This window comes from Apium graveolens, chromosome 2 (assembly GCF_009905375.1).
Source record: "Apium graveolens cultivar Ventura chromosome 2, ASM990537v1, whole genome shotgun sequence".
Lineage (NCBI taxonomy): Eukaryota > Viridiplantae > Streptophyta > Magnoliopsida > Apiales > Apiaceae > Apium > Apium graveolens.
Genome location: NC_133648.1, coordinates 108310806 through 108382894, shown reverse-complemented (window position 1 = coordinate 108382894; position 72089 = coordinate 108310806). Strand labels below are relative to the sequence as shown.

Here is a 72089-nt window from a genome sequence, read left to right as displayed (position 1 = left end):
ACAAGAGTTGTATGATGTGGCAGGGAGGACAGCTCGATATGAGATATCGAAGGAGCTGTTCGGTTGTAGGATGTCTGAGGGATCATCTGAGAATGACCATGTACTTAAGATGATCAATTTAATTTAAAGGTCTTGGACAACTTGGTTTTGCCATGGATGGGGAGCTGAGCCAAGACTTGGTCTTGCAATCACTTCCGAGTTCATTCTCCCAGTTTATTGTGAACTTTCACATGAATAAGCTGGGTGTCAGCCTGCCTGAACTCCACAACATGTTAAAGACTGCGGAATCGAATTTTCCCCCTAAGAAGAGTTCTGTTCTTCTAATTGGTGAAGGTTCCAATCCTAAGAAAAGGAAGAAGAACCCTTCCAAGAAGAAGAAAGTAGGTGAGAAAAATCCGGTTCCACCAAAAGCTGAAGACCCCAAGAGCAAAGCTGTTTGCTTTCACTGTAACAAGGCGGGGCACTGGAAGAGGAACTACAAGGTTTAACTTGCAAAATTAAAGAAGAAGAAGAAGAAGAGTAGTGAGACTACCGCTTCTGATTCAGGTATGTTCATGATCGAAGTTAATATGTCACTAAGTCAAATTTCTACTTAGGTATTAGATACCGCATGTGGTTCTCATATTTGCAATTCGTTGCAGGGACTAAAGGGAAGTAGGACTCTTGAAGAAGATGAGGTGATTCTACATATGGGCAATGGAGCAAGGGTTGCCGCCATATCTGTAGGATCATTTAGTTTACATATGCCTACAGGCAAGACTATTATTTTGAATAATTGTTATTACGTTACCTCTATTGTGAGGAATATTGTTTTTATTCCTATGTTGGATTTGGAGGGTTTTTCATTTATTATTAAGAATAATGAATGTTCTATTCTTAGAGATAATGTTCTTTATGGACGTGGTACTTTAAATAATGGTATGTATGTATGTGACATAGAGCATAATTTACATCAGATTGAACAAACTAATAAAAGAAAAAGGGATGATGAAAATCTCACTTTCTTGTGGCACTGCAGACTTGGTCATATTAGTGAAAATAGACTGCGGACATTGCATAAGGAAGGGTTACTTGACCCCTTTGATTTTGAATAATATCCTACATGCGAGTCTTGTCTATTGGGTAAAATGACCAAATCTCCATTTAGTGGACATGGAGAGAGGGCTGCAGATTTGCTAGGATTCGTACACACTGATGTATATGGACCAATGTCTACGCAAGCCATGGGTGGATTTTCATACTTCATTACTTTCATAGATGATCGATCTAGATTCGGATATGTGTATTTGATGAAACACAAGTCCGAAGCCTTTGAAAAGTTCAAAGAATATAAGCATGAAGTGGAGAAACAAACCAAACATAGTATTATAGCTCTTCGATCAGATCGAGGTGGTGAATACTTGAATGGAGAGTTTCTAGCTTATCTCAAAGAAAATGGTATAGTCTCCCAGGGGACTCCTCCATATACTCCACAGTTGAATGGGGTATCTGAAAGGAGAAATCGAACTTTGTTAGACGTGGTTCGGTCCATAATGAGCTATGCGAATCTTCCAATATTCCTGTGGGGTTATGCATTGGAAACCTCAGCATATTTACTGAATAAGGTGCCTTCCAAATCTGTTCCTCAAACTCCATATGAGATATGAAAAGAAAGGAAACCGAGTCTTAAACACGTTAAGATTTGGGGATGTCCAGCTTATGTCATGAAAGTTGACCCAGATAAGCTGGAATCTCGATCTGTAAAATGTAATTTTGTGGGATAACCTAAAGAGACTTTAGGGTATTACTTTTACACCGATCATCGGGTGTTTGTCTCCAGACATGCTACCTTCTTGGAAAAGCAGTTTATCCTTGAAGGAAACAGTGGGAGCAAAATATCCTTAGACTTGAGGTCATCATAGTCATCTTGTGTACACTGAACTATGCTTTGGTTTAGTTCTTAGTCTCCAGGGACAATTATAAGGGCTCTACTAGGTATAGGAATTTATACAAGAATATAGTGTATGATCAATAAAGGATCTACCCCTTCCAGTGAAGGAAGAGAATGTCCAATGCTGATTCACTTATGCTAGTTCAGGAATCTCTGGCCAGAGTGAATGAAATTAGAAAGCAAATGATTATATAAGATAGGCTTGACACAAGTTCCTTGCCTTGTATTTAATCGTGATATTGCAGGGTAGAAGGAATTGATTGTACGGTAACTACTCACTAAATAGGTTATTGGTATTCTAAGCAGTGAATTCGTATTATTCGGATAGTCGCGATATGCTGAGAAGTATCCCTCACGATGTAGAATAAATATGATTAATTTATTAATTAATCATATTTAATGAATTAGAGAATTTATATAAATAATGATAAAATAGTTTTATTATTATTTATTTCTACTATCGGCTACAGGGTCACACCATAAAAGAGAATGATTTAATGGTGGAAGAATTAATTAATAATGGCTGGTAATTATTTATTTGTGAAATAAATAATTAATTAGCAAATTTAATAATTGATTAAATGAGATTTAATTAATTCTTAATATTATTAATTAAGAATTTAATTTTGGAAATTAAATCAAGTGAGAGAATTATTTTTCTAAAGTGTTTAGAAAAGGGATTAATGATTAAAAGGTGTTTTAATTATTAGTTAATTGGTTAATAAGAATAATCAATTAAAGGGTTAATAATAATAATATTTTATGGAAAATTTTCAGCTGAAAATTTTGCCTATAAATATACTATTATAAACCCTATTTGCCTCAACCCAAATAATTAACCCTAATTCTAAAGTAGAACAAGAGAGAGGCAACTAATTCTCTCAACCTCTTCCTCCTCCATCACATTGTACTCTTGATGGATACCGGTGGAGTGCTTCACACTTGAGGAGCAGCTGCTAGGGATTTCCATTCATCTATCTTGGATCGCTATTAAAGACCTCTATCTTTCCATTAACGTAAAGCTTCTTAAAGTAAACATACTGAACTACGAATTAAATATTATTTTTCGCATGGATCCTGCTGAGGGTTTCATTTTTTTTAAGATTTAAATTTACGTTTTCATTGCGTTTATGTGCTAAAAACCCTTCAATGGTATCAGAGCTACTTGCGAAAAGTTTTTAATTCGTTTATGTGTTTAACTGTTTTCGATATATGAGCATGTACGTGATTCGCCATGATTTGATGTTGATATAATATGCTTATATATGTATGGTTTTGAATATACGATATTCATGTGAGTTGTATAATCATAGGATGATTATGTAATCTGTATATATACTGATATATACATGATTTATGTTTGTTCTAATTATGAGAATCATATTAGATACGGATTCTGAATTAGCTGTTGCAGATTTGCTGAAATCTGGGTCTGGTATCCGATTTACGCAAACGAATACCCCATTCCATAGGTAAACGAGCGTCTGAACAAAACTGATAGCTAAAGCTATCAACGACTCGTCTGTAAGGCGTTTGACGTCATTTACTGCCCATAAACAGTTATTCTTATTTTTCCAGATTTGATTCTGATTTTTGTCATATTTTTTTTATGATTAGATCATAGATAATATGATATGTTAAGATCAGATTATGTGTTTTAAAATGCTTTTATGTGTTGTATGAGCATGGTGGATGGTTATGGCCTTTCGACCTTAGTGTAATGGTTTTGGTTTTGGTTTTAAATACGACTTGCATGTCGTCAATCTTTGTAATCATAAATCTCGAATGTAACTCGAGTTATTCTTGTAAGTTTATTAGATTAGTTTTACTTTCAATCATGTATTGTAATTGAAGACTCGAGAAGACTATTCAATGGAGGTGATACAAAGAAGAAGACGAGGCATACATAAGTCTAAATAAAGAAGAAGACTTATGTAATAAGTAGTTGTATTTATTTCCATCACCATATTAGATTGACCTTGATCTTTATCATGAGCTTGATAAAGATCACATAGGATGGGGCCATAACCAAACACATTTACTTTATTGTACTTTACATTTACTTGTTTATTTAATTTTATATATGAGATATATGCCTATGTTTACCATACGATGATAGATTTAGGTGAACTTAAATCAATATAAGGCATGCTCTAGAAAATCTAGAATAGGAATCGTTTCTTGCCTTAAAACTAATATTATGAATACAATCATGAGATTCTTGTGTTTATGAAACACGTAATTAAATATTAATTTTTAATATTGAGAGAAAGGATGATTCTGTCAAAAGCAGATTTATATCTGTAAGAAAGGGGTATTAAGTGACGCCTCTTGACAATGTTCCCCCCGATCTGGGAATCATCTGATTATCGATTATTGATTTGAAATATTTAATTTAAAAGAAAGAATCTCTTTATAATATGATTATGATTGTAACATAATATAATCCCTTTAAAATTAAATAATATCAAGTAGTAATTGGCCAATGACACAACGGGCTTGTGTCGGTCATAGCCTTCCAACATGGTAGAAAGTGGTTCTTATTTTTAAATCATTGTCGTTTCGTGCTACAGCCGAGGGCTTTGATTTCGAAATAAGAAATACTTGTCTATTACATAGAGATGTGTACATTGAATTAGAATCTAAAGGTCGTTACGTGCTACAGTCGTGGGCCGTTGGAGACTGATTCAATTATACAAAATATTGGGTTAGACTTGACTTAGAATATTGAGTTTGTCGTGCTACAGTCGTGACTCAATTATTCAAGAGGCTAAAGTTTTATTAGGGAATAACATAAGATGTAATTGACAAGAGTTGTTTGTCTATTGAACATCACATGACGTTTCGTGCTACAGCCAAGGTTGTGTGATGGAATGTAGGATCCCTATTCCCACTAGCATTATAAATGCTTAATTTTCACTTAGGGGTTGTATAAATTAGATAAACTAGTGGGAGCCACTTATGAATAAAGACCCGATTCATACAGTGTCTTGAAATGAAATTGAATATTTGCTAAGTGTTGTTATGTGTTCATCATTTACAAATTTACTATATTCGTTATGTCTTCTGCACTATCACTCCGGAGTATACTAGATGCTCACAAGTTGATTGGTCCTAATTTTGCTGACTGGCTTCGAAACTTGAGAATTCTTCTCAGGGTTGAGAAGCTGGAATATGTGTTTGAATCACCTAAGCCTACTGAACCTGCTAGCGATGCACATAATGCTGAACATGTTGTGTATCGTGAGTGGATAAATGATGCAAATGTTGCTCAATGCATCATGCTATGTTCCATGAACATTGAGCTACAGAAGCAACATGAGCATATGGATGCTCACACTATCCTCATGCATCTACAAGAGTTGTATGATGTGGCAGCGAGGACAGCTCGATATGAGATATCGAAGGAGCTGTTCGGTTGTAGGATGTCTGAGGGATGATCTGAGAATGACCATGTACTTAATATGATCAATTATTTCCAGTCATATGTCCTGAACATCCACTGTCCAGAACTAGAATATTTTTCATGTTGCCCTGCAATCACAAAGACCACTAATTATTAGTTTTAAGGGCCCAGACTTGCTTGGATCCTTTGGCATTATTAAGTTTGTTAACATTTGCAGCGGATTTAGCATCAGAGTTTATGTTAACATTTTTCTTATCAGAACTTACACTATCAGACTTTGAATCAGAATTTACACTAGAAGGAACAATGGAAACTTTCTTCAAAGAAGGTTTTATTTTATAATAATCATAGTACAAGCTATGATATTCCTTACAAGTATAAATGCAATGCCATAAACTACCATAATGAAAACAAGGATTTTGTGGTTTGTATCTAACAGACTGACTCTTAACTCTTGACTTTGAAGGTAAGGAGTTAATATTCTTATTCTTCCTGCAAAAAGAAGCCAGATGGTTAGAACTTCCACAGTTATGACATGTTTTCCTAGAAGCATCAGGAACAGGTTTATAATTATTGCTTTTATTCACACCTTCCTTTCCATTCCTATTTTTCCTAGGTGATTTTACCTTGTTTGCATTCTTAACATCTTTCAGCTTATGCTTAAGCTGCTTCTTTGTCATTAAGCCTATGTTCACTTCAGCTGTCTTTTCCTGTTTTAGTTTGTCAGAAGTTAATTTCTTTGTAACATCTGATTTTTCATTTTCAGACTTTACAGTTACAAACTTAACAGGTTTTAACTTTGGCTTTTGCTTATCAACGGACTTAATTTCTTCAGTTCCTTTATCATTCTTATCTTCTCCATAACCCAAGCCCTCTTTCCAGTTTCCACTACTTAGCAAATTTTGAGTTGTTTTGCCAGAGTTAGTCCAAGTTCTGATAATCTCTCTTTCCTTTTCTAACTCAGTTTTTAGAGATTCATTTATTTTTAGCACTTCATTCCTAACATAAAAAGCATCATCTCTATCCTTCTGAGTTTGATGGAACATGACTAACTCTTTTTCTAAGAAATCATTTCTTTTCTTAAATGCAAGATTTTCAGAAGTTAATCTTTCACATGTTAAAGTTTGATCTCTATAACTAACAAACATGGTTTTAAGATATCTTCTCAACTCATTAATATCATCAGTATGAAAAGCATAAGTAGTCTGAGGTACCTTTGTTTCAGCAGCTTCAGAACTGCTCTCAGCACTTTCTTTATCAGCATTTGCCATCAATGCGTAGTTTTCCTCACTTTCAGAGTCTGAGGTGTCTGTCCAGCTTTTCTGCTTTGTGACAAGAGCCTTGCCTTTGTCACCCTTTACCTTCTTGCAATCAGGAGATATGTGGCCTTTCTCACCACAGTTATAGCATTTAACATTAGTGTAATCTCCTCTGTCAGACTTTCCTCCTCTGCCTTCAGATCTTCTGAAATTCTTCTTATCAGAACTTATGCCTTTCCTGGAAAACTTCTTTCCCTTCCTGAACTTCCTGTATGCAATCTTTGTGATTCCTTTCACCATAAGAGCACACAGCTTCATCATCTCCTCATCAGCATCAGTCTCAGGCAAGCTTTCAGAATCTGAGTCATCATCACTCTCAGAACTTGATGACTCAGTATCAGACTTTATGAAAAGAGCTTTACCCTTGTCTTTCTTTGAGGAAGCTACTTTGGGGAATTCTTCTTCAGTCTTAAGAGCAACTGTCCTTGACTTTCCTCCTTTCCTCTTGCTTCTTTGTTCCATCTCCAGCTCATGAGTCTTGAGCATTCCATAGATTTCGTCAAGAGTTGTTTCATCAAGATTGTAGTTGTCTCTTATTATCGTTGCCTTCAAATCCCAGTATTCAGGAAGAGCTAACAGGAACTTAAGGTTTGAATCTTCAAGATAATACTCTTTATCAACCAATGACAAATCATTCAAAAGTTTGACAAATCTATCATATAAATCATTCAATGACTCATTAGTCTTTGAGTCAAAGTGTTCATACTCTTGAGTGAGTATTGTATTCCTTTTCTTCTTAATTGTGTCAGTTCCCTGACACCTTGTTTCCAGAGCATCCCATATCTCCTTAGCAGTCTTGCAGTTGATTACCCTGTTTGACATTACATTATCAATGGCACTATGCAGTAAGTGTCGTACCTTAGCATCCTTAGCAATTGATGTTATGTCTTCAGCAGTATAATCACTCTTCTCCTTTGGTACGGTCTTTGCTGCTTCACCTGCAACTGCAACAGCGAGCTTGGTTGGTTTGTGAGGGCCTTCCTTGATTCTATCAAGGTATTCTGGATCTTTTGCTTCCAGGAACATGGTCATCCTTACCTTCCATATGGGATATTCAAATGGTCTCAGTATGGGAACTCTGATGGTCTCATACCGACTCTGAATTTATGTCTTTGGTGGTTCCTCAATTTTGGTAGGCTTAGTTGGAGTTTCTGTGTCCGACATGATTGTGTTTGGATCTTTAACTGTATGTATGTTAACAGATAGGCTCTGATACCAATTGTTAGGTCACACACACACTGTAGAGGGGGTGAATACAGTGTATAGTACATTCAAATCGAACTTTAAGAACTTAAGTAACAGAAAACAAACTTTATTGAAACAATAAACTCTGTTACAGTATGGAACTGTTACCTCTCAGTGATGAACAAATATCACGAGAGCTGCTAGGGTTACAATGAATAATCTTCTCTAATAATGATAACACTTATAGTGTAAACCCTATGTATGTGTTTATATACTACACAGTTACAAGATAATTGCTAATTGATATGGAATATAATTCTGCTTCCTAAAATATATCAATCAGATATCTTTTCTTCCAAGTATTCCATTCTTTACAGAATTCCTTCTTCATGCATATCTCTTCTTATGTTTATCTTGATCTTCTTTCCTTTAATCAGCTAATGTCCTTATCTGATCGTCCTTCAGCACTTAAGTTCTGATATCTATCTTCTGATGATTATCTCCTGATAACATAAGTACTGATATCCTTAAGTCCTGACTTCCAGTATAAGTACTGATCAACAGTTAAGTACTGATTTATCCTGTTCAAGTAAGATCTGAAAGCTAAACATAAAACATATTAGCCATGACATTATCAAATATATCTAACAGAGTTGTCTTTGGAAACCTTAGAGGAGTGCATTGCTTTTGTGTGTCTTTTAAATGAGGCATTGCTGTCAAACCTATTGTAAAAATTAGCTTAAAGTCATATAAGTTAGCGAGAGTCAGATTGGGCAAAGGCCCCAAGTAGAAGAGCATTCTTTTGCCAAGGCACACAAGTGGCGCCAAGGTGGACATTCGGGTAAGTTAAGTAGTGTGCATTGCATTTGTGAGTCATTCGAAGTGAGGCATAAGTGTGCCTTACTAAATTTAGGTTGAGTTGAGGTCTGTAAAGGAGGATTAGGGGTATTAGTCGAGATAATTATATGTTATATGGTTAATCGCTAAAAAGTCTGTTATTCCCAGTGAACTAATAATGAGATTTACAGAAGGGGGTTGAATGTAAATCTCAAAACTTTTTACAGTTTTGAGCAGTTTCTAGGCTATGTGTTTTAATGAACAAGTGTGTGTGAATTGCTTTCAGCTAATGCAGACAGATATATATATTCAAACACAAATGTAAAGAACACAACAGACTTAAAAACTTTTCTGGTGGATTTGTTGTTCCACCAGAGATGTGTTATTTCAGAAAATCTGTGATTCAAAGAATTAAATCACAGCTGCGTCCTAGTACAAACTAGATGATTTTTTCTCTGGATTTTTCTAAACAGCTCAGGAAAATTCACACTCTAATTACTAGCTGCTACTTGGTTTATATAACACCAAGTTTACAAGTGAAGACAAAACTGTAAAATACAATTAAAAGATTCTTCACATGTTTCTTCTTCATTTCTCTATCCAATGCAATTTAAGTTTAGCTGTGAATCTTTGAATACTTCCTTGTTTGCACCAGAATGGAAATGCTGCATTTTCTTGATTCCTCCTAGAGGCTGCCACATTCCAGTTTGACTTTGTCAACCCATATGCCTCTGTCAGCTTATGAATTGTCACTATCAATTGCTAATTAAACAAAGCATCCGTTGAAGCTTTCATCCGTTGATGCTTTATCCGTTGAATATTTATCCGTTGAAGCTTTATCCGTTGATGCATTAGCATTTGAAGCTTTATCCGTTGGAGCACTCATCCGTTGATGGATGTTATCCGTTGAAGCTTTAGAGACATCCGTTGAAGCTTTGTTTCTCATCCGTTGAAGGCCTTTAATATCAGTTGATACAACTTCATTTATACAAAATTACAAGGCATGAAATATTTACATTTAGCCCTCCTATTTGCATATCCACTAGTAGTCAACATGATTGATAATTTCTCACAACATCTAAGAATTACAACTTAAATACAGAGAATGAAATGTGCTACAATACTAAACTTATTTCTAAGTAAAGCTACTCCTTCAACGGATAGCCAAAATGGTCTTATCCGTTGAGGCTACAAACACTAGATTTCTACTTAAGTGTTTTGTTTAACTTATCATCAAACTAATACACATATTCCTAACAATCTCCCCCTATTTATGTCTACTAGAACTGTAGACATAAATTTGGGTTTAACTTGATGATAACAAAACACTTAACAAACATATGAACTGAAATAAAGTAGAAATTCAAAAGTGCTGCAAAAGTGTGTATACTAAGATAGAATTGAAGAATTAAATTGTTTCCAAGGGTGCTCCTTTAGCCTGAGCAGATTAATTTCTTTTTCTTTGATCCCTTGTTTTCTTCCCTAGCCTCCTGTCATTCTCCTCTATTTGGAGTTGGAGTTGTCTGTAGAATTTAGCTTCATCTTCTTCATTGATGTCCAACTTAGATTGCATATCCTTGAGAGTTTCATTACTGGCAATCTTGAGCTGATCTTCAAGTTTGAAAAATCTTCTGACTCCTTTATTGTCTCTGAACTCCATCAACCAATGAGGTGATTTATGAATTGTAATTCCTCTCTCTTGGATGAGTAATGTTCTAGGCAAGGCATTGGGCTCCCACCAAGTTTTCCTTATGCTGGAAATCTTGGTGAGAATCTCAGTTTTGGCAGTCCTGGTAAAGCCAGAATCCCTTTTTATGGATGAGTAGACTCTAACCAAGGTAGAATAGCCTTCATTCAGAATCCTGTAGAGAGGCCAAGTCATTTCCCCACTTCCTTTATATTTGAACACTAGTCTTTCTGGAAGCTGTCTGTAGGCATCTATTCCCCTTACTTCCTCCAGCTCATCCAGATAGAGTTCAATGTCTAAAAATTCCTTTATGTCACAAATGTGAACATAATCATCCTTTGAGGCTTATGGCTTAGGCTTAGGCTTCTGAGTGAATTTGATTGAGGTTAGAGGAGGTGTTGATTTAATTTTCCTTTTCTGTTTCTTTGATGGTGGAGAAGTGGTTAAGAAGGTGGGAAATTTGATGGTGTCCCAATCAATTGGTTCCTCCTTAGGAGTGATTATTTCACCATGGATGTTTATGAAGGGGTTAGGCACAATGGGTTCAGGAATAGAAGGTAGTGGTTTGGATTTTGATTGAGTTTCTTCAGTTTCATCTACCATCTTTCTTTTTGCATTGGCCTTCTTTCTGTTCCCTTTATGCCATTCCTTTCTTTCCTTACTTCTTTCTTCTACATCATCACTAATCATGTCCCCCATACCTACATCTTCACTCTTGTCTTCAATTTCTTTCTTTTCTTCAGCTTAACTTGACTTTAGCTGTTTTTCAAGCTTTGCTTGTGCTCTTTTGTCAGCTTTTAGCTTTTTAGCTTCTTCCTTCAACCTTTTGGTTTCTTCCCTCTTGGCTATTGAGAATTTGGGATGTCCTTGTATCACACAGATACTTTTTCCCTCTCTAAAGATAATGGCCATGTTCATCCTTTCAACCACATCCTTGGTCTCCTTGTGCTTCATGATATTACCTCCCAAAATCTTGTCTTCATCAGGCTTTGGAAGAGGAAAGTCCACTTCTTTCAACTGAGCAAGGCTTAGAGGGTTCTTTGTAGAGTCCTTATTGGATCTGTTGTTGGGCTTGAGAACCATAGGTTTCAGATTCTTGGAAGAAGTCTCTCCAACCTTATTCCTCCTTACTGGCTTGAGCTCCATAATGATTGGCTCCACCTTTGTGCTATGCTTCACAGATTGTGATTTAGAAGTTGTAGAACCAAATATTTGTTGCATCCTTTCATCAATTTTCTTCCTTTGCTCTTTGACTTTCATCTCAGCTGCTGCTATCTGGATTAGATCAATTCCATCAAGCTTTCCTTTGATTTGAAGAGTTGGAGAAGTGGTGATGGCAGGAACTAGCACTTTAGATATTTAAAATGTTATTGATGGCTCTCCTTCCCCTTCCCTTTTATTCTCCCCTTTTTTATTATCATCAAGGATAGGGGTCAAGCCTTGTGCTTTTGCCAGCTGCAATAGTAGATTTGTCTGAGATTGTTGATTTTGAAGAATGGTGACCACAAAGTCTTCAATGACTTGAACTCTTGTTTCCAACTTGGCCAGCCTCTTGTCAGCTCCTCAATCTCAGCAACAAATCTTGCATTGTACCATAAGGCATAACTGAATCCACTTCTCAGAATTGTAGGATTTCGGATCAACAATATCCTTTTTGAGTTCATCCACACTTAAATTATGTCTGATATGCTGCAACTGCAAGAGATGCAGAGAGTCTAGATGAGCTTGAAGAATAGCCTTTGTACCATCATCTGTAGTCTCCTAAAGGGCCTTTTGAATAGCCATTACTTGCTTGACCAAAGCTACACCAAACTGTCCTGGTGTAGATTTCATTGTCCATGCCCATTCAGGTAAATCTGGAACAGAATTTGGGCCTTCATCTCCCCCTAAGTGCATGCTCCCATCCAAAGAATTGGAGTTATCATCATTAGAATTTACTTCAAATTCTTCAGATGGCTCACCAGCTTGAGAAGGCATCCTATTAACAGCAGCTTTATCTCTTTGAAGAGATTCTGAAGTGTGTACTATGTTCAAAGTCTGCTCTGCCTCCACATCGCCCTGAGCAGCCAACAGTTGATAGGCTGAAACAGGATGAGTAAAAGTGTCAGCATCCAAGGAAATGTTATCAATTTCAGCTTTATAATGTTGCTGAAATTATCTTCCCTTTTCAGCATCATCCACAATCATTGACTCACTGGAAATGGCTAGATCCACCCTTATAGTTTCTCTACCTGCTTTTCTCTCATTTTCTCTATGTTCTTGCATCAGGGGCTCCCCCTGGCTCACACACACCCTCACACCCTCACCCTCACCTACTAAGGTGGCACTCCCCTCACTTACTTTTGCCATGCTGGAAGAAATAGCATGCATATTTTGACTCTCGACCTCTCCTTTTGCCTGGGAGCAACCCAGCCTCTCACTCAAATTATCACTCCCTTCCCTCAATCCTAGAAGTGATTGTACAGTAACCATGTCTTCTACACTTGGAATTGAATCAGTTATATGTGTAGAGACCATCAACGGATAGGGAGTATCCGTTGAAGTGGAAACTGATGATATCAACGGATAACTGCTGTTAAGCTTATCCGTCGAAGAACAGCCACTTGTCAACGGATGAGAGATATCCATTGAAGAAGGAAAAGATGTAGATATTGAAAGTGACATAATTGTTGAATCTGTGTGAATTGATTTTAAGTGAGGTGACACAGATTCTTCAACTAAGTCTGAAAGAGTTGACTGATGATCCAACAAGTCATCTAACAGATGATGATCACCAGGATCCCTGAGTTTTAAAGAGGGAGAATCAGGAATTGATGTGAATATCATATCCACATCCAGAGATGGTGATGGAGAATTTGGTGATTGTTGTGTGTCTATTATGAGAGAATAGGGCTGTGACTCCACATTTGCTGGAGACACATCAAGCTGAATTTGAGAAGGCAAAGATACAGGTGGATGTATCTGTGCAGTGTGTGCCCCCTGTGTGGAAACTAGGGTTTTAGCCTTCTTTCTTCTTGAAAAAGCTTTGACAGGTGAATGTGTGGCTTCAGTGTCCCTCCTTCTTTTATTCTGTGTCCCTGGTTGGGGACTATTTTCAATAGCGGCATCCTTTTGGGAGGATGCAACTAGGGATGTGTTTGACTCCTTTTGAACCACCACAGTCTTTTGAGAAACTGTGGCTTGGCTGGCTAGGGTACCACCCACCTCTCTCACCTTATCCTGGGGGGTTTCTTGATGTTCACCCCTCCCCTCACCACTCACACCCTGTTCACTCCCTTTAGGGTTTTTGGTAGTTGTTACAACTGTTGTCTTTTGAGAAACAACAGAGGTGGTTTTCTTTGACTTGTGTTTTGGAATTTTAGGTTTGGTGGCTTTGGTAGGAATCTGTTGGGACAAAGACATATATTCCATTACCACACTAGAAGACAAAGAAACAATGGGGAAGGAAGATGTAGGAGTTGCAGAAGTGTTTACCTCACTTACCTGAGGTGTATTCATTATTGGTAAATATACCAATGGCACCTGGCTGTTGAGGTTAATTCTCAAAAAGTCTGCAAGGACCCTTTTCTCTTGTGCCCAGCATTTGAGTTTATTGCTCTCATTAGTTATGACCAAACCTTCAGCAACATGGTTAGCCAATAACATAAAGAATCTAGCATAGTAGATGTTATGAGGTCTATTAGCTTTGTTACCTAACCTGGAACCTAATTCTAGCATGACATAGTTGCTAAAATTAAAGTACCTTTCAGAAACTAGCATATAGAGCATATTAACAAGAGATGAAGTTATGGCATCAAAATTGCTAATCTTCCCAGAGAAAACCTTGATAAAGGCATCTCCAAGAAAACACCATTCTTTCCAAAGGCCCTTTCTTCTAATGCTCCCTAAACTAGCAGAATCAAAAGAATAGCCTATGGAATCTAACATAGCAGATACATCATTATCAGTGTGTGGTGTCATGGCACTATTCTCAGGTAACTTAAAGCATGACTTTATATCATCACAGTTAATACAATAATCCTTACCTTTGAGAGAGAAAGCAATGGTCATATCTGTGGAGTTGAACTCTGCAGTTGTCCAAATCTCCTCAATTACCTCACAATAGATAGTTGGGGCTTCCAGCATTGCATAGCTTAGTTTGCAGTTCTTGATGAAGTCCATCATCTTGTGATAATCTGAATGGGCTTCATTCTTTTCCACTAAGGCTACGAACTTGTTCTTTTCATAAACAAAGCCAGATTGAGACATAATCTTGACTACTGGTGCCATTGTTGTGAGTAGAGGTTGCAGAGAAAAGATTGAGAGTTTTGGGAGAGAAAGAGAGTAAAAATTGCAAGAAAGCGTAAAGTGAAAATAAGAATTCAATGGCCTTTTATACTTTCTCGAATTAAAACATAAATAAAATGATTAAATGATACTTTTAAATAAATTACAATCGTTTGAAAATAAAGAAAACTGTAGAAATTCTGAAAATTACCTTTAATACAAATACATACAATAGGGTATTATGTATCAACGGTTAAGTAAACAAATCAACGGTTGTGACTCACTTAAAGTAACTGATGTGACACTTCAACGGATGAGGTAAATAGTTATCCGTTGAAGGTTAACACTGTTTTATCCGTTGAAGGATAAAATTACCAGAAATGTATTTTTCTTTCAACGGATGATGAACATCCGTTGATAGAACAATTTTGGCTTTCAACGGATAGGGAATATCCATTGATAGAATAATCTTTACTTAAAGCCAATTTTGTTCTTGCCACAAATTCATTTCAGGCTTCAAAGCAGATTAATGAGGACATGAATTTATGAATAATTAAGCATACCTAGCTCACTTACTAATCTTGTGAATGTTGATTCATCAAGTGGCTTGGTAAATATGTCTGCAATCTGCTTTTCACTTGGAACAAAATGAAGTTCCACTGTACCTTTCATCACATGTTCCCTTATAAAGTGGTACTTGATGTCAATGTGCTTGGTTCTTGAGTGCTGCACTGGATTTTCAGTAATGGCAATGGCACTTGTGTTGTCACAGAATATAGGAATTTTGTCAACAGTTAGTCCATAATCAAATAGTTGATTCCTCATCCACAGTATCTGTGCACAGCAACTACCAGCAGCAATGTACTCAGCTTCAGCTGTTGATGTTGAAACAGAATTTTGCTTCTTGCTGAACCATGACACAAGCTTATTCCCTAGAAATTGACAGGTGCCAGTTGTGCTTTTCCTATCTATTTTACAACCTGCATAATCTGCATTTGAGTAGTCAATTAGATCAAAACCAGACTCTCTAGGGTACCAAATTCCTAGATTTGGAGTCCCTTTGAGATATCTGAAAATACTTTTAATAGCCACTAAGTGAGACTCTTTAGGGTCAGCTTGAAATCTAGCACAGAGATATGTAGAAAACATTATATCAGGTCTACTAGCAGTTAAATATAAAAGTGAACCAACCATGCATCTATAACTTGAAATGTCTACAGACTTTTCATCCTTGTTTAATTCAAGCTTGGTGGCAGTGGCCATGGGAGTTTTTGCAGATGAACAATCCATTAAGTCAAACTTCTTTAAAAGATCATAAATATATTTAGTTTGACTAATGAAAATTCCACCACTAACTTGTTTAACTTGTAAACCAAGAAAATAAGTTAGTTCTCCCATCATGCTCATTTCATATTTACTTTGCATTAACTTAGAAAACTTTTTACAAAGCTTATCATCTGTAGATCCAAATATAATATCATCTACATAAATTTGAACAAGTATTGTAGAGCCATTAACATTTCTAAAGAAAAGAGTTTTGTCAACAGTACCTCTTGTGAAGTGATTATCTAGAAGAAATTTTGACAAAGTCTCATACCAGGCTCTAGGTGCTTGCTTTAGTCCATAGAGTGCTTTCAACAGATAATACACATAGTCTAGAAAATTTGGATCTTCAAATCCTGGAGGTTGGCTTACATAAACTTCTTCCTCCAATTCCCCATTCAGAAATGCACTCTTGACATCCATTTGATAGACCTTGAAATTGGCATGGGCTGCATAGGCTAGAAAGATTCTGATGGCTTCAAGTCTGGCAACTGGAGCAAATGTCTCATCAAAATCTATTCCCTCTTGTTGAGAATAGCCTTTAGCAACCAATCTGGCTTTATTCCTTATGACAATGCCATTTTCATCCATCTTGTTTTTGAATACCCATTTTGTGTCAATAGAACTCTTGTTCTTTGGCTTGGGTACCAGCTTCCATACTTTGTTCCTTTCAAATTGGTTTAGCTCCTCTTGTATTGCTAAAATCCAATCTGGATCCGATAGAGCTTCTTCCACTCTCTTAGGTTCCTCCTGTGATAGAAAACTACTATACAGACATTCATCTTGAGTAACCCATCTAGTTTGCACTTTAGATGTAGCATCACCAATGATTAGTTCAAAAGGGTGATTCTTGGTCCATTTCCTTTGAGGTGGTAGATTAGCTCTAGATGAGGTTGCCTCAGTATTGTCATGATATGAGATAGAATGTTGATTGGTTGAAACTCCCCCTGAGTTGCTGATCCTTTGAAAGGAATTGGGAGTTCTATCAACTGATGAAGTGAAATGATTATCCGTTGACAGACTGTGATCAACGGATGCTTCATTATGAACTTCAACGGATGATGCACTTTGTCTTTCAACGGATGCTGCATTGCTTCTATCAACGGAAGCTGAATTATGACTTTCAACGGATGCAGCATTCTGTGCATTATCCAAAGGCAGATTTTGAATTATTTTCGAGGTGCCTTCTCCATCATTCTCATCTTCACTATCATCAAAATATATCTCAATGTTGTCAAATTTGAGTCCTTCATGATGTCCCTCATCTGTCAGTCCATCAATCTTTTTATCATCAAATACAACATGCACAGATTCCATGACAATGTTGTTTCTTAGATTGTAGACTCTATATGATTTTCCAGCAGAATAACCAACAAATATACCTTCATCAGCCTTTGCATCAAACTTCCCTTTGTGATCAGGTTGATTCCTTAGAATGTAACAATTACAACCAAAGACATGCAGAAAGTTTAAAGTTGGTTTTCTTCTCTTGAACAATTGATAGGGAGTCATGCCTTTTGCCTAATTAATTAGAGAAATATTCTGAGTGTAACATGCACAGTTAACAGCCTCAGCCCAAAAGTATGTTGGGAATTTTGACTCTTCAAGCATTGTTCTTGCAGCTTCAATTAGTCATCTGTTCTTCCTTTCCACCACACCATTTTGTTGTGGAGTCCTTGGAGCTGAGAACTCATGCATGATCCCATTTTCTTCACAGAACAACTTCACGGTTGTATTCTTGAACTCAGTTCCATTGTCACTCCTGATATTCCTTACTTTGAAATCTGGATGATTGTTGACTTGCTTGATATGGTTGATGATGATTTCACTAGCTTCATCCTTGATCCAAGGAAATAAACCCATGAAAACTTTGAGAAATCATCTACAATCACTAGGCAATATTTTTTCCTTGAAATTGATAATACATTGACTGGTCTAAAAAGATCCATGTGTAGCAGTTGTAATGGTTCATCAATTGCATATTCAAGTTTCTTACTGAATGATGCTTTCTTTTGCTTTCCTTTCTGACAGGCATCACACAGTCCATCCCTTGTGAATTCCACTAGAGGGATTCCTCTAACTAAGTCCTTTTTGACTAGATCATTCATTGTCTTGAAATTCAAATGGGACAGCTTCTTGTGCCATAGCCAACTTTCATCTGGACTTGCTTTGCTGAGAAGACAAGTAATTGATTCTGAATCTGTAGAGTTGAAGTCAGCTAAGTACACATTCCCTTTTCTAACTCCAGTTAGAACCACTTTTTTGTCCTTCTTACTTGTGACAACACAGGCTTCAGAATTGAAGGAAACAGTATTCCCTCTGTCACATAGTTGACTGATGCTCAATAGATTGTGTTTGAGACCATCAACTAATGCAATTTCATCAATGATGACAATTTCTTTTTAAATCAAGCCATATCCCATAGTGAACCCTTTGATGTCATCTCCAAAGGTTATGCTAGGGCCAGCTCTCTCCTTGAACTCTGTGAGCAGGGTGAAATCTCCTGTCATGTGTCTTGAACAGCCACTGTCCAAGTACCATAGATTCCTTCTTTTTCCCTGCACATAACAAAATCAATCAAGTTGATTTTGGTACCCAAGTTTCCTTGGGTCCAGCCTTGTTAGTCTTTTTCCTAGACTTCATTCCTCCTGCATCTTTTGACTTAGGTAACTTTGGGTCAACCTTGGTCTCAGATGTAGTTGGTTGAAGTGTAGGGTTAGTCACAGAATTATTTAGCACATTTGATTGAATTTGATAAGGCATGGATTGTGCAAACATATTATTCCACATAGGCATGTTGTATGGCATCTGAGGCATACTGAATGCAGTAAAATAAGGATTATTAACATATGGCATATTTGCAAAATGTGCATGAGGATTCTGATGAGACATAACAGGCATAGCATGCAGAGGTGACATACACATGTTAGGCATGGAGGGAGTTAAGGGCATGGGAGCATTCTTAACAGATTTGCAGTTATCAGATAGATGATTAACACTTTTACAATGCACACAGCTTTTTCTAGTAGCATATTTATCAGGTGTGTAATTGTTGTGTTTGTTAATCCCTACCTTCCCATTTCTATTAGATTTTCTTTTAGTTTTCTTTTATATCCTCAACCAATTTAAGCCTATTTTTCAACTGATCTAAAGTCATGTGTCCTATATTCACCTTACTGGCATCTTTGGATGTGCTAGCTCCTTTGTAATAACCCCAATTTTTGGAATTTTTGAAACCCTTATGAATAATGATTTTGCTGATTATGCTGAATAAGAAAACTTTTCATACCACACTATGTAGGGGTTCTTTTATTGATTTCTGAGATATTATTAGTACTCTATGTGGTATATAAGTGTCTGTAAAGATCGTCAGAATCCAAATCTGAACACTTTGATTTTTCCCGAAAATCCACCAGATACCGAAAGAATTGAATATAAGGTAACATGATTAAAAGGATTTAAATTCAAGGATTATAAGAGAGGATCATAAAAGGAATATAATGTATTGAGAAAGGTTAAGGGAACCCAAGTAATAAGATCCCGGGTATGATCCCCCAAACGATAAACGAGAACGAAAGTTAAGCGAACCGTAAAACAAATAAACGGTCAAGAAACAAGCTTGTAAAAGAAGCAAGGGAGATTAATCAAGTGGAGTAGAAAATAGATGACATCATCACTCCATAAGAATTAGACAAGTGGCTAGATGGTGAGGTAAGCATGGTGATGCAAGCATTAATCAAGATATTTATCCAAGATTAAACTTCCACCAAGTATTCTAATAACATTTTTAACCAAGTAATCAACCAAGCAACTCCTTTCTTCTCTCCCCACCTTGTAGCTTCGACTTTTTCATGAAAAATGGAGGTTTAGAAATTCAGAGTCCAAGCTTGGCTCATTCATAATTCTCAAGGTAATTCCCATGGCTTCTTGATATTATAACTTAGTTATCCTAGAAGTTTGAGCTTCAAAAATCATGTCTTTCTTAGCTAATTAATTCATCAAAGATGATGATAAATAGTAATGAATAGTAACTTTCAAGAACTAACTTTGATTTCTTTTGGAAGTTCAAGGTTGTTTAAGCTTAGATCAGGGCTCTCTTAGGAATTTCAAGGCTCTTTGATGGTATTAAGAAGCTCCAAGAAGGTATAACCAAGCTTTCCCCTTTGATTTAAGTTATAAGTTTGTATGAGCTTGGATTGTAAATGGAGGTTTTAATGGTTGAATTAGTGAATGAGAGATTAAGCATGTTTAGTTATGTATGTAAGTTATTGTCGTTAATTATTGAGCCGTTATTATACTTGGTACTAAAATTATGATCCATGGATGTTTTGACTTAAAAAAATGGTGGAGTAGTATGTTGTTTTGTTTGTGGTTGATGTTTGGATTTTTGTGGTTGGTTTGGTGTTGATTGGTGGTGATTTGATATTGAATTGATTTGGTAAAATTTGGGAATCGCTAAGGTATAGCCGTCGTAATGCCCAATTTTCCTTAGACTGTTTTGTGCATGACTTTTGCACCCGAACACTAACTACCATGAACTGACCATTACCATTATTAGCTAGTTTATGATTCAAGCTTCGTTTTGATATGTGGTTCGCTTGAATCCGATGTACGGTTTAGGAGAAACGACCGTTTTAAGTAACGACATTTCGCGAACGAACCATTACCCCTCGCCTTACTTTGAAATCTTGGTTAAGGCCCTTAAATGACTAATTTGGATATGAAACAATTATGTTAAGTGGATTAGGCAGTTGGTAAGGTACTCGCGAAAGAATCGCCTTAAAACAGATATTTTGTGACCATATTTTTCTACCCGTTATACTGTTGTTGTGATGTAAATATATGTATATGCATTAACTTGTGATAAGTGCATGATTGTTATTAGCAAATCTTGCGATATATTGGAGCATGTGATATGGTATATATGCATATCTGTTTCGTAATCTTGATATCTAATTGTTGATTCAATTGCTTATAAGTTTCATAATACATATGCTAGAGATAAGCAGTAGTTGCGTATACCCTTAGTATAGGGGACCCAAAGGTGAACATTTTTCTAAACCGGGAGTCGATGTTCCCGAGTATAATATATATATATATATATATATATATATATTGATATAGTTTTCAAAACTATTAATCGAATAAGGTTTATTCGATAACTTTATTTTAATTAATGAATATTAGTTTGAATATTCATTCGAGGACTTATGACTCCGTTTATTTTATTTAATGAATATTATTTTGAATATTTATTCGAGGACTTATGACTCCGCTTACTTTATTTAATGAATATTATTTTGAGTATTCATTCGAGGACTAAAGACTCCGTTTATTTTATTTAATGAATATTATTTTGAATATTCATTTGAGGACTTATGACTCCGCTTATTTATTAAATAATATTCTTTATTTTATTAAAGAATAATGTTTCGATAATCAAACTTATTTTCGATTATTCAAATAAAGATCGTACTTTCGTATAAGTATATCTTTGGTTATTTATTATTCATTTCAAGTATAAGTTTTAAAACTTTTACTTCAATTATTTTTATAAGGATTATCCTTATGGGAATATTATTTAAATAATAATATTCAGATATTTTCTAATATATCGGGACTGATTTATTTCATTAAATCAGCTTTACTCCAAACATTCTTAAAAATGTTTTCGAGTCTTCAAAATGATTTTAAAAGTTAGAGCGGATCCCAAAACTCGTTTTCAGATTTAAGATCTTCCTTTCGAAGGAGACTTGAATATTCGCTCAAAAATCTTGGGGATCCGGCTCTATGGTGTATTTTATATTCATAACAAGGTTGCTGTTTTGAGAAAACAATTTGATTGCTTGCCCAACATTCGGGAAGTAAGTCCATCTAATTGAGTCGGTATAAGCGACAGGCCGGGGTACGGTCTATGAAGGTGTAAGAGGCTGGGTAACAGTCCATCCACGCGTGAGTGGCCGGGTAACGGTCTAGCGCGAGGTCCTAATGCGGCCAGGGTGATGACCGGCGAGGAATTCATCCATCTACAGTAGAAAAGGTTACTTATTGGTATCTTTGCTTGATCAGCAAGATATCGGGTTTATGCCACAATTCTTTTCTTTCCAAATTCATTGGATATTGCAACTCTGTTCATACTTTACATGACAGAGGTTTTCAGGAAATGTATGGGAGATATATATGAATATATATATCGGGACTTAATGAAGTATCTCGTAACTTCATTTCATTCAATGATATTTCAAAGATTGAATCTATTCAAGTCTTATCTTGTAGTCTCATCAGTGTGATGAACTTTTGAAACTAATTATAACTTGAACGGTAGTAGTTCAAGTAGTATTCGGAAAAGGTATAAGTATATTGGAGTATCTTGTAACTTCATCTTTAAACTTATATCTAGTAAATGATTATCTTGTGCATGTCAAAGATTTTCAGAAAAACGTTGAGACAAGGTTAGATATATGAGATCACCTTGCAACGATATTTTTATACAGTTATAAACTGGAACTCTGTGTATATTATACATGTCAAAGGATTTCAAAGATTGTGAAAAGTATATATGTATATATATATATACTGAATATTTTACGACTTGGTCGCGTTAAGATATCAGCTTGGTTCATTTCTTCTTGACCAAGACTTTCATGAGTACTATAAGAATGCTCATATATTGTTAATTATTATACATATTATTTTGGTGGGCTTGTTGCTCACCCTTGCTTTCTTCTTTCATCACACAAGAACAGATAGAAAAGATGAACAGGACCAAGCTCCCGATTCGCAAGCGGTTAGGAAACGTTCTGCAGTTTCCTGTAGGCGTTGATGCCGTTGTAGTCGAGGTAGGATCTACCAATAGGCTAGGCTTTCAACTTTTGATGTACCAGACTTATGTATATTTATGAATTGTAATAATGGAAAAGAATACGTAAATTATTCAGAAACCCTTTTTATGGTGAAATGGTTTATAATTGTGGAATAAAATGACTTGTGTTATTTTTGGATATTCATCTCTGAGACTATAACTTGTGGTGTGTGCGTGTATATTGTGGGGTCACAGTACGCAGTAGTTGGTTGACTGTTAAGATTAAGTATTGATAAGGGAAATGGAACTCGAGATAACCCGAATCCCCGACCCTGGATTTGGGGGTGTTACATCCTTCTTTGACAAAGTTCTTGAAAGTTGAACCAACCTTCTTATTGAGATTTTTCTTTTTAGAATCACTTGCCTGTTTTAATTGATGAGCTTTCAACGAATGCTCTTTTTCTTCCTTCAACGGATAACTTTCATCATCCGTTGATTCCACATCCGTTGACAATCCATCAATTAATTCTAACTCCTTTTTGTTTTTCTTCCAGGCATTCTCACAGAATGATTCAATTCCCTGAACCTTGACAATCTGAGCACTAACATCCCTAGATGTTTTCTAGGCCTTGATTACCTCTTGCTCACTTTCTAACTGTTTAGAAAGAATTTCTACTTTCTTAACAGCTTCTTCTAGTTCACTTTCAACAGTCAAGCATTTAATTTTAATCTTTTCAAGCTCAATTACCTGATTCTCTAATACAGCATTTCTATCACTTAAAACAAATTATTCTCTTTGATTCTTGTATTTTCTTTAGCTAGTGATTTAAGGGAAACACGCAAATGATATAATTCATTGGACATATCATTTATGGCTTCATTGCATTCAATCTTAGAAAGCTGAGAGAGATCAGTAGTAATTACCTGGTTGCTTAATGAACTAGTTTCATTTTCATCAGAATTAGCCATTAGGGCTAGGTTGACATATTCCATATCATCATCTTCATTGACTCCATCTGCTGCCCAATCATCTTGAGTCAGAAAAGCTCTTTTCTTTTATTTGAGCAAATTAAAATACTTCTTTTTATAATCAACTTGCTCAAATTTCTTCTTATCAAAGGTTGGCTTCCTGCACTCATTGGCAAAGTGTCCACTAATGCCACAGTTATAACATTTGAACTTAGATTTGTCCACCATGTTTTTGTTTGGCTTAGTGAATTTTGTATTTTTCCTGAATTTCATCTTTGCAAACCTCCTGGACAGAAAAGCCAGATGTTCATCAACATCATCAGAGTCATCTTGACTGGAATTGTCTTCATCCTCAGCTACTTGCTCCTTTCCCTTGCTTGATTCTGATTTGCTTGTGCCAATTTTGAGACTTGGCATTGTCTTTTCCTCATTCCTAGCTTCAATCTTCTCATTGTCAGCTACAAGTGCAACTGATCCTCCTTTTCTCTTTCCCTTTTCCAACAGCTCATCTTGCTCCATCTCAAGTTCATATGTCTTCAAAATTCCATATAATCTCTCAAGTGTGAAGTCCTTATAATCTTGAGAATTTCTTAGAGAAACAGTCATAGGCTTTCATTCCTTTGGTAGAGACCTCAGAAATTTTAAATTGGAGTCCTTACTTTGGTACACTCTGCCATACAGCTTCAATCCATTCAACAGTTTCTGAAATATGTTGAAGGTGTCATTCAATGATTCTCCTTCTTCAAAATGAAAATATTCATACTGTTGAATAAGAAGCTGCATTTTATTTTCTCTAACTTGCTCAGTACCTTCACAGATAAGTTGCACAGTATCCCAAATTTCCTTAGCAGTTTGGTTGTTAATGACATTGTCAAACATATTGTAACACCCCCAGATCCGGGGTCAGGGATCCGGGTCATCACGGTCTATCTTTCCACATTATCACTTCACTTAATTAATAATAAATAACCTTATACTGTGACCCCACACTAACACACACCACAACCCGTTATAGTCTCAGAGATGAAATTGAAATATGTACAAGTCCTTGAATCCATAATTAAAAGTTATTACAACCCAAAATGATTACTTGATAAATTTACAGTTAATTGCCATTATCTGCCACAAGTTATAATTATACATAATTGATTCTCAAAAGTAGAATGCCTGATCTACCAATAGATCTACCTCTGCAGCTATAGCAGCTACAACATCAACGGGAAGACGCAGGACGCTTCCCACGCGCTTGCGCTGGGTCTGCTGGAGTCTGGCCATCTTTCCTAACTGTTGTTGTGTGATGAAGAAATAAAGCAAGAGTGAGCCTTACAGCTCGCAAGATAATATATAGTGATAACAATAATACAAGTATCTAAATGGATACTTACTAGAATCCTTTATCATGTGTAAGGTAATTACTTACTGGGTATAAGTTTTAAAAGAAGATGAAGTTACCAATTACTTCACTACACTTATACCATTTTAGAATCTATTAGAACTACTACTGTTCCAAGTATAATAAGATTCGAGAGGTCATCCCATAGATGAGACCACAAATAAAACTTGAAAATATTTGATCTTTGAAATATTTTGAAAAGAAATGAAGTTACGAGATACTTCATTCAATGGATATACCAATAAAACTGTTTGACCCTGTCAATGCTTCGGCAACCACCCATTCGTAGCCTTTCGATCGAAATGCTACGGGTAGTGTTGCAGAATTATCCAAATGGATGATGAACTCATTACGGGAGTTTGCCGCGCCAGGAAGACCACTTACGATGATCAGTCGTAGTAGTACAACCCCACCATTTTCTACATGTAGAGGAGAACCTGTCGGATTTACTTGTCAACCGAACACTGAACTCCTAAGGAATGGACCGCCTTAGCGGAACTTCCAGGCAATTTGGGCCAATATAATAAGGCTGGGCCGGCGCTACTCGACCACTTACGCCACTCCTAGTTCAGATGAAATCCATGACTCTGAAACGTAAAGCTCGTCCCCACTTTCCCCAAGTAGAAACTTGTTGATACGGCTCCACCAAGAAGTCGTATCTAGTTGGAAAGGAAAACTCACCGATATTTCCCAGGCGATGCCTGTTAATGGATTAACTTGTTCCAAGAATTTTACATCCCGAGTGTTGGGTAAGTAATCAAAATTCTTTTATCAAGACAGCAACCTTGTTGCGAATATAAAACACACCACAGAGCCGGATCCCTCAGGTTTTGAGCGAGTATTTAAATCCCCTTCGAAAGGAGGATCTTAAATATAAAAATGAGTTTTGGGATCAGCTCTAACTTTTAAAAATCATTTTGAAGACTCGTAAAACATTTTTAAGAATGTTCGGAGTGATGTTGATTTAGTAAAATAAATCAGTCCCAATATATTAGAAAATATCTGAATATTATTATTTAAATAATATTCCCATAAGGAATAATCTTTATAAAAATAATTGAAGTAGAAGTTGTAAAACTTATACTTGAAATGAATAGTAAATAATCAAAGATATACTTATACGAAAGTAATATCTTTATTTGAATATCAAAAGTAAGTTTGATTATCGAACATTATTCTTTAATAAAATAAAGAATATTAATAAATAATAAGCGGAGTCATAATACCTCGAATGAATATTATAAATAATATTCATTAAATAAAATAAAGGAGTCATACATCCTCAAATGAATATCCAAGTAATATTCAATAAATAATATAAAGGAGTCATAAGTCCTCGAATGAATATTCAAGATAATATTCATTAATAAAATAAAGTTATCGAATAAACCTTATTCGATTAATAGTTTTGAAAACTATAACCATATATATATATATATATATAAAATCTACTCGGGATCCTCGACTCCCGGTTTTAGAAAATGTTTTCACCTTTGGGTCCCTATACTAAGGGTATATGCAAATTACCGCTATTCTCTAGCATAGGTATTATCAACTGAACCAACAGATATATATGGCAAGAATACGAAACAAGCATGCATATGTACCATATCACATGCTACAATATATCACAATAATTTGCTAATATAACCATCATGCATCTATTACAAGATAATGCATATACAAGTGTATACATCACAACAACAGTATAACGGGTAGAAAACTTGCCTGAGCGACTGGGGGTGATAAAAGGCTCGGGACGAGTCTGGTAACCTATAAACAACAAGTAAGTTGGAATTAAATCAAAGTCACTTGTAAATCTATACTTTAACTACCTTAGACTCTAACGCTCGCTTTGCGCTTACTGATTCTCTTAAGTCACTCGAGTACCCTCGGCTCCACCATTTTTTATAATTTAACCATTACAAGTTTTAAGGCGATTCCTTCGCGAGTGTCTTACCAACTGCCTAAAACTCTTACCATAATTGTTTCATACACTAATTAACCCTTTTTGGTCTTTAACCTATGTTTCAAATTAAGGCGAGGGAAAAAGTTTCGTTCACGAAACGCCGTTACTTAAAACGGTCGTTTCTCCTAAACCGTACATCGGAATCATACGAACTACATATCAAAACGAAGCTCGTAACATGAACTATCTAAACATGGCAATGGTCATAATCTAGCAGGGAGTTCTCGGGTCCAAATGTTATGAACAAAAGCAGTCTAAAGTAAATCGGACATTACGACGGCTATATTTACGCGATTTCCCAAATTTAAACCAATTCAAAACAACCACAATTCAACTCCAATTCACAACCCAATCAAAACTCCATCCATATTACTTTACAACAGCCCCAAATCTACTCATTATAATCAATTTACTTAATCCTAAAACTTGAATTTAAACTATACAACATTCTTTAATCAAATCATAAGATTTCAACATTCCAATCTCCACCATTTCAACCCAACTCTAAACCATCCATCATTAAGCTACCCTAATACCAAAACAACCAAAATCACCCTAATATACAAAGTAAAGCTAGGGTTTGGAGATGATATACTTTCCTTGAAGTGGTGTGAGTAGCTAGGAAGCCTTAGGAAGCCTTGAGGAGTCTTAGGAATGCTTGGATCTTAAAGGAAAAGCAAGAAAATCAAGTTAAAAACCTTGAAATTACTATTCATTATCTTCTTCATTGATGTATTGGAGAAGATAGAGAATGAATGGGATGCTTAAACTCATAATATAGCCATATCTATGCATAAGGAATACTAGGGAATTATCTTACCAATTTAGGAAGCTTGAATCTTGGTTTTTGAAATTTCTTCCCTTTAAAATTATAAAAAGCCGAGAGCAACTCTTGGTTGAATGAAAGAAATGATTTTATATTTTGCTTTGATTTGTTTTGGTTTGTTGTTTTTGTTTTGTTTTGGTTAATTACCTTATTAACCTTGAACTTTGTGTGGTTCTACTTCAACCACATCTCCTTCCTTCCCATGTCATGCTTATGTCATGATATGATGTCATCTTTCCCTCTTTGTCCTCTTCTCATTGGTTGGATGACATCCTCCCCTCTAATCTCTTTGATTAACTTCCTACTTGCTTGCCTAATGACCGCTGATCTGTTATACGGTTCGCTTAACTTTCGTTTTCGTTTATCGTTTGAGGGATCATACCCGGGATCTTATTACTTAGGTTCCCTTAACCTTTCTCAATATATTATATTCCTTTTATGATCCTCTCTTATAATCCTTTAATTTAAATCATTTTTATCCTGTTACCTTATACTCAATTCTTTTCGTATCTAGTGGATTTCCGGGAAAAAAACAAAGTGTTTGGAATTGGATTCTAACGATCTTTACATACACTTATATACCATAAAGAGTACTAATAAAATCTAAGAATATCCATAACAGAACCCCTACATAGTGTGGCATGAAAAGTTTTCTCATTCAGCTAAAACACTATTCATAAGGGTTACAAAAAGTTCAAAATTTTGGGGGTTATTACAGTCTCCCCTCCTTAAAAGGATTCCGTCCCGGAATCAAATAGAAAACAAATGGGGGTACTTTTCTAGCATTGCGCTCTCTAGTTCCCAAGTTGATTCTTCCATATTATGATTCTGCCATAGCACTCTGACTAGCTTGATTACTTTGTTCCGAAGCACCTGCTCTTTCTTATCGATAATCCTTACTGGCTTCTCCACGTAAGTCAGATCTGGTTGCATATCCACCTGCTCGTACTCCACTATGTGTCTGGCATCCCGATGATACTTCCTTAGCATTGACACATGGAACACATTATGAACTTGTTGCAAGTTAGGGGGTAAGGCTAGCTCGTAAGCTAACTTTCCAATCCGTCTTAATATCTCAAAAGGTCCAATGTACCTTGGGCTTAGTTTTCCTTTCTTTCCAAACCTCATTAATCCCTTCCAAGGGGATACCTTTAGCAGTACTAAGTCCCCGACTTTATATTCCTTGTCCTTTCGGGCTAGGTCTGCATATTTCTTCTGTCTATCTTGGGCTGCTACAAGCCGTCCTCTGATAAGATCCACTATGTCTTTGGTTCTTTGGACCACTTCGGGTCCGAGCATTTTCCGCTCTCCTACTTCATCCCAGTATAAGGGAGATCGACACCTTCTTCCATACAGGGCCTCATAAGGCGGCATTCCGATGCTAGCATGAAAGCTATTGTTATAAGAAAACTCGATCAACGGCAAGTGATCATCCCAACTTTCTTTAAGGTCTATTGTACAGACTCTCAACATATCCTCTAGTGTCTGGATGGTCCTTTCACTCTGCCCATCCGTCTGGGGATGGTACGCGGTACTCATGTTTAACTTGGTCCCCGCACATTCCCGAAAGCTCTTCCAAAATCTGGAGTTGAATCTGGGGTCTCGGTCTGAGACAATGGATGCTGGGACTCCATGTCGCATCACTATTTCCTTAAGGTAAATGTCCACCAGTCTATCGACTGTGTATCTCTCATTGATAGGAATGAAATGGGCTGACTTTGTCAGTCGGTCTATAATTACCCATATGGCGTCATGATTGGCTTTCGTCCTTGGCAAGCCTATAACAAAATCCATCGCTATCTGTTCCCATTTCCACTCGGGAATCTCCAGGGGTCGTAAAAGTCCACTGGATCTCTGGTGCTCTGCCTTTACTCTTTGGAAAGTCAAACATTTGCTTACCCATTCTGCTACGTCCCACTTCATGTTGGGCCACCAGTAATATTCCTTCAAATCCCTATACATCTTGGTACTTTCCGGGTGAATGAAATACCTTGAACTATGGCTTTCATCCAAAATCTCATCTTTAAGCTCTTGAACGTTAGGAACCCAAATCCGGTAGGAGTACCTCATTATCCCTTTATCATCTTTCTCAGTATGGATCTCCTCTCCAGTCATTAACTTTCTGCCTTCATTCATTATTTTCTCTTGGCACAATTGGATCTTTTCTAATAACTCTGGCTGCATTGAGATCTCAAAAAGCTTTTCAGTTCCGGTTCCGGTTATCTTTACTTCTATTTCCATTCTTTCAAAATCCTTGATTAACTCCTCCGAAGTCGTTATCATTCTGAGTCTTTCCTTTCTACTAAGGGCATCAGCCACCACATTGGCTTTCCCCGGATGATAGAGAATCTCACAATCATAGTCCTTGATTAGTTCTAACATCTCCTCTGGCGCAAGTTGAGCTCTTTCTGCATAAATATGTACTTGAGGCTCTTATGGTCTGTGAAAATCTCGCACTTCTCTCCATACAAGTAGTGCCTCCAAATTTTTAAGGCAAATACTATTGTCGCGAGCTCAAGGTCATGAGTAGGATATCTAATCTCATATTCCTTCAGTTATCTTGACGCATACGCAATCACTTTACCGTGCTGCATAAGCACACACCCTAATCCTTTGTGCGACGCGTCACTATATATCACAAAATCTCCTTTTCCGTCCGGCAATGCCAACACCGGGGCCGTTACCAACCTTTTCTTTAATTCCTGAAAACTGTTCTCGCATTTCTCCGTCCATTCAAACTTCTCTATCTTACGAGTAAGTCGTGTCAAAGGGGCGCGATCTTCGCAAAGTCCTGTACAAATCTACGATAGTAGCCGACCAATCCTATGAAACTCCTTACCTCTGTGGGTGTGGTTGGCCTTTCCCAATTTGAGACCGCCTCTATCTTAGAGGGGTCGACCAATACTCCTTCTTTATTGATCACATGTCCTAAAAATTGTACTTCATTCCGCCAGAATTCACACTTCGAGAATTTGGCATATAACTGTTCCTCTCTGAGTATTCCTAGAGCTATCCTCAAATGCTCTGCATGTTCTGCCTCAGTCCTTGAGTAGATCAAAATATCATCGATAAAAACTATCACACACTTGTCCAAGTACTTCTTAAATACTCTGTTCATTAAGTCCATGAAAGCCGTTGGGGCGTTGGTTAATCCAAAGGACATTACCAAGAACTCATAATACCCATATCTGGTACGGAACGCTGTCTTGGAAATATCTTCGGGTTTAATCTTTAGTTGGTGATATCCAGTTCTCAGGTCGATCTTGGAAAAATAAACAGCATCCTTTAGCTGGTCGAACAGATCGTCTATTCTAGGTAATGGGTACCAGTTCTTTATGGTTAGCTTGTTCAACTCTCGATAGTCGATGCACAGTCTCATGCTCCCATCTTTCTTCTTAACAAATAAAACCGGTGCTCCCCACGGAGACACACTGGGTCTTATCATACCCTTATCCAAGAGTTCCTGCAATTGGATAGCTAATTCCTTTATTTCTAACGGGGCTAACCGGTAAGGTGCTTTTGAAACTGGCGCCGTTCCGGGGGCCAATTCAATAGAAAATTCAATCACTCTATCGGGTGGTAATCCCGGAAGGTCTTGTGGGAATACATCTTCAAATTCGTTGACTGCTGGAATATCTTGTAAGTTGGGCACCTCCTTCTGCGTGTCCACCACATAGGCTAGGTAGGCCTCATTTCCTTTTCGTAGCATCCTTCTGGCCTGGGCCATAGTCAAAAATTTCTGCGTCTGCCTCTTTCCTCTAAATATAACTTCTTTCTTTCCTGGGATATTTAACTTAACTTTCTTCCCTTTAAAGTCTATCTGAGCATCATTGCTAGATAGCCAGTCCATTCCCAAAATTACATCAAACTCCCCTAATTTAAAAGGAATCAGATCAACACTAAAAGATTGCTCCCCTATGCCTATCTCACAGGTGGGGTGAATCTGGTTAACAGGAATAATCTCATGATTGGCTATTTCTACTTGTAAGGGCTCTATCAAGGGCTCAGCTTTAAGTCTTAATTTACGCGCAAAGTCCCTTGATATAAAAGATTTAGTTGCTCCCGAATCAAATAAAACATTTGCACTGACTGAATTTAGAGAAAGGGTACCTACTATCACATCTGAATCTTTCATAGCATCCTGGACTGTCATGTTGAAAATCCTTGCAGTAGGTGGCTTATTAGAAGCAGCCCTGCTTGCTCCCGAAGCTGCTGGTTTGTTCATTGGGCATTCCCTCTTCCAATGACCCGGGCGTCCACACTGATGACAAGTGGTGGTTGGAATGACGGCAGGGGCTGACGAAGGGCATTTGTGAGAATAGTGGCCCACTTGCCCACATTTAAAGCAGGTTACTGGCTTTCCCTTACATTCCCCAGAATGCATTCTTCCACAAGTGTTACAGGCTGGCAATGGGGGTCGAGACTGGTTGGAATAGGACATTCTTGACTTCTGGCCGCTCTGGCTCACATTCACGCTCATTGGCCGCTTAAACCCAGTGTTCTTTCCCGGTAGGGACACTGCTCCTCGATTAAATCTAGTTGGGAAGCTCCTTCCTGTGGAACCTCCACCCATGCTCATACTTTTCCTCTTTATTCCCTTCTTCTCTCTTTTCTTCTGCATCTGTTCACTTCCGGCTTCTACAATCGTTGCCTTTTGCACCAGAGTGGCATAATCCGTAAGCTCAAGGATTGCCACCCTATTCTGAATCCACGGTTTCAGTCCCTGCTGAAACCTTCTAGCTTTCTTTTCCTCGGTGCTCACAAACTCCGGCACAAACCTTGATAACTCAGTAAATTTCGCTTCGTACTCTGCTACTGATAAGTTATTATGCTTTAGCTCCAAGAACTTGAGCTCCATCTGGTTTTCCATAAACCTCGGGAAATACTTTCCCAGAAACAACTGACTGAATCTCTCCCAGGTTATAATAGCATCTGTCTCCATGTTTTTCTTGGCCTCCCACCAGTAGTTAGCCTCTCCTTTCAGAAGGTAGGTAGCAAATACAGTCTTCTGTACCTCATCGATACTCAGAATCTCAAAGGATTTCTCCATTTCCTTTAACCATGCCCTTGCCTCAACTGTGCCGGCTGATCCGTGGAACTCAGGGGGCTTAAGGGACTTAAAAGCCCTGAAAGAGTTTGCCACAGCATTGTTATTTCCTTGAGGGGGTGGGTTGGGTTGACGTTCCAAGTTCTGCCTTAGGAGTTGCATGAACTGGCCCATGGGATCCATGCCTGGGTTTGGTACTGGTTGCTCAACCTCAGTTTCTCCTTCTTCAGCCTCTATCTCAAATCCCTCAACATCATATGTTTCCTCTTCCTCTTTATACAGGGAGTCATCCTGTTCCACATAATCCTCATCTTCCTCTTCACTGTGTTCCTGGTTCCTACCGTCCTGGTTATGGCTTCCCTGGTCCTCAGATCCAGGGTTCGCCCTAGTTCCAATCTTTCTTGGCGGCATGATACTGATAAAAAAAATTATTAGGAAATTCAACGTTAGGTCACAATCATACACAACATTGTGCCTTGCACAATTCTATAATGGGGAGAATGTATCTCGCAATTTTATTATTTTATGACAGTTCTAATAAGAAGTGCAGTAATAATAATGATAAATACAGTGATCTCGTCACTAAGGAACTGAACCGAAAGGAAACAAATATATACATAATGCAAGAAATACATAGTCTGATCTGGTCAAAAGTACAACAGTGCTACAGCCATCTGTCCCCAAAGTGATACACAAGAGTCTATCTGTCTAGTCAGAAAAAGGGATGCTATATACAAGTCAACTATCCCGGAAAATTGGCTCTTACTAAGGCCTCGGCTAACTAGACAACTAGACTATTCCATCGTCAATCCTGAATCACACACCGGAGCGGGTCAGCTCCCATACCCTTTCCATCACACGACGGAAGATATAGTCGGCCTGCCGCCTGGAGATCCTACCATGCTTGTCCCCTTGGAGCGATCTGAGCCTCGCTCGGGACGTGAGCTCTATCCCCGTAAGCTCCCTCCTCAAGGATCGGGGTATAGAAGCCCTAGTCTCATAAGCTCGGGTACGCCTACCCACCCTCTCCGCATCCAACTCCCTCCTGGCCTCATCCAGTCGGGCCTCGGCAACAGCCACTCGGGTCCTCAGTACATCCTGAACATAGCCGTGGGCTAACGAAGACTGCCTGTGGGCAGGGTCGAGAGGTGGTGAATCCGGAGCCGCTGGGGGTGCCTCCTCAGTCTTCCTAGGCTCGGAAGTATGGGTCTCTGAGCTGTCATCATAGGGGATCCAAGATAGTGGTGGAGGGGTAGGAGCTCTGACCACCGGAAGTGTGGGTAAAGGGGTACCAGCATACACTACCATAGGTCCGACACGCTCCTCAGCTACTGGGACCTCATCCGGGTCCTCCTCATCTGGAATAGCAATGACCTCTGTCTCTGACTCCTCTGAGGGGTCCTCTTTATCTGAAATAGCAATGACCTCCATCTCTGACTCCTCTGAGGGGTCCTCCTCATCCTCCTCCATCTCAGGCTCCTCCTGATCCTCGACTTCTAGTAGTGCCTCATCATGCTCACGCTCGAACATCTCAGGGTCCTCTATCTCAGGCGCCTACACATTAAACGAGCTAGGTTACTATCATGATACTTATAAGGGTTCCCGTAAGGGTTTTAACTGTCAGCACTACTTTAAGTAGTCCGACCATGAACTTGGCAAGAGTTCTTATTATCTTTGTGAGTTTATTATTATATCGTCGCATCATCTCTGAGGTTTATAACGCTTGGCTCTGATACCATTTCTGTAACACCCCCAGATCCGGGGTCAGGGATCCGGGTCATCACGGTCTTTCTTTCCACATTATCACTTCACTTAATTAATAATAAATAACCTTATGCTGTGACCCCACAGTAACACACACCACAACCCGTTATAGTCTCAGAGATGAAATTGAAATAAGTACAAGTCCTTGAATCAACAATTAAAAGTTATTACAACCCAAAATGATTACTTGATAAATTTACAGTTAATTGCCATTATCTGCCACAAGTTATAATTATACATAATTGATTCTCAAAAGTAGAATGCCTGATCTACCAATAGATCTACCTCTGCAGCTATAGCAGCTACAACATCAACGGGAAGACGCAGGACGCTTCCCACGCGCTTGCGTTGGGTCTGCTGGAGTCTGGCCATCTTTCCTAACTGTTGTTGTGTGATGAAGAAATAAAGCAAGAGTGAGCCTTACAGCTCGCAAGATAATATATAGTGATAACAATAATACAAGTATCTAAATGGATACTTACTAGAATCTTTTATCATGTGTAAGGTAATTACTTACTGGGTATAAGTTTTAAAAGAAGATGAAGTTACCAATTACTTCACTACACTTATACCATTTTAGAATCTATTAGAACTACTACTGTTCCAAGTATAATAAGATTCGAGAGGTCATCCCATAGATGAGACCACAAATAAAACTTGAAAATATTTGATCTTTGAAATATTTTGAAAAGAAATGAAGTTACGAGATACTTCATTCAATGGATATACCAATAAAACTGTTTGACCGTGTCAATGCTTCGGCAACCACCCATTCGTAGCCTTTCGATCGAAATGCTACGGGTAGTGTTGCAGAATTATCCAAATGGATGATGAACTCATTACGGGAGTTTGCCGCGCCAGGAAGACCACTTACGATGATCAGTCGTAGTAGTACAACCCCACCATTTTCTACATGTAGAGGAGAACCTGTCGGATTTACTTGTCAACCGAACACTGAACTCCTAAGGAATGGACCGCCTTAGCGGAACTTCCAGGCCATTTGGGCCAATATAATAAGGCTGGGCCGGCGCTACTCGACCACTTACGCCACTCCTAGTTCAGATGAAATCCATGACTCTGAAACGTAAAGCTCGTCCCCACTTTCCCCAAGTAGAAACTTGTTGATACGGCTCCACCAAGAAGTCGTATCTAGTTGGAAAGGAAAACTCACCGATATTTCCCAGGCGATGCCTGTTAATGGATTAACTTGTTCCAAGAATTTTACCTCCCGAGTGTTGGGTAAGTAATCAAAATTCTTTTATCAAGACAGCAACCTTGTTGCGAATATAAAACACACCACAGAGCCGGATCCCTCAGGTTTTGAGCGAGTATTTAAATCCCCTTCGAAAGGAGGATCTTAAATATAAAAATGAGTTTTGGGATCCGCTCTAACTTTTAAAAATCATTTTGAAGACTCGCAAAACATTTTTAAGAATGTTCGGAGTGATGTTGATTTAGTAAAATAAATCAGTCCCAATATATTAGAAAATATCTGAATATTATTATTTAAATAATATTCCCATAAGGAATAATCTTTATAAAAATAATTGAAGTAGAAGTTGTAAAACTTATACTTGAAATGAATAGTAAATAATCAAAGATATACTTATACGAAAGTAATATCTTTATTTGAATATCAAAAGTAAGTTTGATTATCGAACATTATTCTTTAATAAAATAAAGAATATTAATAAATAATAAGCGGAGTCATGATACCTCGAATGAATATTATAAATAATATTCATTAAATAAAATAAAGGAGTCATACATCCTCAAATGAATATCCAAGTAATATTCAATAAATAATATAAAGGAGTCATAAGTCCTCGAATGAATATTCAAGATAATATTCATTAATAAAATAAAATTATCAAATAAACCTTATTTGATTAATAGTTTTGAAAACTATAACCATATATATATAAATATATATATATATAATCTACTCGGGATCCTCGACTCCCGGTTTTAGAAAATGTTTTCACCTTTGGGTCCCTATACTAAGGGTATATGTAAATTACCGCTATTCTCTAGCATAGGTATTATCAACTGAACCAACAGATATATATGGCAAGAATACGAAACAGGCATGCATATGTACCATATCACATGCTACAATATATCGCAAGAATTTGCTAATATAACCATCATGCATCTATTACAAGATAATGCATATACAAGTGTATACATCACAACAACAGTATAACGGGTAGAAAACTTGCCTGAGCGACTGGGGGTGATAAAAGGCTCGGGACGAGTCTGGTAACCTATAAACAACAAGTAAGTTGGAATTAATCCAAAGTCACTTGTAAATCTATACTTTAACTACCTTAGACTCTAACGCTCGCTTTGCGCTTACTGATTCTCTTAAGTCACTCGAGTACCCTCGGCTCCACCATTTTTTATAATTTAACCATTACAAGTTTTAAGGCGATTCCTTCGCGAGTGTCTTACCAACTGCCTAACACTCTTACCATAATTGTTTCGTACACTAATTAACCCTTTTTGGTCTTTAACCTATGTTTCAAAGTAAGGCGAGGGGAAAAGTTTCGTTCGCGAAACGCCGTTACTTAAAACGGTCGTTTCTCCTAAACCGTACATCGGAATCAAACGAACTACATATCAAAACGAAGCTCGTAACATGAACTATCTAAACATGGCAATGGTCATAATCTAGCAGGGAGTTCTCGGGTCCAAATGTTATGAACAAAAGCAGTCTAAAGTAAATCGGACATTACGACGGCTATATTTACGCGATTTCCCAAATTTAAACCAATTCAAAACAACCACAATTCAACTCCAATTCACAACCCAATCAAAACTCCATCCATATTACTTTACAACAGCCCCAAATCTACTCATTATAATCAATTTACTTAATCCTAAAACTTGAATTTAAACTATACAACATTCTTTAATCAAATCATAAGATTTCAACATTCCAATCTCCACCATTTCAACCCAACTCTAAACCATCCATCATTAAGCTACCCTAATACCAAAACAACCAAAATCACCCTAATATACAAAGTAAAGCTAGGGTTTGGAGATGATATACCTTCCTTGAAGTGGTGTGAGTAGCTAGGAAGCCTTAGGAAGCCTTGAGGAGTCTTAGGAATGCTTGGATCTTAAAGGAAAAGCAAGAAAATCAAGTTAAAAACCTTGAAATCACTATTCATTATCTTCTTCATTGATTTATTGGAGAAGATAGAGAATGAATGGGATGCTTAAACTCATAATATAGCCATATCTATGCATAAGGAATACTAGGGAATTATCTTACCAATTTAGGAAGCTTGAATCTTGGTTTTTGAAATTTCTTCCCTTTAAAATTGTAAAAAGCCGAGAGCAACTCTTGGTTGAATGAAAGAAATGATTTTGTGTTTTGCTTTGATTTGTTTTGGTTGGTTGTTTTTGTTTTGTTTTGGTTAATTACCTTATTAACCTTGAACTTTGTGTGGTTCTACTTCAACCACATCTCCTTCCTTCCCATGTCATGCTTATGTCATGCTATGATGTCATCTTTCCCTCTTTGTCCTCTTCTCATTGGTTGGATGACATCCTCCCCTCTAATCTCTTTGATTAACTTCCTAATTGCTTGTCTAATGACCGCTGATCTGTTATACGGTTCGCTTAACTTTCGTTTATCGTTTGAGGGATCATACCCGGGATCTTATTACTTAGGTTCCCTTAACCTTTCTCAATATATTATATTCCTTTTATGATCCTCTCTTATAATCCTTTAATTTAAATCCTTTTTATCCTGTTACCTTATACTCAATTCTTTCCGTATCTAGTGGATTTCCGGGAAAAATCAAAGTGTTCGGAATTGGATTCTAACGATCTTTACATACACTTATATACCATAAAGAGTACTAATAAAATCTCAGAATATCTATAACAGAACCCCTACATAGTGTGGCATGAAAAGTTTTCTCATTCAGCTAAAACACTATTCATAAGGGTTACAAAAAGTTCAAAATTTTGGGGGTTATTACACATATCTTGATCTAGGCCATTAAACAGAATGTTCAAGGCTTTCTTGTCCTTGTGAACCTCTTCAATATCTTCAACAGTCCATTCTGCTTTTGGCTTGGGAATAGACTGTCCAACAGCAACTGTTGAAGTAGCAGTTGTGGCCACCTTGTGAGGGATGTGAGGACCATTTTCAATGCAGTTGATGTAGCTTTCATCTTGAGAGAGAAGATGTAAATGCATCTTCACTTTCCAGTGATAATAGTTATCTCTTTCTAGGATTGGAATCTTTACACCAATATCCTTCTTACTCATGATGTTAGCAGAATAGATCTTTAAACTCTTTGTATGTTAAGAGCTTGCTCTGATACCAATTGTTATTCCCAGTGAACTAACAATGAGATTTACAGAAGGGGTTGAATGTAAATCTCAAAACTTTTTACAGTTTTGAGCAGTTTCTAGGCTATGTGTTTTAATGAACAAGTGTGTGTGAATTGCTTTCAGCTAATGCAGACAGATATATATATTCAAACACAAATGTAAAGAACACAACAGACTTAAAAACTTTTCTGGTGGATTTGTTGTTCCACCAGAGATGTGTTATTTCAGAAAATCTGTGATTCAAAGAATTAAATCACAGTTGCGTCCTAGTACAAACTAGATGATTTTCTCTCTGGATTTTTCTAAACAGCTCTGGAAAATTCACACTCTAATTACTAGCTGCTACTTGGTTTATATAACACCAAGTTTACAAGTGAAGACAAAACTGTAAAATACAATTAAAAGATTCTTCACATGTTTCTTCTTCATTTCTCTATCCAATGCAAGTTAAGTTTAGCTGTGAATCTTTGAATACTTCCTTGTTTACACCAGAATGGAAATGCTGCATTTTCTTGATTCCTCCTAGAGGCTGCCACATTCCAGTTTGTCTCTGTCAACCCATGTGCCTCTGTCAGCTTATGAATTGTCACTATCAACTGCTAATTGAACAAAGCATCCGTTGAAGCTTTCATCCGTTGATGCTTTATCCGTTGAATCTTTATCCGTTGAAGCTTTATCTGTTGATGCATTAGCAGTTGAAGCTTTATCCGTTGGAGCACTCATCCATTGATGGATGTTATCCGTTGAAGCTTTAGAGACATCCGTTGAAGCTTTGTTTCTCATCCGTTGAAGGCCTTTAATATCAGTTGATACAACTTCATTTATACAAAATTACAAGGCATGAAATATTTACAATTAGCCCTCCTATTTGCATATCCACTAGTAGTCAACATGACTGATAATTTCCCACAACATCTAAGAATTACAACTTAAATACAGAGAATGAAATGTGCTACAATACTAAACTTATTTCTAAGTAAAGCTACTCCTTCAACGGATAGCCAAAATGGTCTTATCCGTTGAGGCTACAAACACTAGATTTCTACTTAAGTGTTTTGTTTAACTTATCATCAAACTAATACACATATTCCTAACAGAGTCTAAGGTAGTAAAATCTAAGTGTACTATTAATTAAGTGATAAATTGTCATGCCATTTCTTGCTAAGTGTTACGTGGATTATGTGATGCATATATTACTTATAATTAGTTGAGTTTAAGTATATATATATATATGTATATATATCTATATATATATATAATGTACGCGAAAGGGTAGTTAACAAGTGTTATAACGAGGATACTATTTATTATAGGTTCAAGTAGGAGGCCAGGAAAGGAGCCTATAGACGATTCCATTCAAGTGCTCAGTAAGCATAGTCGAGGCAAGTGAACTCTCAACTTACCTCTATAATTCTGTTTCTTGTGATTAAATACCCTGTGAATGCATGACCACAGTTTTAATCGAATTATACAGTCCCTGACATCACATAATGATTACATCTTGGATTAGTTAATCGCTTTCATACTTGAATTGTCCCTTTTCATCACAGATCATCTTATATGCACATAAAATCCCTACAATAGTCCCTTACTATACCAAATAAATCTTAAACCCCTCATAAATTTGAATTATTTCTTTTGGGAACCCTGATCTTAATAACATTCCCTCATTTTAGACAACCGGTCACTTGAACCTTAACAATACATACACTTGTTATCTTGTCCTTGATCAAGAACCCTTTGAATTGAAATAAATTGATTAAAAAGGAATTGGATGGTATTTTCTAATAAGACTGATGTGCCAGTCACTGTGAAAAATTTTAAACCTCAGTAGCGCGGAGCCTGATGGTTTAATATGCACAATGTGTGCCGAGGATCCTCAATAGTTGTGAATCACTTGTTATATGGTTCGGAGCTTTGATATGTTTTGATCACCCCTCATTGCTCATAGCGTCGTGCAGATTTTTTTTTCCCAATTCCATTCACTTATTAAAGACTTGAACTTTTATTTAAGGTTTCAGATTGTTGATTTACCTTCTGTTATTATTTTATCGAGCTTATGATGAATTGTTATACACTGTTATTCACTTGCTGGGCGTTTTTCTCATTAATATTGTTATTGATGTTATCCCTTCAGTGAAACCCGAAGATGGTTTGTTTCAAGCAAACCGCGCGTAAGACATGCGGGGACTCGGGGTATGCCTACCGTCAGATGTTGGAGCAGGTAGGGAACTAGTAGTTCCCTAATGATTATAAACTTAGGGATTACAACTTGATAGAAATTTGACTTAAGATATTTTGGTCTGTAATATTAAAAGATGTTAGATATTGTTCAAACTCATTCCTGTGGATTCGGGGATTGTGGTTAAGACTTGTAGCTTTATTATTCTAACTATTTGTAGTACTTTGTTGTTTAATCAATATTATGCATATTTTTGCTAGTTAGTAATGTGGTTCCGTCACAATATGGACCGGTCTCTCAGCTCACATAGGCATATCTAATGAATCATTTGAAGAAGAAGATGATGATAAAGAAGGATCTATATCACCGAAATATTAAAGACACCCCAGATTATTTTTTCTAAGGTTAATAAATTATTTCCAATGTCTACCTTGCATATACTAAAACCCCGGAGCCAATTCCACACCAGAACCCAAAAAAAGAAAAACAAACTAAAAACATTTTTTACACAAAATCAAACACCAAAGTATAGATCTATGATCTATAGATACGATTATACACATAAACATGCAAACCAAGAACACCATGGTTCTACCCCGGAATCAAACCTGATTCTCTGAAACAAAAATCCCATCTTCGCATACAAATCAAACTCAAAACCAATGAAATCACAAAATTGGAACCAAACATAATAACCTACTAAACCCAAACAAATCTCTAATCGAAACTCCAAAAACACGAACAAAACTCGAAGAAAAAAAAATGTCGAGCAGTCAAGTCAGTAAAAGTGAAGCATATTCAAGGAGCATTCAAATGCAAATAGCAAGATGATAGATTAAAGAAACACTTATAAAAAGCAGGAGATAAGATTGAGGCTTCGACTGGATCATCCCAACAAAACGCTGTAAAATGCTCCAAGAAAGATGAGAAAAGCTTTTGAGTATTTTTCTAGCGTAAAGAGAAAAAGAAGGATGGGAAGGAAGTATTTATAGGGAGTGAAAAGGCGGAAGGAGATGTGATGTTTGTCCAGACAGCGTGGCCACATGTCATCTTGTTATTGGCCTTGAAGAAATAACTGCAGCGGCAGTTAATACACATTATTGTCATTTTAATACTTACTCCACTATAATTATTACTTGACACGGTTTTTCAGAGAAAGTGAGAGGGAAATGGGTAAAGTTTATATATGCAAGAAAATATATACATGTATGTATATATGTATTGCCACGCATCTCAACAGACTCCCGACACCCTGGGAAAAGCAATGAAAAAATGATTAGACTGAATATTCAAAAAGACTTCAAATCTCCCAAGTTCCTACAAAGTCAAAGGAAAACCCCAAAGTTTTCTTCCAAATCATTCAAGGAACACAACCTTGGTTACAGATTAAAAAAGACTTCCCAAGTCAACTCTAAAGTCTCATATTTATAAAAACCCCGGAGTTAGGAGGCTGCAAATCAAAGAAGAAATCTAAAATTGTCTCATAAGTAATCCAAGGAACCCAACCTTGGTTACAAATCAAAAAGACTACCCAAGTCAACTCCGAAATCTCATATTCATAAGTCACCGGAGTTGGGAGGCAACAAATCAAAGAAAAAATCTAATTTTTTTTCTCCTAAGTAATTCAAGGAACACAATCTTGGTTACAAATAAAAAAGGGCTTCACAAGTCAACTCCGAAGTCTCATATTCGTGAAACCCCGGAGTTAGGAGGCTATAAATCAAAGAAGAAATCCAAAATTTTCTTCTAAGTAATCCATGGAACCCAACCTTGATTACAAATCAAAAAGAGTACCCTGGTCAACTCCGACATCTCATATCCATAAGTCACCGGAGTTCAGAGGCTACAAATAAAAAAATCCATTTTTTTGTAACTCAAGAAGCCCAACCTTAGATCAATCAATCTCTACTCCCCGTCCAGGAACCCGCATAAGGGAGTGAGAGCAAATGATAGGTCATAATGCTATTGGCCTAGATAAACTCTTGGAGAGCCCAATAAAAAAGGCCCACGGCCCAACTATAAGAATATGATCCCATATGGTGGACACTAGGAGGTCTTGTCACATCAGAATATTCCTCTTAATTATTAGTTTGTGAGTACGAGAAATATTCCTTAATTATGGGATAGACATTCCGACACACATATGGCACATGCCAAGCGCATCCCAGCACACTCCGGTGACAGAGGACACTTGTACACGTGATCCCATCATGGGCGTCCAAGTGCCTAAGATTCCGAAAATTCCAATGGTCCTGATTTGTACAAACCCTCAAATCCTAATTGAAAGCCTATAAAAGGCCCTCAAAAATGTGTTTTGGAGGTTACATTCTTTACTTTCCAATACACCTATACATACACCACATATATATTCACGTAATTTTTATTTTACCCTTTATCTCCAAAATTCTATCTCATTTTCATGTCGGAAATGCCGCGGGGATGTCACCCTCTCCGATTCTGTTTTGCAAGAACCCAACTCACAGCTTGACCACAGACAAGTCCAAATCCGGATAATAGAAGGAAAAGACATGGGGACATATAGGAGTTATCATATACTAATTAGGATTAATATAAATTTAAAATAGGTCATAAAAATAATTAAAAATAATTAAGTAAATACCGTAGGCACCGGATTATCAACAAAACTTACAATATTTAATTTTTAATATAACAATATAAATTATTGAAATGGAGTCTTAAGCCGTTTACGATGCAAAAGTATGTGCCTGTTTGGACACCAACCATTTCCCCTTTAAATGGTATTTAAAGTAGTCCTTGATTTTTCATGTCTGTTTGGGTAAAAAAACAAATGATCATTTTTAACTCAATATGTGTTGGAACATGAAAGTACAGGAAACGCTACTTTCTCATTTTCATTCTACAGTTTCTTTCGTTTCTTTAAAAAAAATACCAAGTACGTATTTATTTAATTACTCCCTGTATCATGTTACCTAGTATATATTGTGGACGGGCTCGACAAACGTTTTAACACTCCTTTAAAAATTTAGTTTCATAAATTTTTAAACTTTTTTCTTTCAAATAAAAATTTGATGTTTAAATTTTAATACAAAAAAATAAAAATAAATTATAAAAATATATTTTATATTCACCTTAAAATACGTATCAAATATTTAAAAAAATTGTGTACAATTGAATGGTATGGAAAGAGTATATTTTTTATTTTATTCTATTATATTACTGTACTAATATTATTATGTTTGATTTATTTAAATTAATAAATATGGCCCAAAATACCTATCAATATTTCAAGTCAACTATCTCAAAATATCCATTAAACACTATGTTTCCGTTAATTAGCGGAATCAAACAAGTTAATAAAGTAATCTACAACTACAGGGAACACTTTAATTAACGGATGGAATCTAATATTCAAATACTGGAATCAGCACATATATACCACATCAAATGATTTTATCTCACCAACATTTTTTGACATTAAAAATCAAAGTAAATTAAAATTTTGTTTTAAATCATTTTTTGTAAATTATAAATTATTATATAATATCACCTTAAAAAAATTAAAGAATAAAGAATTTAAAATACATGTTTAAATGATTTAAAATATGTGAACAAAAAAAAGTGAGAAAGATTGTGCTCATATTAAATGTTATATTTTGTCTTTTCGAATTTTTTATTCATTTATTCAATTATCATATTAAATTTTTGAATTTTTAAAAATAATTATAACTTGTAAGTTATAATTTAGTAAACACTTCAACGACTTATAATTAACTTATACGTAAAATTATTCAAACAGCTTAATAACTTTTAAGTTACAATATTCATATTACTTATACAACATTTTTCAATTTTAAGTCATAAGTTATATTTTGTAAGAACCCCCAAACAGGCCCTATATCTCACTACAAAAATCCTCATCAAAAATAATACTCTAATAAAAACCAATTTTAGAATAGAAACTAGAAACTAGAAACTAGAAACCAAATATGTTTTTTAAAATTACTTCAAAATATATCGTATATGGTATGCAAATCGATCGTTGAGAGATAAGAGAAAAATACAGTGAAGTCGGATTTAAAAAAACTTATCGTTTGACGGGAAAAATCAAATTAAAAAAGAAGGAGAAAAGGTGAGATTGTGTGTGGGAGGGTGCAGGATAGTTGGGTGTGGTGCTTTCAGGGGATTATTAGACTAGATTGATCTAATTAGGGGTGTACACACAAACCGCTCAACCGCATCCAACCGCTCAACCGCTCGCAACCGAACCGCATTGCGGATAATCGCGAAACGCGGGTTGGTTGTGAATATAAATTTTAAAAACCGCTCATTCGCGGTTTGAATGCGGTTTTAAATTCTTGAAAATCGCAACCGCAACCGCAACTCGCAACATATATTTATAATAAAATATATTTCCAAAAATGTAGTTGATATCATATAAATTAATAAGTATACACATTTATTAACTAATCTTAAGTTAATGTTAAGACTTCGTTCATAAGATTTATGATCATTATAAGATATATAACGAAACAAATGAAAAATGTAATAAACATGTAATTTTTTTTATCCGTTTCTTTTTTCTTCTCTCTCGCCTCCACATTTTTGTGTGTTTTTAATATCCTTGCTCCACACGGAGCATTAGTTTATATTTTATTTTTGAATGTAATTTATCACGTAACTTAAACTTCAATTTATTAATATTCCGAATTTATTTTTTTGCAAATTATTAATTAATTTAAAATAAGTGGTTGAGCCGCAAACCTATCCGCAATAACCGCAAATTCGTAACCGCAATTGACGCGGTTAACCGCAACCGCATTTGCGGTTGCGGTTGCGGATGACAATTTTCTAAAACCGCTCTTCGCGGTTTGGTTCGACTTTTACCTCAAAACCGATCCGAACCGAAACGCGTACACCCCTAGATCTAATGTTTTAGATTAATTTCTAATTTTTATTTTCATTTTAGTATCTATTTGATCATGTGCCTATATATATTTGTTTTTGACCTATTTTCTATATCTAAAAACAATATATTAAAAAGAAGGTTTATATGAATGAAAATTTTGCATTAGATAAGGTACACATATGCATAAACAGGATCATGTCCAAACTTGGAATACGAATAAATGTGAACTCCGTATACTTAAAAGAATTTAGGGTTGGTTCATGTAGGGAAAACGGAATGGAATGCAGAAAGGGAAAGAAGGTGAAAAAAAAAGTAATGACCCGGAATTATTTTACGTGTTTGGTGCAGATCCGGAAACGGAATGAAAATTTACATGAATATATTTATTTTTAATTTTTTAATATTAAATAATCTCAATAAAATCAAATATATTTATATTACAACAGTATAATATACTAGCATTATAATAAACAAACATATTTAATTATTTAATAGAACCATTAATTTTTTTAATTAATTAACATATAAATTTATATCAAAATTATTTTTAATTTATAAAAACTAAATTTTAAATCATTTTTAATTTTTAAAATTAATTTTGCTTACGGATCTATTTTTTTGATCCAGATTTAAATTATAATTGAAATAAGAAAACAAAAGTGGAAAATGGAGTTCAAATACCTAGTTGGAAAGAAAATAATTGTTCTTACTAAACAAACATCAACAACAAAGAGAATGAGCGTAATTATTTCCTTTCCCTTTGTTGAATATCTCGTACCAAACGCCCCCTTATTTCATCTTTCACCTAATAACAAATTTGAATCACTTATACACTACAAATTTTAATACCTGTTTTAGAAATCGGTAATCAACATTTTGTGTGCTGGAAAACAAGCAAATAATAGTTGCTGGAAAACATCCAAACAAGCAAATAATAGTTGCTGGAAAACATTTTGTGTGCTGTGTTCATCTGCATTGCAACTGAAGGGAGGGAAACGAGGGGCTGATTTTGGAGGGAAATCAATATATACCACGATAAAATTAGTTTAGGAGACAATATGCTCCTCATCCTCAATAAAAAGAATAGTTTTAGAGCTCCTAAGTTCTTAGGGAGGCTCTAGGAGAGTGTTGGGGTTGGTTTTTACTTCAATTTCATTAAAATTTGGCTTAAGAGGGTTGGTACTTTTATCCACCAATCTCCTCTTCACAAGGCTCTGTATCATTCTTAATATAACCATGGCAACAAACTATTTACTGCCACTGATTTTATATATAGCTTTAGTGGAAGAAGATAATAATATAACAACATGATAAGCATGCTACGAAATCTGTGAGAAAATCAATTGTTTATGCATTTCAATTCATCTTCATCTTCATCTTCTCTGATCGCAACTTTAACTACATCAACAACAAAAGGTACCACATGCAATAACTGGTCAAGTCGATAAATTTACTTCAAAGGCAGCAAGTAATAGTAATCTTACAGTTCAACTCAATATGATGATTCACATTCAGTAGAAACATCTCTGGTTAACAACCCTGCTTTTGGAAACCAGGTACCCTGTTTTAGCACATTCAGAAAATTCATCTATGGCTATTGTCATTAACAGCCTTGCTTCTAGCTTAACCAAATAGGCGATAATATCTATCGAGTACAATAATTTACAACAAATTAACAACTAATCCATCACAAGTTACTGTAACAACTAATCCATCACAAGTTACTGTCCGTCCAATTTGGCAAGTGCCTCTTTGAGAATTCTTTGTGCTTCTTCCCTCCTCCTAGCATATCAAAAGAATAATACAGTTGTACATAGTAATCAAATAATTTATTTTAAGAAGTTGGGTGGGGAAGAAACCAACCTCTTAATGTCCTCCACAGCTTGTTTACGACGTTGTATCTGAAGTTCAAGCATGTGAATCAATGTTGCTCTGGCCTGGCATTAAAAGGGATGAATTTGGTAAATGGTTTTGTTTTCCACAAAGTTTTATGTAAACAAATAAAGAACACAAAGCATTAAGATAGGTAAACGATAGCTCCACCTGGTGAGGACGCAGAGAATTGAGAAGGTGGTGCATGTTCTTGAATATAAGAGATATGTCCTCTACTTTCCTGGCATACTGTGACGGCCGCTCAACAAGAATGTCAGCAAGCTCTAAGATATGCAGCTGCAATTCTCTGTTAAGAGACTTCAGTTCCTTCTTAAAATCTGAAAATGAAGGCATAGTGTTAAGCATTAGTGTGACCAACTGTTTATGGTTTATGAACAGATTGCTTCAAGAATGATAAAATTAAGAGATAGGCAATAAAACTGAACTTAACTATCCAAGTTCAATTGTGTGTACAGGAACAAAGTGGGAATCTTGCTCAAGTTCATTTAGCAAAAGGATGCTTTAAAGTTGGTATTACCTCTTATCTTACCCCACCTCACCTGTTAATCATCGCAATGTATGCAAACTACAGAGTTTATACTCATTAATACTCATTGTATGTAATACCCCAACCCGAAATAATAGTAAATATAATATATAGCAAATATAAAAAGGATATTATTAAAATCAAACAATATTGATAATTTTATTTACAAAATACATAGATACATATAAAGTCAACACCTGGCATGCCGAAGATGAGATTAGTGTCCGATTGTGTATAAAATATAAAATGCTATAAAGGAGTACAGAAACTCATCTTCTTACTTGTCTGCTTCTGCGCCTATCTATTAGCATTGAGGGTAGGGAAAAGCAAATCACACCAACAAAGGGTTGGTGCGGTGGTTGATCTCTTGTACCCCTTACGGGAGGTCAAGAGTTCGACTGCTGGTTACTGGTGTGTGCGTGTGTAATCACTTGACAAAAAAAAGAGAAACACACGGTTCTACATAAAAAGTAAAAAAGGAGGAAAAGCAGAAACCATATTATCAATCTCTAACGAATATATATATATATACTAAAGTTCTGCTTGTTTGTTCCCCCTCTTAAAGAAAAAGGTTCCTATGACATAATCTGAAGAGGATATAAAATTGTTAATAGAGAAAATACAGAAGTTGCGGAGTTATGGAGAACTATTGATGACATGGTTTTTCTTCCTAAATTACATTAGTGGTTGAGGTAATTTCTTCGTACTGTTGTTTGATCCTCTAAACTAGCGTCTTTTGTTTGAATTATAGATTGGTAAAAATGGAGGATTTAGATATCGTAAGGTGATTGAGGCGGGCTCAATTGAAAAAAGTTTCTATGGTAAAAAATAATAAGATTTGCTTTGTTGAATGATAAAATGATTGAAAAAGTGAAGTGAGGGACAGTTCAACTCTAATTTAATTAGCGAGACGTGAAAAGGAGTTGCCAATTATGGGTGGATCAAAAGTGCTTAAGATTGTGACAATGCGCTATATGTCTACGAGTTAGAGCCTGTTGATTTTAGAGCTGCATTCGGTTTACCTATGTAAGGCTCTTCTCCTAATTCTCATATTTATTCTGAGGTACTTCTGATATTCACTCACAGTCCATCGAACTTCTAAAAAAAGTCAGCAAACTTGTGTTTAAGAAGTCTTGTCAGATAGTACATTAATAGACATGGATCCCAGTTTGGAGTGTAATATAATGTTTAGATCCTAGTTCTCTTAAAAAACTGAGTTATGGATCAAGATGATTTCAACTCTAGGCGATTGGTCCTGTAACATGCTTTAGGAAACTTAAAGTTCCACAAAGATGCAAACTGATATAGACTTTGAGACTGAATGAAGTAACTGAACTAGTTCTACGAAATTATGCTGTTTCACAAGATCCTTAGCTAAGTGTTAGTCATGAAAACCTTCTCTGAAGTTTAGGGAACAACCTATTTTATTTTGCTCACAGTGAAAGAACAATAGAAGTGGATTAAAGAGACTGTTTTTAAATAGCTTAGAACTAGATGATACACGGCTACTCTTAAGAATTGAGGGTTTTATTCGAGAAAATGCAGCAGAAACTGATTAATAACACCTATATTCTGGAATGAAAGCTTGTTTAGGTAAAAAAAATCAAAGAGAGGTGCAGGGAAAAAATTATGTGCTGTTAATTGTAATCGTCATTTGATTTATACAGGTCTGATATAGCCCTTTGTCATGTGAAAAAGCAGGCAAACAGGATTGCTCACCTTATGGCTAGAGTTCCCTGTTTGTTAAACAGCTACAATTTGTTCGTCTCCTCCAAGTTATTGTTGGAGACGTTATCTTCTGAATTTTCTTAATAATGAGAAGTATCTTTGTTCAAAAAAATAATTGTAGAGACTAATGGGAAAACACATTTAAGTGTAGGACATGGAGAGAATAAATAATGCTTAAAGCACTGTGGGGATCTCCATAAGCGACATCACTCTCTACTTCAATTTAGGATCGGATGATGGATATTCTAGTGTGTAAGTTCTTCGGGAACAGAAATTTCCGATATGAAATTTAAGGTGCAGGAAGATATAAAGGCCTTAGAGGCTCAAACTTTTTGTGCCAGTTTGAGTGGCCTGTGTTTGAGATCAGTGCTTAAAGTTAAGAAAAAATTGTTGCAACGACATAAACAGGGATGTCAGAGTTGCCAACCTAAAAACAAAGATCACGTCAAATTTAGAGAGCTTGGAGTTAAGCATAATAAAGTACTCAACTACGACGCAAGACATATGTACAATACGACGGTATATTATGTGTAATTTGACCCGAAAACATTTTCAGGTAACGTCAAACTTGAAACGGCTCGACCTGTCACGAAAATTAAATTGCAGAACACATCTACTGCATTTACAAGAGGTAAACCAGCCCTAATTTATCTCCTCTTCCTGGTCTCTCACCCTTTCTAAAGAAAACCACCATAGGCGCCGCTTCTCTAGAAACTTCTAATCACAACAATCACCGTCACTTAAGCCACTCCAGTACAAAGGTTACATTCATTCATATAACAATAATCACATTTTGACCTAAAATCCACCAACAGTTTCTTCCTCTCATTCAAATAAATTCTTCACTCCTTGTCCACTGAGATCAAATGGGTACAAAGGGATTGAAAATGGAAAAGTTCACTTAGTTTAAAAATGAAATTTGGTGTTAGATAGAGGAAACGTCATCAACGCACATAGAACCAATATAAGGTTTTATACTGGCATAAGCATGCTATGTCTTCTGAAGTGAAAAAAGGTCGTTGAAATTCAAAATATAAAGTATTAGACAACTTTACAAATATGTATAGAACAAAAAAATTGTGTGGCCAAACCAGATGCATTTTACTGTTAAAACTATATTTGTGAAATGGCTGTTTAACTCTTCAGGTTGATTTCAGGCTAACCCAATCTTTGTCTGTAACTTTTTGGTTGACCCGAAACTTAAAACCCCTGAACCAAATTTATACATTTTCGAGTCGGGGATCAGGTCGTGTCGGATTTGGCCACCCCTGGGTAAAAGGTAATACAAATAGAAGGATGAAAAAGTTAGAGATGTATTGACCCTGCTTATGTGCATTTGGATAGCAAGGGAAATGTCCAGCGTATGATTTCTAAAACAAGCTATCTAGCGACTAGCAAGACGTGTGTGTGTGTGTGTGTTGTAGTTGGTAAGTCTTTTGTACTAAAGAGTAAAAGCAACTAGTTTTCTATATAGATGATTTTGTATCAGTAACAAGATTTTTATGTAAAAAAAATTAGTTAAACCAACAGTATAAACTTTATACAACTAGAATTCAAAGTAAAAGTATAAACTTTAAACAACTTAAATTCAAAGTAAATTTTAAATTGTATTGGGAAAAAATACAATTTCTCTAGAGTGAAATCAGGCAACACTTTATTATAGTAATAGAGTGGAATGGCTCTGTTACATTGTATTTTTAACTAATCAGTTTTTAAAATATGACCCTTCTAAAACCAAACTCAATAAGCAAGAAAATGATTAATGCCTCGAATGGGTAAGTAATTTTTTTATCCCATAATAAATATAGCCATCTGCACCTAAATTTAATAAAAAAACACTAACAGTACTGATAATACTAAATGTAAACATATTAACATTCATTAAGAACAAGATACTAACTATAAAATCAAAACTAGTAACCAAATAGACATACCAACACTCGGTCCTTTAGGGTACAACTGCCGAACACCCTGCTCTTCCAAACTTGGTAATGCATCATCAGTCTACATATATAGCAAAAACATATGTTAGAATATTAATTTGGCATGACAAATACATGGGTATATTCTAGCAAGTTTATATGTAAATTAAAACATTATATAAGATTCATGCCGAAGTTGGCATTTGACTCCATCTAAGTGATGTTCCAGCCATTTAACCCAAACAAATTAAAAGCGCCATGAATTAAATCACTATGAGTCAGATTCAGTAGAATTTGATCAATCCTTTTTCCTTTCTTGTTGAAACAGGGAAAAGCTGTGGATCAGAGCAATGAGGCCACTGAAACAATCTTTTTAATTTTGAATAATTTTGGAAATTTGTAGAAATCCTAAATTTTGAAAGTGTAGAACTGATTTCAGCACTATGTAAAGTATCTTCGGCACATATATTTATTTTTAAAACAAAGTTAAGCCGCGGTAAGAGCAAAAAATCCACTGGCATATCTGTTAAAATTGCCGGAAATTTTGGAGATTCTCAAAAATTCTAGCTAGAAAGTGAGATTTATACAGGCAGCAAGTATCTTCGACTTCTCTATATACGTCAACCGCTAAAGGAAGAATATACCACAAGTAAGTATACACTTAACAAGCAGACTCGTGTTCTGTAATCAATGTTTGCACTGTTCAAAGTTACAAATTTTTGGAATCTTAAAATTACTGTATGCTTTTAAATATATGTCACAATTTACAACACCTTCTTTCAATAAATATAAACCTAACTTAGTTTATGTCATCCATCAATTTATTTGCATTTCAAAAATTGTGCTGCAATGAAATACAAATACGACTTTTTCTATGGAATAATTATTCATTAATTCATACAGATATATTGCCATGAAAAAATTCCCTTCTTGCTTGAAAAAAGATTGTAAATTAAAGAATATATAGGAGGAGAATCCTTACAGTGTAGTTGGCACCAAATAGATTATATGTTCCTTGGATTGGAGGTGGAGGCTCTGGAGCAGACTGAGAATTTTGAATATAATCCTTGTACAGCCTGTAAAAAGGTGGTGGAGGCGGAAAGGCAGAGGTGGCCATAATCAAAAGCTTCTCAAACTATGGATACCTAATTTAACATATAATCAAGCAATAAGAAATTGGTGCATGTTATAACCTCACACAGCGCAAGCTGACACTCACACACATACATGTTAGCTCATAAGAAATTCAGATGCCTCTATGTTATGTTTTAAACAGTGGTACGAAATTCTTCCGAAGGTAGAGAAATGCAAAAAGAGTTATACCATTCACCTAAAAGAAAACATATTGAAAGTCCCTACACGTGGAAATATGGCAAGAAATTAAAGATCATAAGCTAACTGTTAATCAGGAAAACCTTCTGTTATGTACAAGAGAGTAGCGGCCTTCCATCTAAAAAATAACCAATTATATTTTACTCGCATCGAAAGAACGAATGATGTTGATTATAGAGACTGTTATTGAACAGCTTTGAACTAGACAATGTACGGTCACTCTTAATAAGTGAGGGTATTATTTGAGAAAATGCAGCATAAACTAATTACTAACCTATATTCTGAAATCGAAGGCTTGTGTAAGTAAAAACAAAATCAAAGAGAGATGCAGGGAAAAATTTATGTGCTGTTAATTGTAGTTGTCCTTGCAATATTATATAACAAACAAATGGAAAGTAAAATCGATATATATGAGAAAATATGTAGGCAGCTTAACATATGAGCACAAACAATCGAAAACATTATAGTAAAATAATTGGAAAGTGCCTTGTGTTTACTTCAAAACATAATTTTTTTGCCAAGAAGCACATGTGCTGTAGCATGCTGGTGGTTCATAAAAGATAAGCAAATTAATAATATTGTTTAAGTGTCCTAAATGTGGGAAAGAAAAATTCCACAAGCGCCTGGAATTGAAGTCAATAAAATAGTTTGAGTTTGAGGCATGGAGAGCTAGAGATAATTAGTAAAGAAGCAGCGGTAAGATTTACTTTAGATGTAGCTTAAGACCCCTGATGTCTAATCACTTGAGCAAAGCAGGGGCGATCATCATCTCAACATATTTGACGTACAATGTTAGCTGCCAGCAGCAGACTAATTCGGAGCACCTAATCCCTCAACAATGTTAACCTTCGGCAAATACATGAACTTAACGAATAATTAGATGTTTCCGCAAAACGCCCTGGCTTTAGGGGCTCCCATTCCTCTTATCTACAATACCATTACTGTATCCAGGTAGACTTATTACCAACAACTAGAATTCCAGGTAAAGATTGCTTGGAGACTTACACAAACTTTTGTCTCTAATAATAAGTAATAATAATCCTCTTTTACATATACAGTCGTATCTTAGCCCTAAATTAATATGGGTAGGAAGAAACAACGATTAATTTAGAAAACTTACATACATAGAGGTGCTCCGATTCAATTCAAACTGTAATCGGATAAGTGAATAACAATTAGAGAGTTTCACAACAGTAATGGTAAAGATTATACCTTTCCGGTAAAGAACAAAAAAATCGCAGCCTGGAGATGGTCGCCGATGATTGCCAGTAGTAGCGGAGACACTTGGCAGTTTAATTTGTGTGTTTAGTTGAAAAAAAGATACGGCGATGTTTGCACAAAAGTTTTACTGTTTTTTATTTCTAATAACCTGGCTACCTATTATTTGTCGGCTGTCCGGCGCACCCCTACGAGTACTCCGTTGATCGGTTAAATATCCGGATAATAAAATATTAAAGACTATATTTATTTCATTTATTATATTATTCTTCTATAATATCTAATAATCTGTATAATAAAATTAAGAAATAGATCTATAATTATATATTTTTAAATGATATAAAATAATATTAAAGGTACTATATTATATATATATTTATATAATACAAGCAACAATTATTTTAATAAAATTAAATATAAGTAGCAATTAACAAATCATTTATAACCTCGTTAAAGTTGTATCATTTTTTTAAAAAAAATATTGGAATTAGTAATTTTGATTTAAAATATTTTTGTACATATTGTTTTTTAAAAAATTTAGAGCACATAAATTATCTAAAAAATATAAACGAGGAATACATATAATAATATTAAATTTATTAAAATTCAAAATTAGAATAGAGATCTAATAAAATACATTATAGATAATATTTATTTCATTTATTATATTATTCTGTTATAATATTTAATAATCTGTATAACAAATAATAGGTAATTAATTAAGAAATTGAATTATAATTATATATTCTTAAATAATATAAAATAATGTTAAAAGTGCTATATATATAATACAAGTAACAATTATCTTAATAAAAATAAATATAAGTAACAACCAACAAATCATTTGTTAATCAGGTTAAAGTAGTAACATTTTCTTAAAAAAATTGAAATGGGTGAGTTTCATTTAAAATATTTTTTAATAGATAATTTTAATTTTTATCTTATAAAATGAGGAACACATTTAGATTTAATTTAAGTATAAAATATTATATATGTTTTGTTTCACTTTGTAAAATAAGAAAACTACGGATTATCTTTTAAAAAAATTAGAGTACATGAATCCTATAAAACTAGAAAAAATATAATAATAATAATAATAATAAAAAATTATAATTCATATTTGAAATACAAATATAATAGAATACATTTAAAAATAGTATGATAATTGATTAGTAAAAAAGAGTACTACGACAATTAGACGTAAAGTATTTTTTTCAAAATCATTATTAGAATAGAAAATATTATAAAATAATGTTAGAAATACGGCAAGATGAAATTCCAAACAATTTTTCAATCTTTGGATCAAACTCGTAAAAAAAATATAAATAAAAGAAAAATATTTACGTAAATATATTGTATGATATGATTAAAATATTTTTCTTACAAATTTATAATGTGAAAAAATCAAACAACCCAGAAATAAAATAAATTATAACACATTTGTTATATTTAGATTATACAGGTCAAATAAAAAATACAATAATAACTAAATATACAAGTACAAAAAGTATAATTTTTAAAAAATATATATATTATTCACGAATAACCTAAGACAATTGATTAGTAAAAAAAGGTAATATGACAATTAGATGTAAAGTATTTTTTCAAAATTATTACTAGAATAGAAAAAATTATAAAATACTATTATACGATAATATGAAATCCCAAACAATTTTTCAATTTTTGATCAAACTCCTGAAAGAAAATATGTAAATATAAGAAAAATATTTACGTAAATATATTATGTGATATGATTAAAATATTATTCTTACAAATTTATAATGTGAAAAAGTACAACCAATAAGTAAAATAAATTATAACACACATATGTTATGTTTAGGTTATCAAAATGAGGGGAAAGTATTGGCTTTTGCCATGGTTTGATCGTATAAGTAAGTCATTTCTGTCATTTTAGCTTCTGATTCTCAAAAACTTTGTTAGTTCTGTTATCGTTTTTTCCTCCACATTATGTCAATGGAAAACATTACTCAATCAATGTTTGAAATAAGTTTGGATGAGGAAGATGAAGGAGGCATAGCTGTGGAAGAGGTGGGAGCGGACAACGATATTTGCCATCAGTTAACAGGGGATCCGAAACTTTGTCGGGTGGGGAAATTCTTAACAGAAGGACCTTTAGATTTCACAGCAATGCAACATACCTTAGCATCTCTGTGAAAACCAGGAAAAGGAGTCTATATCAAAAATATAGAAGCCAATCTGTTCATCTTTCAATTTTATCATACTATTGATTTGAATAGGGTGATCGAAGGGAGCCCATGGTCTTTCAATCGTAGAACTTTGTTAATTGGTCGTATGAATGACAGCATGAACCCGAGGTGTGTTTCGTTAGATACAATGGATTTATGGGTTCAAGTACATGATGCTAAACCAGGCTTTATGTCAGAAAGAATTATGAAGGAGGTTGAAAACCAGGTAGGCCGGTACATCAGCTCATGCCCTAGTAATTTCAAAGGTGCTTGGCGGGAATATATGAGAATAAGGGTTGCCATAGATATCACAAAACCTCTGAGAAGGAGAATGAAAATTCGTACATCTGGTAATGATTGGAGCTGGATCACATTCAAATATGAACACGTGCCAACTTTTTGTTTCATCTGTGGAATCATTGGACATGCGGATAAATTCCGCAGCAAACTTTTTGACACCCCAGAGAAAAAAATAACTAGACCATACGGTGCATGGATGCGAGCACAGCTGAGAAGGCAAAATAATCTGATAGGATCAAAGTGGTTGAGGAACGGAGAAGATAATGGTCCAGAAACAGAAGCGGGCGACTCAGGCGAAAGACTAATTCTGGTACCGGCAAGAGTTGTTCAGAAAGAGTATCAGCTCCGGAAATCTTGGTGACAGATAATGATAGCCAAAAATTAGGAGATTGGGTGCAATAGAAAGATAGGGTGGGAGAAAAATTAGGGAGTTTGAATTCAGAGGAAAATGCTGGAAGCGGGAAAGTTAGTACATGTGTAAAAAGCGTAATTTTAGAGAATAAAAAGAGGAGAACAGACTGTGATGAGCAAGAAAGTGTTATGATATGTACGGAGATAGAGCACGATACGGAGAATGATTGCATGGATCAGGATGGACTTACTATTGGGTCAAAAAAAGGGCTTGTGGCGGGTTCCGAATTTCGGGCCCGCCAAGGATTATGACAACCTTCAGTTGGAATTGCCACGGGCTTGGCACCCCGTGGGCTTTACAATTCCTAAAGGATCAAACAATCCAAAAGAGGCCCAGTATTATTTTTATAAGTGAAACTTTATGTAAAAAAGAAAAAGCAGAAAATGTTAAAATAAAATAGGTTTTGAAGGTGCTTTTGGTGTTGACTGTCAAGGTCATGGAGGAGGTCTTGTAATGCTGTGGAGAAATAAAGACGAGATCACTGTCCAATCCTACAGTACTAACCATATCGATGTGTTGCTTACTATTCAGGGATGGCATCCATTTAGATTAACGGGCCTTTATGGTGAGCCTAATCGATCAAAACGAAGGTCTACTTGGAACCTTATTAGGCATCTGCACTCACAATTTCAAAACCCATGGATTTTGATTGGAGACATGAACAATGTTCTTGGTCAAGCTGATAAAAGAGGAGGGCCGTTATACCCGACTTGGTTGATTAATGGTTTTCAAGAAGTGTTAGAGGAGTGCGACTTGCATGACATGGAGCTAACTGGTTATCCGTTCACTTGGGAGAGAGGGCACGGTACGGACAAATGGGTTGAGATCAGATTAGATAGAGCATTAACATCTGGTTCTTGGTTGAATCTATTCAAAGATGCAAAATTGGTTAATTTGGAGGTGTCTACGTCAGATCACAGCCCCATATTTCTTGAACCAGTCAATAACGTTCTAATCCCTTCCAGAGTTCACAAATTTAAGTTTGAAAATGCCTGGCTTAGGGAACCTGTTTGTCAGCGTATAATGGAGGACTCGTGGAACAAGAACTTTAATGAAAATATGCATACAAAGTTGAGCAGGTACTTAGAAGAAGTTTCAGCCTGGGGACAGGACTTTACAGGAAATTTCAAGCAATGAATAGATAGATGTAAGCAGATTATTCGACGGACAAAGGGTTGCAGGGATAGAAATGCAGTTCAGAGAAATCAAAGCGCTTGTAAGGAATCGACTGAGATTTATACACAGCAGGAAATATTCTGGAAACAACGGTCGAAACAATTATGGCTTAAAGAAGGGGACAAGAATAGTAAATTCTTTCATGCTACAGCCCGAGCTCACAGAAAAAGTAACCAGATTAAATCCTTGTTGAATGAAGTAGGTCAACTGTAGGATTTTATTCATCACAGAAGCATGGTAAAATATTTTCTTGATATAAAATCCATATAAACGCATACAAATCGTAAAAAAATCGAGGGATCGATTACTAACCTTTAATAGCGATCCAAGAATGACGAATAGAGATCCCTAGCAGCTGCTCCTCAATTGTGAAGCACTCCACCGGTATCCGCCAAGAGATCAAAATAATGGAGGGAGGAAGTGTGACGGCCTCAACCCCGGGGTCAGGAGTTGACGTCATCAACAACAATAATAACAATTATAATTTGATCCCTATCATTAATAATACATAACTACGACCCCTTTTACCAAGACCTTTTCCAGGTTTAAGTATGATTTAGGTTACTCAACTAATACAACCCAAATTACCTTACACAATCCTGACCACTAATTTAACGCAGCAACTCAACAGACCTAATCTGGTCTGAGCACAACTACCTCAGAGGAGCCTGACACAAAAGCAGCTGGAACTCTGCCCTGACTACCGCGCAAGAATCTCATAGGCATCTGCAATACATATAAAATTTTCTGCAAGGGTGAGCAATTGCTTGCTCAGCAGCACCACTATATGAATAACGAGTAAAAACAGTTTAAAGTATAGCAGTTATAGGAACAGAATTCACAACTTGCTTAGAAAACAAGTAAACATTCATAAACTGGATATCAAAACTAGCATGCTCTGTAAAACAAAAATCAACAGTCGTGTGCTGTGCATAAATACCAGAGTTTAATTTTAGCATGCTATCTTCATTTCCAAATCCACTTGTATAAATCACTTGTTCCATTACGGAACCACAAAACCCAAATCAGATACTTAGTGGATATGTGAAGACAGCTGATCAGGATATCAACACCAGACGGCTCCAACTGCCATCTCATTTATGGCTCCAACTGCCATCTCATTTACCTGTTTCGGAACTCAGAAACTAGCTAGGTCTCTGACCTGCTGGACTAATCGGTTATACAGTGCGCGTAACTGAATTAGCCTCTTACGCCACCTCAATAGGCCTACTCTGGCCCCAACGTATCCCATATCTGATCGTTTTGATCCAGTTTTCAAAATCATCATTTTTACCTATCTCTTTTCAAAATCAATTCTGTCACAGCACACTATTCAAATCCTCTTTTCATTTAAATCACATTTAGAGATAGGTGTTTTCAGAAGTTACTTTTCCCCAAAACATAATTTTAAACAACATTTTCAAATACGGGGATACGTAACTTAAAATATTTATGTTCCATTACGAAAGTACAACATTTAGTTATTCACATATACTGAACCATAAAAGAATGGTCAGGGTACTTGCCTTGCAGAGCGTTACAACTATTTCTGATTGACCTTGAACCGATTCGGGACACTCGGCTTTACCGCTTTACTATTTGACTATCCTGGATCCGACTTCAACGCTCAGGTCCTTCGATTGGGAACCTCGCTGCGCTCGTCGACTGATCACTAGGTTATCTTAGTTAGATATCAATTCTTGAGTCCTTCGACTAGAACCTACAGAGCTGAAATACCCTACGTTAGACGTCTAGGTATGCTTGACATATCCTCAATACCAATTCTACCCAACGATATTCAAACCCGACTCGTAACTATGTATATATTATAATAACACACGCAACAATTAGAGTTCACAATTTCGAAAATATGTTCGTTGTTCATTTTTAGAAAATACGTATACTCGTAATTTTACGAAATCAGGGTTATCGATTTGGCAAAATATTTCATCACATTGTACAATCAAGTTTCATATAAAACACACACACATATATATATAGCCACTCGACGTCCTTAATAATCATCGAATACGCTCCCGTATTTCCGTAGTTCAATTTTCCCGGAAATCGGGCAGTGTCTCCTTTGTTTATCGGACTACCCGTCGAACCAATTCGACGTCACTTCACAAACACAACCAATCAATTCAGTCCAAACCAATCACACAATTCACATTTCACAATTTTCCCAACCACCGTTTTAAATCAACTAATTATTATTATATCTTTTATTTTTATTCGTATTTTTATATTTATTTATTTTAAAATATTAGGACTCAAAATTATATCATCATCGTCCACCGTCCGCTCGTCTAAATTCATCGCGGACGACGACAAAATTTCACGGGTACCCGATTAATTCTCGGGTTTCCAACGCGAAATTCTGCCGATTATTAAAAATCATTTTCCCGCACGAATGATTTATTTCATGAAATCAGTCAATAAAATTCCTGCAAGACATATAATAATATAATAATTAATATCATAATTTTCCAAAATTACAATCGGCAAGACAACATGAATAGGGAAGTAAACCAGGCGGCACACAAGCATGACGCGCCACTGCGCGCAGCACCACAACATCACACAAAATGCACACACACCGTATATACACACAGATTATGTATATATACATACACATATGCATGAACAGAGAACAAATGTGAGAAAATGGAACAAGGGTGAATCGCTGGAGAACACACCGGAATACCCGAGAAACGGCAGCGTGCAGGAGTGAAACGGACAGAGAAGCTCAGGGAAACACAGGGAGAAGGAGGAGAAATTAAGAGAATAAAGAGACGAGCAGTGGAGAGATTAAGAGGACAAAGAGATTAAACAGATGAGACTGAGAGATTGATGCTAGATACAATAGAATAAACCTAAAAATAAAATGAGAACACGGGCATAAATCAACATCCATTCTGCTCAAGACACGTATATAAAAATTGGTACTACATATGCCCATTCCAATCCACGTGTCCACACCCCTGCTTTCAAGCCGATTTTGATCCGAAATTCGCAAATTAACGAACTGAGTTGCGTTCAAAACAAATTTGAAAATTTTCCAAAATAGTCTTAAAATTTTTTAAAAATCCCGAAACTAATAAAATAAAATTTTCATGATTTTTAATGTATTTTTGAAATGCATCTCGTACCTGTATTTAACAATTAACGAACCGAGTTGCACTTAAAATAATTTCAGAAAATCACGAAAATAGTCTTAAAATGTTCCAAATATCCCGAAGTTTATAAAAATATAAATTTTGAAAATTTTAAATAATTTCTAAAATGCAACTTATACCCGCCTTTTTAACAATTAACGAAATAACGCGCGGGTAAAATTAATCCCAAAAATTCCCAAAATAATTTTAAAATTCTCGAAATATTCCCAACTTATATAAATATGAGTTTCATAATTTTTGAAGAATTTCTGAATTTAATATTGATTTACTAATAAATACAATCAGACAATCACTCAAGGATAAATAATTAATGAAATATTGATTTCTAAATTTTATAAAATCCCATAAATGATTACTATAATTATAAAACCATAAAAAATTATTTTAGAGACATTCCAGATATTTATGGAAATAAAACTGCAATAACACCATCTTTAGCAACGATACAAAATCATACAATTCATTAATTAACCACGCAATTCAATTCCATACACTAGTGATCACATACACATAGTGACAGAGTAATAACCCACTGACTGAACCCACCCAAATATTTTATTTAATTCTTTATTCCATAATTACATATTTAAATAATAATAAAAATATACGGGTAGTTATAGGAAGAGGTTGAGAGAATTAGTTGCCTCCCTCTCTTTTTCTACTTTAGAGTTAGGGTTTTTTTTTGGGGTTGAGGCAAATATGGTTTATAATAGTATATTTATAGGTAAAATTTTTAGCTGAAAATTTTCCCATAAAATATTATTATTATTAACCATTTAATTGATTATTCTTATTAACCAATTAACTAATAATTAAAACACCTATTAATCATTAATCCCTTTTCTAAATACTTTAGAAAAATAATTCTCTCACTTAATAAACTATTATATTCTTAATTAATAATATTAAGAACTTTTCTTAATTAATTTATAATTAATTAAATCTCATTTAATCAATTATTAAATTTGCTAATTAATTATTTATTTCACAAATAAATAATTACCAGCCATTATTAATTAATTCCTCCACCATTAAATCATTCTCTTTTATGGTGTGACCAGAAATAAATAATAATAAAACTATTTTATCATTATTTATATAAATTTTCTAATTTATTAAATATGATTAATTAATAAATTAATCATGTTTATTCTACATCGTGAGGGATACTTCTCAGCATATCCCGACTATCCGGATAATACGAATTCACTGCTTAGAATACCAAGAACCCATTCAGTGAATAGTTATCGTACAATTAATTCCTTCTACCCTGCAATGTCACGATTAAATACAAGGCATGAAACTTGTGTCAAGCCTATCTTATTTAATCATATGCTTTCCCATTCACTATACTTAGTTCTAATTAATGTAAATTAGAAATTCCTTTCTAATTTCATTCACTCTGGCCAGAGATTCCTGAACTAGCATAAGTGGATCAGCATTGAACATTCTCTTCCTTCACTGGAAGGGGTAGATCCTTTATTGATCATATACTATCTTCGTGTACAAATTTCTATACCCAGTAGAGCCCTTATAATTGTCCCTGGAGACTAAGAACTAAACCAAAGCATAGTTCAGTGTACATAAGATGACTATGATGACCTCAAGTCTAAGAATACTTGTACAACTATCACTATGTGAACAACTGCTGACACGTGAGTGAACTCCATCAGTTGTTCAGCTATGTGAGTCATGTTCAGTGAACTTATTCTATAATAAGCACCTACATACTAGCTATAGTGTCACCACACAAATGTCTATGAGAACAAACAGCCTTCATAATAAAGCAAGCATAGTATGTACCGATCTTTGCGGATTATTAATTACCAGTTAGTAATCCTACGACCAGGAACTATTTAAGTTTAGAGCTATCATCTTTTAGGTCTCATTATTATGATCTCATCACAATCCATAAAAAGCTTTACTCTAGACTGTGGTATATCTTATTTAAACACTTAAAATAGATAAAGCCCGCAATAAAACAAAACAAGTCTTTTATTAATATCAATGAAATCAAAACAGATTACATAAAAGTTATTCCTAAATTCTCATATATGATTGGACTTAGGACACATCTCTTTCAATCTCCCACTTGTACTAAAGCCAATCACTCTGGTATCTAATACCCATCTTGTCTTTATGACGATCAAAGTGACTTTGAGAAAGTGGCTTTGTTAAAGGGTCTCACCACCAAAAATAACCCTCTATTTTCAACTCAGATTTACCACCAAAAATAAGAAAAATGTCCTTAGTCCTTCACAAGTACTTAAGGATGTTCTTCACTGCTTTCCAGTGGTCTTCACTGGATTGGACTGATATCTGCTCGTCAAACTAATTGAATAAGAAGCATCAGGCCTAGTACACAACATCGCGTACATGATAGATCCTATTACTGAAGCATAAGGAATCTTACTCATACGCTCTCTTTCCTCAGGTGTCTTAGGAGACATCTTTCCGGAAAGGGACACTCCATGACTCATCGGTATGAGACCTATTTTGGAGTTTTCCATGCTAAACCTTTTAAGCACTTTCTGGATGTATGTACTATGGGTAAGACATATCATTCTTCTAGATCTATCTCTATAGATCTTCATACCGAGAATGTAGGATGTTTCTCCCAAGTCCTTCATGGTGAAGTTCTTCGATAGCCATACTTTGACTGATTGCAACATCGGTATATCATTTCCTATAAGAAGTATGTCATCCACATACAATACAAGAAATATTATCGCGCTCCCACTAACCTTCTTGTAGACACATGGTTCATCTATGTTTTTGATAAAACCAAACTCTTTGATTGTCTCATCAAAATGGATGTTCCATCTACGAGAAGCTTGCCTTAAACCATATATGGTTCGCAGCAGCTTACACACTAGGTGTTCATTTCCCTTGGAAAGAAAACCCTCTGGTTGTGTCATATACACTTCCTCTTCAAGTTTCCCATTGAGGAAGGCCGTTTTCACGTCCATTTGCCAGATCTCATAGTCGTAGTAAGCAGCAATCGCAAGCAAAATCCGAATTGATTTTAACAGGACTACAGGAAAAAAAGTTTCATCAAAGTCAATCCCTTGCCTTTGTTTGAATCCTTTTTCCACGAGCCTGGCCTTATAGGTCTCCACCTGGCCATCTGCTCCAATCTTTCTTTTGTATACCCACTTGCACCCAATAGGCTTAACACCTTCAGGCGCCTCAACCAGAGTCTATACTTGGTTGGTATACATATATTCCATTTCGAATTTCATGGCACTATGCCATTTCTCTGAGTCAACACTACTCATAGCCTCATTATAGGTCACAGGGTCGTCATCATCAATGATTGACAACTCATTGTCATTCTCAATGACAAGGCCATAATACCTCTCAGGTTGGCGAGACACTCTCCTTGACCTACGAATGGGTTGTTTTACAGAAGGTTGTTCAGTCTGAACAGGTGTTTCCACTTGATCTGTAGTAGATTGTGTTTCTTGAACTTCATCAAGTTCAATTTTGATCCTACTGTTTCCTTAAAGGATAAACTGCTTTTCCAAGAAGGTAGCATGTCTAGAGACAAACACCCGATGATCGGTGTAAAAGTAATAGCCTAAAGCCTCTTTAGAATATCCCACAAAATTACATTTTACGGATCGAGATTCCATCTTATCTGGGTCAACTTTCTTGACATAAGCTGGACATCCCCAAATCTTAACGTGTTGAAGACTCGGTTTCCTTTCTTTCCATATCTCATATGGAGTTTGAGGAACAGATTTGGAAGGCACCTTATTCAGTAAATATGCTGAGGTTTCCAATGCATAACCCCATAGGAATACTGGAAGATTCGCATAGCTCATCATGGACCGAACCATGTCTAACAAAGTTCGATTTCTACTTTCAGATACCTCATTCAACTTTGGAGTATATGGAGGAGTCCACTGGGAGACTATACCATTTTCTTTGAGATAATCTAGAAACTCTCCATTCAAGTATTCACCACCTCGATCTGATCGAAGAGCTATAATACTATGTTTGGTTTGTTTCTCCACTTCATGCTTATATTCTTTGAACTTTTCAAAGGCTTCGGACTTGTGTTTCATCAAATACACATATCCGAATCTAGATCGATCATCTATGAAAGTAATGAAGTATAAAAATCCACCCATGGCTTGCGTAGACATTGGTCCACATACATCAGTGTGTACGAATCCTAGCAAATCTGCAGCCCTCTCTCCATGTCCACTAAATGGAGATTTGGTCATTTTACCCAATAGACAAGACTCGCATGTAGGATATTATTCAAAATCAAAGGGGTCAAGTAACCCTTCCTTATGCAATGTCCGCAGTCTATTTTCACTAATATGACCAAGTCTGCAGTGCCACAAGAAAGTGAGATTTTCATCATCCCTTTTTCTTTTATTAGTTTGTTCAATCTGAAGTAATACATGCTCTACGTCACATACATACAAACCATTATTTAAAGTACCACGTCCATAAAGAACATTATCTCTAAGAATAGAACATTCATTATTCTTAATAATAAATGAAAAACCATCCAAATCCAACATAGGAATAGAAACAATATTCCTCACAATAGAGGGAACGTAATAACAATTATTCAAAATAATAGTCTTGCCCGTAGGCATATGTAAACTAAATAATCCTGCAGATATGGCGGCAACCCTTGCTCCATTGCCCATACGTAGAATCACCTCATCTTCTTCAAGAGTCCTACTTCCCTTTAGTCCCTGCAACGAATTGCAAATATGAGAACCACAGGCGGTTTCTAATACCCAAGTAGAAATTTGACTTAGTGACATATTAACTTTGATCATGAACATACCTGAATCAGAAGCGGTAGTCTCACTACCCTTCTTCTTCTTCAATTCTGCAAGGTAAACCTTGCAGTTTCTCTTCTAGTGCCCCACCTTGTTATAGTGAAAGCAAACAGCTTTGCTCTTGGGGTCTTCAGCTTTTGGTGGAACCGGCTTTTTCTCACCTACTTTCTTCTTCTTGGAAGGGTTCTTCTTCCTTTTCTTAGGATTGGAACATTCACCAATTAGAAGAACAGAAGTCTTCTTAGGGGGAAAATTTGATTCCGCAGTCTTCAACATGTTGTGGAGTTCAGGCAGGCTGACATCCAGCTTATTCATGTGAAAGTTCACAACAAACTGCGAGAACGAACCCGGAAGTGATTGCAAGACCAAGTCTTGGCTCAGCTCCCCATCCATGGAAAAACCAAGTTTTCCAAGACGTTCAATCAAATTGATCATCTTAAGTACATGGTCATTCACAGATGATCCCTCATACATCCTACAACCGAACAGCTCCCTCGATATCTCATATCGAGCTGTCCTCCCTGACACATCATACAACTCTTGTAGATGCATAAGGATAGTGTGAGCATCCATATGCTCATGCTGCTTCTGTAGCTCAATGTTCATAGAAGCTAGCATGATGCATTGAGCAACATTTGCATCATCTATCCACTTACGATACACAACATGTTTATCATTATGTGCATCGCTAGCAGGTTCAGTAGGCTTAGGTGAGTCAATCACATATTCCAGCTTCTCAACCCTGAGAACAATTCTCAAGTTTCGAAGCCAGTCAGCAAAATTAGGACCAGTCAACTTGTGAGCATCTAGTTTACTCCGGAGTGATAGTGCAGAAGACATAACGTATATAGTAAATCTGTAAATGATGAACACATAATAACACTTAGCAAATATTTAATTTCATTTCATAACACTATATGAATCGGGTCTTTATTCATAAGTGGCTCCCACTAGTTTATCTAATTTATATAGCCCCCTTAAGTGAAAAATTAAGCATTCATAATGCTAGTGGGAATAGGGATCTTACATTCCATCACACAACCTCGGCTGTAGCACGAAACATCATGTGATGTTCTATAGGAAGACAACTCTTGTCAATTACATCTTATGTTATTCCCTAATAAAACTTTAGCCTCTTGAATAATTGAGTCACGGCTGTAGCACGACAGACTCAATATTCTAAGTCAAGTCAAACCCAACATTTTGTACAATTGAATCAGTCTCCAATGGCCCACGGCTGCAGCACGTAACGACCTTTAGATTCTAATTCAATGTACACATCTCTATGTAATAGACAAGTATTTCTTATTTTGAAATCAAAGCCATCAGCTGTAGCACGAAACGACAATGATTTAAAAATAAGAACTACTTTCTACCATGTTGAAAGGCTTTGACCGACACAAGCCCGTTGTGTCATTGGCCAATTACTACTTGATATTATTTAATTTTAGAGGGATTATATTATGTTACAATCATAATCATATTATAAAGAGATTCTTCCTTTTAAATTAAATATTTCAAATCAATAATCGATAATCAGATGATTCCCAGATCGGGGGGAGCATTGTCAAGCGGCGTCACTTAATACCCCTTTCTTACAGATAGAAATCTGCTTTTGACAGAATCATCCTTTCTCTCAATATTGAAAATTCATATTTAATTACATGTTTCATAAACACAAGAATCTCATGATTGTATTCATAATATTATTGTTAAGGCAAGAAACGATTCCTATTCTAGCTTTTCTAGAGCACGCCTTATATTGATTTAAGTTCACCTAAATCTATCATCGCATGGCAAACATAGGCATATATCTCATATATAAAAATAAATAAACAAGTAAGCATGCAAGCAATATCATGTCACACATTGATATAATGATGTATGAATTTATTATAGCATTTAAAAGCAATTAAAACAATTTAAACATGCTTTAAAACACTTTCAGGAATATAAACAGTTCAAAATTTTATATAAAAAAAAAAATTGACCACTCCATTAGATCCGTCTCGGAAAAACGAATCCAACGATATATTGCAAGCCCAAAACGGAGTTACGAAACTCCCAGATTTCAAAATAAAAAAAACAGATGGGCTCTAATGCATTACAGGAACGCGTTACAAGCCCTGTAACGCATTCCGGTAATGTGTTACAACCCTTTTAAGCCATTAAAAGGTGTAACGCATTCCGTGAATGCGCCACAGGGTGTAAGGCATTCCCGGAATGCGCGACACCCCCTTCCCCGCGTGCGCTGCACGCGCCTGCAGCAGCCGACTCCTCTTCTGCGTTTGTCAGTCTTTAGCCACCGCCGCCCTCAATATCAGTACCCCCTTTAATAATTTACAGCAGGATACAGAATATATATACATAACAGATTATATATACATATTTTATTTGATTACGAATTTTAATTAAAACAGCTTCAAAAAATCATAATAATTAAACCACACATCAGAAAATTATGGAAAAAATACCCAGACGATCTGCAACACTTGTAAAACCCAGATCTACAGTCAAAACAATTTTGAGAAACAATTTCTAATCAATCATAATTAATCCATGATATACCTTACAAAAATCATAATAAATACATACAAGATCATAAAATTCTGAAATTTTTATCACATATCTATATGCATACAACCTATGCTCTGATACCATTGTAGAATTTTATTCATCACAGAAGCATGGTAAAACATTTTCTTGATATAAAATCCATATAAACGCATACAAATCGTGAATAAATCGAGGGATCGATTACTAATCTTTAATAGCGATCCAAGAACGACGAACGGAGATCCCTAGCAGCTGCTCCTCAATTGTGAAGCACTCCACCGGTATCCACCAAGAGATCAAAATAATGGTGGGATGAAGAGGTTGAGAGAATTAGTTGTCTCCCTCTCTTTTTCTACTTTAGAGTTAGGGTTTTTTTTTGGGTTGAGGCAAATAGGGTTTATAATAGTATATTTATAGGCAAAATTTTTAGCTGAAATTTTTTCCATAAAATATTATTATTATTAACCCTTTAATTGATTATTCTTATTAACCAATTAACTAATAATTAAAACACCTTTTAATCATTAATCCCTTTTCTAAACACTTTAGAAAAATAATTCTCTCACTTGATTTAATTTCCAAAATTAAATTCTTAATTAATAATATTAAGAACTTTTCTTAATTAATTTATAATTAATCAAATCTCATTTAATCAATTATTAAATTTGCTAATTAATTATTTATTTTACAAATAAATAATTACCAGCCATTATTAATTAGTTCCTCCACCATTAAATCATTCTCTTTTATGGTGTGACCGTGTAGTTTCAATATTAAGCCGGTAGTAGAAATAAATAATAATAAAACTATTTTATCATTATTTATATAAATTCTCTAATTTATTAAATATGATTAATTAATAAATTAATCATGTTTATTCTATATCGTGAGGGATACTTCTCAGCATATCGCGACTATCCGGATAATACGAATTCACTGCTTAGAATACCAAGAACCCATATAGTGAATAGTTACCGTACAATCAATTCCTTCTACCCTGCAATGTCACGATTAAATACAAGGCATGGAACTTGTGTTAAGCCTATCTTATTTAATCATATGCTTTCCCATTCACTATGCTTAGTTCTAATTAATGTAAATTAGAAACTCCTTTCTAATTTCATTCACTCTGGCCAGAGATTTCTGAACTAGCATAAGTAGATCCTTTATTGATCATACACTATCTTCGTGTACAAATTCCTATATCCAGTAGAGCCCTTATAATTGTCCCTGGAGACTAAGAACTAAACCAAAGCATAGTTCAGTGTACACAAGATGACTATGATGACCTCAAGTCTAAGGATACTTGTACAACTATCACTATGTGAACAACTGCTGACACGTGAGTGAACTCCATCAGTTGTTCAGCTGTGTGAGTCATGTTCAGTGAACTTATTCTATAATAAGCACCTACATACTAGCTATAGTGTCACCACACAAATGTCTATGAGAACAGACAGCCTTCATAATGAAGCAAGCATAGTATGTACCGATCTTTGCGGCTAACCGTTTGAAAGATGTGATTGGTCAAATTATTTCAGAGGAGCAAAGCACTTTCATCCCAGGACGAATAATTCCATACAACATCATGATATCTTTTGAGATTATTCATTACATAAAACGGAAGACTCAAGGTAAAAAAAGATGGATGGCTTTGAAGCTTGATATGAGCAAAGTTTATGATAGAGTGGAGTGGGGCTATATTCGAGCTATGCTTAGTAAGTTGGGTTTTAATAATTCAGTAATTAACCTATTTATGCAATGTGTTACTACTGCTCGATACAAAATTGCATATTCTGGCAAAGAGTTTGGTGACATTATTCCTCGCAGGGGCCTTCGACAAGGGGACCCCCTTTCATCATATCTGTTTTAAATATGCATGGAGGGTTTATCGGCCATCATAAAATCTTACGAGAATCGCGGTTTGATAAAGGGAATTAAGGTTGCCAGAGGTGCCCCCTCAATATCTCATATATTTTTCGCAGATGACAGTTACATATACTATCATGCCACCAAGGATGAAGCAGTGCAGATTATGGAAATTCTAGCGATTTTTGAACAAGCCTCGGGTCAAAAAATTAATATGGCCAAATCTAGTATTTTCTTTTGCCGTAATGTTTAACAGGGTGTAAAGGATGACATTTTGCAGGTGCTGGGTTTTCCGGAAGCAGACTCGAATACACAATATCTAGGTCTACCGAGCTGTATTGGTAGAAGCAAAATAGCAGTCCCGGGGTACCTAAAAGATAGAGTTAGTAGTAAGATTCAGAGCTGGGATGGGAATTTGTTGAACAAGAGTGGAAAAGAAGTTCTTATCAAGACGGTTACACAAGCGATTCCTACGTATGCAATGTCAGTTTTTCTCCTTCCTGTTAAAATGTGTAAAGACATGGAGAAACTTATGTGTAAGTACTGGTGGAAATCAGGAAAAAAAGAGAGAGGTATACACTGGATTAGCTGGGAGAGGATGAGTGTCTCGAAAATGTATGGGGGGCTCGGCTTCAGAAACCTTCATGAGTTCAACTTGGCTTTACTGGGAAAGCAGGGTTGGCGACTTATTACAAACCCAACTTCTCTTGTTACAAAAATGTTTAAAGCCAGATACTTCCCAAACGACAGTTTTCTTAGTGCCAAGATTGGGGTCAACCCAAGTTTTATTTGGCGTAGCATCTTAGCAGCTCAG

The 72089-nt window shown here is 35.7% G+C and overlaps 2 protein-coding genes across 2 annotated transcripts; one reads left to right on the top strand and one right to left on the bottom strand.

Annotated features, from left to right (window-relative positions):
• Positions 1-47573: 47573 nt before the first annotated feature.
• Positions 47574-54960, bottom strand: LOC141707733 (mediator of RNA polymerase II transcription subunit 7a-like). Its single transcript, XM_074511074.1, has 6 exons — positions 54763-54960; positions 53201-53363; positions 52231-52300; positions 48193-48359; positions 48013-48086; positions 47574-47931 (listed from the first exon to the last, which is right to left on the bottom strand). The coding sequence occupies exons 2-6, from the start codon at positions 53333-53335 to the stop codon at positions 47871-47873; spliced, it is 507 nt and encodes a 168-aa protein (XP_074367175.1). The 5' UTR covers positions 53336-53363; positions 54763-54960; the 3' UTR covers positions 47574-47870.
• A 3180-nt stretch (positions 54961-58140) lies between these two features.
• On the top strand, positions 58141-58824 carry LOC141692083 (uncharacterized). The gene has a single exon (XM_074496826.1). The coding sequence runs from the start codon at positions 58141-58143 to the stop codon at positions 58822-58824; it is 684 nt and encodes a 227-aa protein (XP_074352927.1).
• The last annotated feature ends 13265 nt before the right edge of the window (positions 58825-72089 follow it).

Coding starts and splice junctions, on each gene's coding strand:
- LOC141692083 (XM_074496826.1), top strand. CDS start 58,141: ATGCTGTGGAGAAATAAAGACGAGATCACTGTCCAATCCTACAGTACT.
- LOC141707733 (XM_074511074.1), bottom strand. CDS start 53,335: ATGGCCACCTCTGCCTTTCCGCCTCCACCACCTTTTTACAGGCTGTAC. Junction 52,301..53,200: donor TATTTGGTGCCAACTACACT/GTAAGGATTCTC, acceptor CTATATATGTAG/ACTGATGATGCATTACCAAG. Junction 48,087..48,192: donor ATTCTCTGCGTCCTCACCAG/GTGGAGCTATCG, acceptor TTTTAATGCCAG/GCCAGAGCAACATTGATTCA.